The 72,089-nt window shown below is 39.1% G+C and overlaps 3 protein-coding genes, 2 long non-coding RNA genes, 1 other non-coding gene and 1 pseudogene across 7 annotated transcripts in view; 5 read left to right on the forward strand and 2 right to left on the reverse strand.

Moving 5' to 3' along the window:
- Positions 1 to 831: 831 nt before the first annotated feature.
- On the forward strand, positions 832 to 6,625 carry LOC143590600 (DEAD-box ATP-dependent RNA helicase 3, chloroplastic-like; annotated as a pseudogene). Its single transcript, XR_013145498.1, has 11 exons — positions 832 to 914; positions 1,912 to 2,206; positions 2,416 to 2,531; positions 3,186 to 3,600; positions 3,710 to 3,808; positions 4,448 to 4,672; positions 4,747 to 5,124; positions 5,223 to 5,369; positions 5,457 to 5,552; positions 6,113 to 6,390; positions 6,466 to 6,625. The product of XR_013145498.1 is annotated as a DEAD-box ATP-dependent RNA helicase 3, chloroplastic-like (transcript).
- Positions 6,626 to 8,602: 1,977 nt separating this feature from the next.
- LOC143590597 (endoglucanase 25-like) lies at positions 8,603 to 16,704 on the reverse strand. The gene is made up of 7 exons (XM_077071031.1): positions 16,699 to 16,704; positions 11,207 to 11,508; positions 10,681 to 10,996; positions 10,156 to 10,617; positions 9,383 to 9,518; positions 9,146 to 9,318; positions 8,603 to 9,011 (listed from the first exon to the last, which is right to left on the reverse strand). The coding sequence occupies exons 1-7, from the start codon at positions 16,702 to 16,704 to the stop codon at positions 8,610 to 8,612; spliced, it is 1,797 nt and encodes a 598-aa protein (XP_076927146.1). The 3' UTR covers positions 8,603 to 8,609.
- Positions 16,705 to 25,083: 8,379 nt separating this feature from the next.
- LOC143590601 (small nucleolar RNA R71) lies at positions 25,084 to 25,190 on the reverse strand. Its single transcript, XR_013145499.1, has one exon. It is a non-coding gene; the product is annotated as a small nucleolar RNA R71 (small nucleolar RNA).
- A 709-nt stretch (positions 25,191 to 25,899) lies between these two features.
- LOC143590598 (uncharacterized) lies at positions 25,900 to 26,535 on the forward strand. The gene has a single exon (XM_077071032.1). It carries the CDS (start codon positions 25,900 to 25,902, stop codon positions 26,533 to 26,535), a length of 636 nt encoding a protein of 211 aa, XP_076927147.1.
- Positions 26,536 to 26,673: 138 nt separating this feature from the next.
- Positions 26,674 to 28,133, forward strand: LOC143590599 (uncharacterized). The gene is made up of 2 exons (XM_077071033.1): positions 26,674 to 27,524; positions 27,887 to 28,133. Exons 1-2 carry the CDS (start codon positions 26,674 to 26,676, stop codon positions 28,131 to 28,133), a joined length of 1,098 nt encoding a protein of 365 aa, XP_076927148.1.
- A 19,736-nt stretch (positions 28,134 to 47,869) lies between these two features.
- Positions 47,870 to 48,245, forward strand: LOC143590596 (uncharacterized). The gene is made up of 2 exons (XR_013145497.1): positions 47,870 to 48,017; positions 48,092 to 48,245. It is a non-coding gene; the product is annotated as an uncharacterized LOC143590596 (long non-coding RNA).
- A 577-nt stretch (positions 48,246 to 48,822) lies between these two features.
- Positions 48,823 to 72,089, forward strand: part of LOC143590595 (uncharacterized) — a 31,053-nt gene continuing 7,786 nt past the window's right edge. The window contains exon 1 of the long non-coding RNA XR_013145496.1: positions 48,823 to 49,300. This is a non-coding gene — a long non-coding RNA (uncharacterized LOC143590595). The remainder of the gene's footprint in view (positions 49,301 to 72,089) is intronic.

Consider the following 72,089-nt stretch of genomic DNA (forward strand, 5'->3'; position numbering starts at 1 on the left):
TGGGGTTCTTCTCGTAACCATTCTTCGGCGTGAGAATCAGTATCTTAATTTATGAGTGTTAATAGGAGTGAAAAGAATGCCTTTTACCGTTAGGTTTTGCCTCCTATTTATAGCGATAGGGTAGAGAAGATTTGGCCAATTGTCATTGTCTTCGAAACCTTCTATTCGTTGTGTTTTGGCATATTGCAGGTGCCTGATTGGTTGAGACAGATGGGTGGGTGGAATGTTAGTCTCCCGTCATTAAGGTGTTGGTTTCTCCTGATAGGCTCGTCGTGCATGCATGTCCTTTGTGTACTATATATACCCTTATAGGCTTCTAGAATTCATGGTTGGCTATGTCTTTCCTCATTCGCTTCTATTCTTCTGTGGGTGGCTATGTTACTTGTTGTGGTCTTTCCGCGGATGCGATTTTTCCCTTCATGTGAAGGACCTTACCTCTGCAATTCGGATTTCGGATAGTTCGGGTCGAATTATTCGTTTTATTATGTGTTATACTGTATTCGATACTATTCCTTGTGTTTTGGCACATTGCAGGTGCCTGATTGGTTGAGACAGCTGGGTGGGTGGAATGTTTGTCTCCCGACATTAAGGTGTTGGCTTCTCCTGAAGGCTCTTCGTGCACGCTTGTCCTTTGTGTACTATATATATCCCCTTATAGGGTTCTAGAATTCGTGGTTGGCTATGTCTTTCCTCATTCGCTTCTATCCTTCTGTGGGTGGCTTTGTTGCTTGTTTTGGTCTTTCCGCAGATGTGGATTTTTCCCTTCTTGTGAAGGACCTTACCTCTACAATTTGGATTTCGGATAGTTCGGGTCAAATTGTTTGTTTTATTATGTGTGATACTGTATCTGATAACCGACCAGGAACACAATTAAGTTCATCAGGGTTGGGTTGTTCGACTATTGGGTTTGTCAGGTAAGCTAGTTCCGGGGTTGGACACATGTTAATTTTAAAAATATTTATTTACATTCAACACTTTTGGTCGGGAAGATTTAAACCATGTCATACTGTTTGAAAAGTTAATTTAATTCAACACAAGAATACAAACCTCATACTATTAGGAGAGTTAATGGTATTCATGAGTTCTTTATAGCAAGTTAAAAGTTGAGTTGGCATAGTTTAGGTTAACTGAGTTAATGGAGTTTCTGGTTATTCGGGGGTTTTGATATTTAAAGGTTAAATTGATACCCAGCCCTAATAACAATCGGTTTTGGTTTTCAACTATCCAGGTAACAAATTTATTTGGATCAAGTTAATTGAGTACATGTAAAATCAAAAGAGGTTAGAAAATGAAAAAAAGAAAACTGAATTGTGTCTGTAACCCAAAAAACCTAATACAAATTCAGAATTCAGTTTTCAATTTGGTTATAACCGAAACCGAATTTAGAATTCGATTTTTGGTTCAACTTGTGTATATGTTATTTTAGGATGCGTTTATTGGGTTAAACCGAACCAATTAATTTATATGTTAACCATTTAACCCAATCTTTTTCAAAGCCAATGTCTAAACCATATACACTTAAAAATAACCCTAGACCAAAGTTCTAACATCCAAATAACTCATCGTCAATACCAAAGACAAAACCCTAGCGTCACGACCAAAGTTCCGCATCGTGGATCACCATCTCTTAATCGCTCGTTGCTGGTGTATCTTTATCCTTAAACTATTTTATGCCAAAACCAGTTCGATTTGATTTTCGTTTAGGGATAAAAAGGAAAAAACAGAAAACCGAACAAAGTCATTAACCGAGCCGATAGGAAACAGAAGAAAAGAAAAGAAAAGAAAAGAGAAGAAAGAGTATTTTGTATATATAGAAGGCAGAGGTGTATAGACATAGTTAACCCTCTCAACTGACTAGTCACTACCCTTATCCTTGTACCTTCCCAAATTCCACCACGATGTCATCTTCAGTCATCGGCGTGTCCTCTGTTTACCTCCAAACCCACCACCCTCTTATCCTTCCCATTCCGACTTCACACTCCGCCACAATATCTCCGCGTCGGCGGTTTCTGCCAGGAATTCAGTTATTAGAGAAGAGGCATTTGGGGATCTTGCTTTCTTTCATAATAATAATAATGATGAGTTGGAATTTGAAGGCTCCATTGATAATGATAATGATAATGATAATGATGAGCTTGCTGTTAGTAAACTGGGTTTGGTGGAAACTCTTGACTAAAGAGGGATTACTAACCTTTTCCCAATTCAAGTAATTTTTATTATAAAATATGTTTTCTGTTTATAATTCAAGTAATGTTGTTCTAAGGGTTTAACCTTATCCATTCTAATTTCTCACACTTTTTGTTCAAAAGGTTTAACCTTTATCCATTTCAAGCAACTCCATTTTTTTTTTGTTACTAGGGTTTAACTTTATCCATTTCAAGTATACTCTTTATTTGTTTCTTACTGTCAATGTAGAGAGCTGTATTGCTTCCTGCACTTGAAGGCCGAGATATTATCGGGCGTGCAAAAACGGCCTTTTCAATTCCTATTATTAAACGAGTCACCGAAGAGGATGAAGAAAACCGAAACAGGTACCTTAGCAACAAAATCTTTACATCTTTCGTTTCATAAACTTTAGTAACTTACTTTGTAAACTATGGGTGTAAATCGTGTCTAGTTGTCAGGTTGAATTGTTGAAACCGAACATAACCTATATAATTATTCGTGTCATTTGTCAAACACATCCACCCTAACCTAGACACATTTAACTCATGTTCAATGAGTAAATATTACATGACTTGTTTAACCCGTTTACCTAAACAACTCAAATGGGTTGATGCATTGTAATCAACTTGTAAATGTGTTAAAAGGTTATAAAAGGGTTTATTGATTGTATTAATAGGTTAATCGGATTGGTTGGTTGACCTTTTAATGAAACGGGTCGACTTTTAACTAAACTTTGATGGGCCAACCTTTTAACTGAACGGGTTGACGGGCTGGTCTTTCAGTCGAATGGGCTGACTTGTTTACTTAAACATGTCATTCTGAACTCGACCCGTTTATTTAAACATGTAAAATATGACAATCCAAAATTTCATATAATACTTTATAAAGCTGATTATTTTGTTTAATGTTTTTTCGGATTTGATGTGAAAGTGTGTTGCTATTTATTGCAACGTGTCTTTTCAATACTATTTTTGATGCTCTAACCTTCTTAATAGTATATAATTCATGCTTATATAAAGGCTTGCGGGACGTCTTCCAAGAGTTTTAGTACTCGCACCGACCCGAGAACTCACAAAGCAAGTAGAAAACGAAATCAAAGAGTCCGCCCCGTATCTACGCACTGTTTGTGTGTACGGTGGCGTCTCTTACACTTTACAGAAAAACCAACTCACACGTGGCGTTGACTTAGTGGTTGGCACTCCGGGAAGACTCATTGACCTGGTCAACAGCAATGTTCTTAAACTAGGAGAGGTTCAGTTCTTGGTTCTTGATGAAGCCGATCAAATGCTTGCTGTTGGCTTTGAGGAAGATGTGGAAACGATCCTTGAAAAACTCCCACCACAAAGGCAAAGTATGCTTTTTTCAGCAACGATGCCTCGTTGGGTTCAAAAGCTTTCAAGGAAGTACTTGAAAACGCCCTTGACAATTGATTTGGTGAGTTTTGAAACTATTATAACATGTTTTTTTGCCTATGAAATCTGTCATTTGATCTTTTTTTATTTGTGTGATGTTTAATGTTTTTCTCCGTTTTTCGGTCTAAAAGGTTGGTGATCAAGATGAAAAGCTGGCTGAAGGTATCAAGCTTTATGCTATACCAACCACCTCAACTACAAAGCGGTCAATGCTTGGTGATCTTGTCATGGTATGAGACCCCCCCCCCCTTCTCCTTCACTTTTAACCGAGTATAAACGAGCTCGAGCCTTAAAATAAGCTTGCATAAATGACTAGCACGGGCTTCACTTATCGAGCCCGAGCTTTGAGCTGGCTCGCATGCCTAGTGAGCCTATTATTTATATAGTTTTTTTTACTATCTTAATATATCTTTATATAATAGTAATTATTATATACAAAATATTATGATACAAATAATTTAGTAATATCTATCATGTTATATATAAAACTATATGATTAAGAAATATATATGTATTATAAACAAACTAGGTAAATTAGTTGGTATATAATAAATGAGCCGAGCCTGAGTCGAGCTCAAGCTTCAGTAAACAGCTCTAAACGAGTCCAGCTTGGTCTCGGCTAGGTTCGTTTATACCCCTAATACAAACTAACGATTTAGAAAAGGTAAAATATTGGTTTAAATCATCAAACCGCCAAAAAGGAGGATTCGTCTAATCCATCTAACCCAGCCGGTGTGGTTTATTGTTTTCTGAAACTGTAGTTACTGGTTTGGCCCAGAATTGTCCAAACCGGCTGGGCCGGACTGTGAAAACCCCAAATTTTTGTTTGATGAAAAATATAATAGTTTTAATATTTTAAATGTTTTTAGGTATATGCAAAAGGTGGGAAGACAATTATTTTCACTCAAACAAAACGGGACTCAGACGAGGTTTCCATGTCATTGACTAGTAGTATAGCTTCAGAGGCGTTACATAGTGACATATCTCAACACCAAAGGGAAAGAACACTTAACGGATTTCGACAAGGAAAATTTACTGTGCTTGTTGCCACCGATGTCGCGTCTCGCGGACTTGATATTCCAAACGTTGACTTAGTACGCCCCCTTCTCAATAATCTTTTAGTACTGACCTCGTTACATATTGTTGATTTTCATTGACTGCTTCTCAGGTTATTCACTATGAACTACCGAACGATCCAGAGACTTTTGTGCATCGGTCTGGAAGAACTGGGCGTGCGGGGAAAGAAGGAAAGGCCATTTTGATGTACACAAATAGTCAAAGGCGAACGGTCAAAACGCTCAAGCAAGACGTGGGGTGCAAATTTGAGTTTATTAGCCCGCCAGGTGTCGAAGATGTATTGGATTCTTCAGCAGAGCAAGTGATTGCTACACTTTCGGGTGTTCATAACGAGTCCATTGACTTCTTCACACCAACCGCACAAAAATTATATGATCAGCAGGGTACACGTGCTCTTGCTGCTGCACTTGCACACATGAGCGGTTTTTCTCAACCTCCGTCATCCCGTTCTCTTATCACGCACGAGCAGGTATATTATAACAATCACTTGTTTCAGAAACGGGTCATTTTATGGGGTCAAAATTTGTCAGGCTGAGTTGATTGACATGAAACACTTTTGCATAATAGGGTTGGACTACGTTGCAAATGACACAGGATTGTGATTCATCAGTAAGAGGGTACATGTCGGCTAGAACAGTGACTGGATTCTTGTCCAGTGTTTATGCTACTGCTGCTGGTGTACTTGGAAAAATACATGTCATAGCAGACAAGAAGGTATACGCGTGACCTAATGGTTAATGCTTCACACTTTCACAAGACTTTGCTTTTAGTAATGTGTATATATATGTTGTGTATCATCAGGTTCAAGGTGCGGTTTTTGATCTTCCTGGAGACATTGCCAAAAATCTGTTATCCAAGGAGATACCACCCCGCACTACCGTTACAAAAATTAACAAGGTAAACTCTGTTCAGCTTTGGATAATGACTGCTTTGTTGGTTTCTGACATTATTGATTGATACTTGTTGGAGTTGCCTTAGCGGTGTTAGCGAGCCAATCCTGAGCTTGCATATGCAGCTCGGTCTCAAACTGGCTTTAAATAATCTCAAACTTCGTATCGAGCATGGAGCATTTAGCGACCCTATCTCGGGTAATTCATGCCCGGCTTGGCTTCGTTCACACTCCTAGGTGGAGACATAAAAAACGGACGTCTAGCAATTTTTGTATTGGCACAAGCGCTTTATTTTTTGTTAATATTTTTTATTTCCAACAAAATTTTATAGTATAAAAACGATGACAAAAAAGCTTGCTTGTTTTCAGTAAAAATCTGAATTTTGAATAAAATAATTTACCATGTTTTATTCTTTAAAAATACATATTCAGTGGAATTTGCCTGTGACAGATTTCCTGCTTAAGAAATTTTTATTATTACTTTTAGATGTTTGACCCGTTAGAATTATAACTGTTAATAAGCAAGCGGTGAAAAGCGTCAACTCTAATATGACTGTACTACTTGCAGTTGCCTGTTTTGGAAGATGATAGCCCAGCAAGTGACTTTTATGGTAGGTTTTCAAACAACGAGAGACGTACTTCACAAGGTGGAAGAAGGGAAGGGTGGGGTGGCAATGGTCGGTTCTCATCGGGTGATGAAGGGAATAATAGCTTCAGGCGAAGCGGTTGGACTGGCGGCCGAGGTGGCAGCAGTAGTTGGTCAGGTGGTGGCTCGAGAACGACGGGAAGTGATTGGTTGATTAGTGATAGAAGACGCGCTCCATCATCATCTGGAAACCGGGACAGGTATTATACATTTAGTAATAATAAATAAATATGTTATATGGTGAGTGGTAATTAATTAATTTGTAAATGTAACAGAAATTTTGTGGGTCCCTGTTTCCACTGTGGGCGGTCTGGGCACAGGGCATCTGAATGTCCCACAAAGCAAGACTATTAGTTGACCGGGCTGGTGAGGTTTGATCCATTAAGGAGCCGTTGGAAAGGAGGATGCAGTCGGGGCCTCAGGGTGTTGACCGGTCAGTGTGGTTTCAGTCTTGGTGAACGTCGTCGACAACAGATAACCAACTGTTTGCTTGCATGATGGAGCGGTCTGATCGGCTATCTTTTGTTGTCTGATTGTGTTATTGTATTGGATCCGCTAGTGCTGGTGTTGGTAAAGATAAATTTTGTAATCTATTTGTGAACTCGGGAATCGGACAAATGTTGATTGTAAAGTCAAATGCAAAGGCAGTTGATCTTGATTTAGAACAATCCCAACTATAACTAATGCATTCATCCTTACAATCTTAATGCTGTTCTGTCTGCCTGGTTTTAGTCAGTTCAGACCAAAAACTGGAACTTGAACTTGGTCAGAGCTCATTGAAAAATGGCTGTCAGGCAGGCTGCATGTTTGTTTCAACAGATAACGAGTTGTGACAAATCATACAAGAAAGAATGCACATCTTACACACAATGACATAAGTAAAGCATGTTAAAGATTTCACAACATCTACATCGACTATCCCGAATCAACTAGTATGATTCATTACCTCCAAAATAATAAACCTTCAACCTGTTATCAGTGTGTATTATTTGAGATCATTCATCTAAACAAGTAACACCACCCCTTTTACTAATCATAAGCAGCTTCTGGCTGTGTAACTGTGGGGAGCACGAGTAAGCTATGACTGAAGCTCCAATCGCAATGGGCACTCCTATGCAGCCCCGTAACCACTTCCCAATGCCTTCGTGCCACCTCTGCACAAGTTCATCAATCAACTATGCATCCTTTCGGTCTTTTTTCATATCCTTTCAGGGGCAATTGTGGTTCGGTTTTCACGATGGGTTTGTGCTTATATAAAATCAAGATAAAAAGAATAAACATAGATTGAAGGTTGTTTTGGGACCCCAATTGGATTGGTATTACGGGTGGATTGAAGGTGAAAGCCATGAGCAGGGGATACTATACTACGTCATTCAATCTCTTCTTCTTGGCTTTCAGTTTCGACAACTCTTCTTCTTCTTCTTCTTCTTCATTTAAAACTCATGTTCAAGGATCTAATAATCAGTCTAATGTCCCATTATCACCTGATTCAACCCAAACTAAATGATGGGCGCAAGAATCAAACACGTGTCATGAAAAACCAATATTCTCACTTGACATAATAATAATAATAATAATAATAATAATAATAATAATAATAATAATAATAAGGGTCCGTCTAGTTGGTGCTTTATTTCTAAAACACAACACACGTAAAAGTGCAAAACAAGTTGGGTGAATTGTTTTACAAGTTTCGGATGCTTTCTTGGTTAGGAACTTCATTCCCATGTCCTACAAATTATTAAGCTGACAAGTGAGGACCACAAGTTATGGTTTTTTTTTTCTTTATATGAGTAAATCTTAGATAGTATAGTAGTTAGGGAAAATATCTTAAAAGTGCTGGTTTGTAGGGTATGTATATGCCATGCTACATTTAATACTTTTAACTCTAGAATGATTTTGTGTAGTAAAATGCATTTCGTTCAGCCCTGTTCCGCCTAACCTTGATGTATGTAGTAGCTAAACGAGTTTCTTCTTCAGAACATATCGCATGGTGAATTTGATGTCGAAAATTTGAATTTCAGTTTTTTTTTTTAATTTGGTAACACAACTTAAATCTAGACTTACGTTTAAACTTTTATATTAGCATATACTCTCCACCTCTTAATTTGCATTATTTAAATTCCTTTTATTTTAATTATCAAATCCAGTCACAATAAACTATGTTTATGTTAATAACACAAATATCACCCCAGGAAAGATTTCATTTGAAAACCAACATTATATCAAACTCTACATACATTTAAATGTTTACATGCCAAAACAAACATACTAACTATACATGTATAATAATAACACATTCCATTTTCATAAGTAAATCACCAGGTACCCCCACATCCACATGCCAGCTTGCTTTCTCCTAGCAAAATCTTGGTCACTGTAAGTCAAAACAACACTCACTAGAGCCGAATCAGTGTTCTCAAGGCTTCCAAGGAGCCGGTGGTGGCGGCGGATTCGGATACATTGGTGGCACTGCTGAAAACATAGTTTTTTGATCTATCTTTGTTGTTCGGTCACCCGAAAGGGCCACTAGAGCTGCAACTAAACCAGCATTTCCAGCAAGAGTCGGTTCTGTGTAATTGTAGTTTGTACGCGCATCGTGGAAACCATCGTGCCTGTCGGGCCCAGCAACCATAGCACCGACTATAGTATTCGGGTTTGGGCTTTTAGCATCTCTCCACTTAAACCCGCCTGTGCAGCTGTACTTGATCCTGTTATTGGGGATAGATGCACCTCTGTGATGGACTTGCTTCGGATAATGGTTGCCAAAACCGACAACATAGCTCATCTTTTTCGGGTTATTTCCAAGGATATAGTCGATCTACCATACCAACAAAACATCGCGTTAGTACATAGTACTAAAAATGTACAAACGAATGTTTTTTATCAACCCGACCCAATCTAACCATGGTACTAAAAGTTACCCATTTTGCCATCGCTAGCTGTAACGTGTACCTGAGTCTTTGCAAACTTGCGTAGTTCGTTGCTTGAGTAGAAATTGGGCCCACAATACCATCCAGGCGTATCTGCAGCATCGAGGTAGTCACTGTAGAGGGTAGCTAAGAAAGCTGCATTTACAACATACTGAAGTGGCTGCGGTCTCCCATGATTTAACTGGATCAATCCACCTGCACCGAACGATAATCACCATCAGTATGATGTTTTGAAAAGTGAATTTAGTCACTGCATTACCTTTTGTTCTGTTGAAACTTGAAAAGTATGGCAAGTATGAGCACATGACAATGCTTGTCTGGTTATGATATGTTTGCAATGTTTCCTCATACGGATAACCCGGGCTCAGAAACAATCTCAACCGCGTTAGTAGGACCTAAAAACATAACAAAATAGATCATCAATAAGCAATGGATAATCAATAGAAGATTTAGTTCAAAGGTTTAAATTTTCTACAAGAAAGAGCCTGAGCTTTAATACCACAAGTCCACAACTATAACACCCCAACTAGGGGTGCGGATTTCTTACACGACAAAAACCTAATATGAATTCACGGGTTTGGGTATACTATAAATTAGGTCCACGTGTTACCCACAAACCGGTTAGCTAAACTAATTGTGTTCATGTCAACGGGTTCACATGTTGACTTGTCTAACACACTAAATTTTTATTTTTAGTTTTTATAACTGTGTTTTATTTCATAAATTATATTGGTTGGTATTTTATGCCAAAATCTAAAACTTAAAAAGAAAAATAGATATAAGATGTTATTACCAAAATGCAAATGTTTAAAAAAAATTGAATTTTTTGTTAAATGTAAATATAAAATGATAATATGCAAAAAAATAAAAAATAAAAAATTCGGTTTAAACAAGTTCATGTTTGTGCCATCGTCGGGTCCACATGTCCAACACGATTTTCAGGCCCATGCCGTGTTTGGGTTCGTGCCGAGTTTTGCACCCCTGACCTGCTATTAGACATAATCAGAATCAAATGAGTTTTAATCAACTTACTTGAGCTCCAGTAAGCTTATTATCCCAGCTAAGAACACCATAGTCGGGCCCACCCCAAAACGCGCCAGCATGCTTAGCAAGTTTCGGGTGGCTAGAAATGTATAGATACGATTGATTCCCGGTTGCATAATACATCCAAGTACCACCCCATACAAACTCATCCCAATACATACTCGAATTATAAAACGTTGCAGCATCGGCTCCACCACCACTATACATCCCGCGTTGATCTCTACCAAACTGCCACAGGGTTGCAGCACCTTTAACAAGCTTCTTTGAGTATGACTTATTGTCTTTGAAAACAATAGATGCAGAAGCTAAAGCGGCTGCCATCTCAGCAGCCAGGTCCGAGCAGCTAGAGCATTCGGTAACAGGCCGAGGGTAATCAATGTCTTCGGGTCTCATCCAACAACTATGATCATTGGGATCACTGGTTCCTCCTGATGTATCACCTTTCCCAACCTACAACATTATATTGTTTAGATTTGATTATCTGAACATTAAAGTCATTAAAAACATACTAACCTGAGAAATGATTTGGTTGATTGTATCAGCCGAAGAATTGAAGGTTTTGAGGAAATAATCGGTTCCCCATTTGATAATCTCTTTAACATGATCGAGCTCACCAGCAGCTTCATATTTTGCTTTGTATTCGATCACACTCCAACTTAGCATGGTCATGGCAAAGGCTTTCGGGAAATGGAACTTGATCGTGTCCCCAGCGTCATAATACCCGCCCACAAGATCTTTCAAGACCGCCCCAGACTTATCATCCTTGCCATCATTTAAGCATGAGTTACCCCTCCATGAAACATTGTTATGTTTTGGGAGTTTTCCTGATGCATGTATCAAACATAGATAATAAGTTAAAAAAAGATCATACAAGAAGAGTTTTATTTTCCTTGTTATCAGATTGAGAGTCATTCAATGCAAATTCATCGTGTGGTGAGTTATATCAATTCGTTCTTGAATTAGATCTTTTAGAGTCTTTAACATTTGATGAGTATTTGTTAATAGACCGAGGTACGGAAATTAAGAACAAAACTTACATTTTTGTGCATTGAAGAACATAAGAGCTTTCTGAAGGGCAATAGTGTAATTATCCGGAGGAGGGTGGTGTTTGTGATGCCTAGGAACAGTGTTGACAATCAATGCAACAAACCCAGCAATAAATCCTGCTGCTACTACAAATTCAACCGTCCAAACAAAGATCTTACGGCTGATAATAACACAGCCCAGATCAACATACTTGTTCTTTTTCTCTTCTTTGGGACCCAACAGCCAGCTCTGTTGGGTCTCATCTAAAGACCGCGACACCGCGGCCTTATCAAAGTCGTTCAAGTGCCTGCTCAGCTGAGGAGGGAGGACGCATACTCCCAGAGGAGGGAGGACGCATACTCCCAGAGGATGATTGACCGGATGGAAACACGGATCCGGGGTTTGATGGCAGTGTTAGTGGGGATGGTGGCAGTGTTGGTTTGGTTGGTATACCACCGTGTTTAGATCATGTTAGGGTGGTAGTAGTCAGGGTCCGCTTTTTGATACTCTGTGTTAGCAGTTAGTGACGATGCTAACATAGAGTGAATCTTGGGTAGTTATAGTACAGTCACTAGCCCATAGGGGGTCTTTTTTTTTTGGGGATACCATTGTAGATATTCTTGATGTATCATTCAAGCACTGACCCATAGCGGGTTATGTCGAAATGATGCCGATGTAGGACTGATGTATGAAAACTTAATCTATAGGCTGACGTTAATGTAATGTGTACTGATGATTATGTAAAATGTACTAATGTTTATTAAGGAATGGAATATGTGTTGTGTATCGAGATTGGAATTTGTATTAATTATATGTATTTTTCTTAATGTTGTGTAGAATGGCACCTAAACGGTCAGCTCAAATGTCAGAAGTGGATGTGAGTCGTCTGATTGCTCGACAGTTAGAGGCGGCGATACCGGATATAGTATCGCGCATCGCCGCCAGTATTAACAATACGACCAATCCAGACCCTGCGAGCAATCAAACGACCACCAATAATGCTGGGGAACAAAATGTTAATCCTCCACCGAATGCTAACCCGATTCCGAGTAATGACGCGCCGCCTAGGGTGGTCGTTACAGACAGTAATGGCCCTATACCCAATGTAGAAACGTACCGCACTGAACCGACTCCTGCAACAAGGGGATGTTCAATTAAAGATTTTATGTTGTGCAAACCCCTAGAATTTAGCGGGTCTGAGGGACCCAATGGGTTGGTTAAGTGGATTGAGAAAATAGAGTCGGTTGTGAACATCAGTAACTGCCCTGAGGAGTACATTGTTAAGTATGATACCTGCACGTTCACGGACCATGCCTTGACATGGTGGAACACAATAGTGCAAACTCGCGGTCAGGCAGCGACAAACCGCATGACTTGGGCAGAACTCAAAGCCCTTGTACTGGAACATTTCTGCCCGAAAAACGAACTGCAGAAGTTAGAAAACGAGTTGTGGAACTTGGAGATGCAGGGGGCAGACCAGTTGGGTTATACGAACCGATTTAATGAATTGTCGCGATTGGTGCCGTGGTTGGTCACCCCTGAGTCAAAGAGGGTGGAGCGTTATATATGGGGACTAACTCCAGTAGTAAGGAGTATAGTCAACGCTTGGGGACACCAGACGTTTGAGGGTGCGGTGACGCAAGCTGGTATTGTCACATAAGATTTCGTGAGGAGTGGGTCACTGAAGGTGGCAGGAGAGTCTGCCGGAGGAAAGCGAGGTACGTATGATAATAGGACCCCGGGGAAGCAGCAAGACAAACGTGCTAGGCCCGCTGCCCAGAACTACGCCATGACTAGTTCAGGCGGAAGGCAAGAACCGCAGAAGGGAACGTTTCCTAAGTGTGGGAAATGCGGTTAACACCATGGTGGCGTGTGCAAAGAGGTGGTGTGCCACCGGTGTGGCAGGGAGGGACACTACGCACCGAGATGTAGGGCAAACCTGAACAACCTGAACCGACAACCGCAACCTATCCGTGCGCAGCCATTTAGGACCCAACCAGCCCGACAACAAAACCCACAAGGAAACCAAATGATGACCACTAGCCGTGCTTGCTTTGAATGCGGCAGCACAGATCACTTCAAGAGATACTGTCCGAGACTGAACCAGGGAGGAATTGGGAGGCAAACCACGGGTCAGGCATCGTCGTCCAATCCGGCGAGAGGCCGAGCATTCGTGATGGGGGCGAACGAGGCACGCCAGGACCCCAGCGTAGTGACAGGTACATTCCTCGTCTCTGATCATTACGCTTCTGTATTATTTGATACAGGCGCTGATAGAAGTTTTGTTTCTGTTAAATTCCTATCGATAGCAAACCTTCCGATTAGTGAAACCATAGAACCTTACACCGTAAAAGTCGCTAACGGTAAAACCATGATAGTTAATCAGATAGTTCGGAATTGCCTTTTTTTTCTGAACGATCAATCCTTCCTGATTGACTTATTACCGGTAGAATTAGGTAGTTTTGACGTGATAGTGGGAATGGATTGGTTAGCACGTAACAAAGTGGAAATAAACTGTGAAAAGAAAATCGTCAAGATCCGGGTGTCGGATGACGAAGAGGTGTTAGTGCAAGGAGAGAAGTCAGGCACAATGATACCATTTATATCCCACCTTAAGGTGTTAAAATATATACGCCAGGGATGCGTGGCGTATCTAGCGAGCTTGACGGCCACAGATTCTGAGGAGAAGCGGTTGGAGGATATCCCGGTAGTACGCGAGTTTCCACAAGTTTTCTCAGAAGAACTTCCTGGATTACCGCCAACCCGACAGGTCGAATTCAGAATCGATTTATTACCTCAAGCTGGCCCTGTTGCTAAAGCGCCCTACCGACTTGCACCATCCGAGATGCAAGAATTATCCAATCAGTTGCAAGAATTGTTGGATAAAGGATTTATACGTCCTAGTTATTCCCCGTTGGGTGCACCTGTATTATTCTTGAAAAAGAAGGACAGGAGCCTTAGAATGTGCATTGATTACAGGGAGTTGAACAAGTTAACCATTAAAAATAGGTACCCTCTTCCTCGAATTGATGACCTGTTTGACCAGCTGCAAGGTGCGAGCTATTTCTCAAAAATCGATCTTAGATCGGGATACCATCAGGTTAGAATTCAGGAAGAGGATATCCCAAAAACCGCATTCCGGACTCGCTACGGCCATTACGAGTTCTTAGTTATGCCTTTTGGGCTAACAAATGCGCCGGCAGTGTTCATGGACCTCATGAATCGAGTCTGTAAACCCTATCTCGACAAATTCGTCATCGTGTTTATTGACGATATTCTGATTTACTCGAAAAGTAAAGAAGAGCACGAGCAACACTTAAGAATAATATTAGAGCTTCTGGATCAGGAGAAGTTGTATGCAAAATTCTCCAAGTGTAACTTCTGGTTACAGGAAGTGCAGTTCCTCGGTCACGTTGTAAACCATCAAGGAATACACGTTGATCCGAGTAAAATTGAAGCAATTAAGAATTGGCAAGCGCCTAAAACGCCAAAGGAAATCCGCCAATTCTTAGGCTTAGCCGGATATTATCGTCGATTTATAGAAAACTTTTCCAGCATAGCACAACCTTTAACTCTCCTGACTCAAAAGGATCGAAAGTATGAATGGGGAGAAGAGCAGGAAATGGCGTTTCAAACGTAAAAGCAAAAATTGTGCCAAGCGCCGATTTTAAGTCTCCCCGATGGAGACGATGGTTTTGTTGCATATTGTGACGCATCGCGTAGAGGGTTAGGATGCGTGTTGATGCAGAATAATAAGGTTATAGCCTATGCTTCCCGACAGTTAAAAGTACATGAGAAAAATTACACTACTCATGACTTAGAACTGGGAGCGGTTATCTTCGCACTTAAAATCTGGAGACATTATCTCTACGGTACGAAGTGCACCATCTTCACCGATCATAAAAGTTTGCAGCACATATTCGACCAGAAAGAACTGAATATGAGGCAACGAAGATGGGTCGAGTTGTTGAGCGATTATGACTGTGACATCCGTTATCACCCCGGCAAGGCTAACGTTGTAGCCGATGCCTTGAGTAGGAAAGATCGGGTTAAGCCATTGCGAGTGCGAGCGCTGGGGATGATAGTCCAGTCGAACCTTTCGGACCTGGTTCGAGTCGCTCAACGTGAGGCGTTGAAAGAGGAACAATTGGAAAAGGAGGGACTTTACGGCAATGAGAAGAATTTCGAACAGCGCGTGGACGAAATTCTCTATTTCAAAAGTCGGATTTGGATCCCGACCCTCCATGATCTTCGTGAATTAATCATGGACGAAGCACATAGATCAAAATATTCCATACATCCGGGATCAGATAAGATGTACAAGGATGTGAAGGAGTTCTACTGGGGGCCGGGTATGAAAAAGGATATCGCAACGTATGTCGGTAAATGTACGACTTGTGCGAGAGTTAAGGCAGAGCACCAGAAACCCTCGGGAATGTTACAACAACCGGAAATTCCCGAATGGAAGTGGGAGAAAATCACGATGGATTTTGTGACACATCTTCCTAAAACGTCCCGAGGACATGATGCAATTTGGGTAATCGTGGATTGATTAACCAAATCGGCACATTTTATCCCGATTAGAAATAATTATAACACAGAGAGACTTGCGCAGATTTATATAAATGAAATTGTGTCTCGTCATGGGATACCCATCTCAATCATCTCCGATCGGGATAGCCATTTCACCTCCAAGCTTTGGCAAGCTGTGCAAGAAGCGCTGGGAACGCGTATTGATCTAAGCACAGCTTACCACCCTCAGACCGATGGTCAGTCTGAGAGGACCATCCAAACCCTGGAGGATTTGCTTCGTGCATGCGTACTGGATTTTAAAGGAAATTGGGTCAACATCTCCCACTCGTTGAATTTTCCTATAATAACAGTTACCATAGCAGTATAAAGGCAGCGCCTTACGAAGCATTGTATGGTTGGAAGTGCCGATCACCACTCTGCTGGACTGAAGTGGGCAACACTCAGGTTATTAGATCAGACCTAGTCCAGGAAACGACCAGCAAAATCCTTGAAATTAGGAACAATCTGAAGGTCGCGCGGGATCGGCGGAAGAGTTATGCCGATACCCGTAGAAAACCACTGTCGTTTGAGAAAGATGATAAAGTATATTTGAAAGTATCACCTTGGAAGGGTGTAGTCAGATTTGGAAAGGCGGGGAAGTTAGCCCCGAGATATATTGGACCCTTCAATATTACTGCAAAAATCGGTCCCGTAGCGTACCGATTAGAGCTACCCGATGAACTGAGTGCAGTTCACAACGTGTTTCACGTATCGAACTTGAAAAGATGTCTGGCGGATGAGACATCGGTGTTACTTTTAGAGGGTGTCCAAATAAATGATAAACTCAATTTCGTAGAGGAACCCGTAGAAATAGTAGACGGAAAAATCAAGCAACTTAGACACAACAAGATTTCGTTGGTCAAAGTTAGATGGAATTCGCAACGAGGCCCAGAATATACTTGGCGGCGAAATGACGAATTCCGGAAGAAATACCCCCATCTATTTCCGCAAAAAGAAGTAGTTGTCGAGCAAAAATTTCGAGGACGAAATTTCTTTTACGGGGGGAGAATGTAACGATTCCGGCAAAATCAGGTATACCCTAACCGGTATATACTATTTATGTGTTATTTAATAATGAATATGTGAATTATGATGCGTTTATACAAGTATGTATGATTCATAGTACGAATTATACTCGATTATACACTTAATCGTATTGGAAATACGATTAACCGATTAACGGTTATTGAAGCCCGAACGATCGGGGATTGCATTATAGACGAAATATATAATATTTAGTGATGTTTACGAAGTATTAAAGCTTCGGGATAAGTGAATTAAAGCACAGAAAAGGATTTCGATTTAATGATACGTCGGTACGTTAAACGAAACCTTTAATACCAAACCAAGCAAGAGACGATCGATCAAGCCGAAAAAGATGCACAATTATTAATACTATGATGTTTTAAGTTAATAAATGTCATGGTTTAAGTTTTTAAATTGGTTTTATATAAATTTCATTTTTAAGCCGAAAAACGACCGTTTTAGCCTCGTTTTAATACCAAACGTTTAACCGAAAAACGAACTGAACCAGATTATTCAAAACATTATCCGGATTTCGAGAATCCAAATATGTGGTTGAAAATGGAGAGGTGGGTCCCACCCCACCCTCCTTGACTTCCGATCGGACTTAATGTCCACACCCCCTTTATTATTTTCTTTTTTCACAAACACAATCCAACAAACCTTCAACTCTCTCAAGTCCAAGAACTAAAAACCGACAATTCTAGCAAGAATAACGAGGTAATGATCGAGATATTCACGTGTTTATGTTCGTTTCTTGAGTTTTCTTGCAAGGAAATGAGGTTTCCAAGTGAAAAAGGGTGAAAACCCGAAATGGAACCGATTCTTGCATGATCAAGTGATGTATACGGGTTATACAAGGGATCTTGGTCCAAGAAAGGAGTTAAACGAACCAAAAACGAATTTTTACGGTTAAATCGTTGTTTTTATATCATAACCGAAACCATGAAAGAAATGGCTTGATTGTGGGTGTAACTTGCTTGGTGTGGTGTTATTGTGCTTGTAGGTGTTGTATCTAGTTGCTAGCAAGGGCTAGAAAGCGAGATTCTTGCGGTTTGAAGCTAGAAACTCAAGGTAGTTCGGTTTTGTGTGATGTTTGTATTTTTGGACAGACTGCGATACATTTAGAGTTAGGTCATGAAATTTTACAGAGGTATTAGATATATGAAAATATGAGTTCTGTGAATTTTTGGTAATTTTTGGATAAAGGATGAATATTTGGTGAATTTAATGCTCGGTTTTGGCCAAAAATGGTGAAAAATGGTTAAATATCATGAAAAATTCTGGAAAATTTCAGATAAGCTTTTTATAACATGTATAAGCCACACAAAAAAATTGAGGTCAGTTGGAGAAGTCTAAGTAGGCTTTTCGGTTAAACGAGTTCTAGGGTTTTCTAGCTCGGTTTTAGTGAAAATGGCATTTAAAAAGGGATTGTGGTTCTGGAAAAATTACAGGGGACTATGGAGATGGCAGGGGTCATCCAGGAAAAATTTGGGATTTTCTAAGATCATTTGGTATTTACGACATATTTAGTGTTTAAATGGTGTTTAAAAATTGATAAATAAATTTTAATTATAAAATTAATTATGGAAATATTTTTATAAAATTCCCCACTGTCAAAAAGTGATTTGTGCAAAATTTTAAGATCCGAGACTAAACGGATAATTATTTGTGCTAAAACAAACTTTTAAAGCTTAAAACGCGTAAACCGGTAAAGTTCGCATAAGCGAGCTGACTGGTGTATAAAAACCCTAAAAATGAACTATTTTCATATAATTGAGTTAAACAAGTAAAAATGAATCATCCGAAAGTAATTTGGATGATTTGAGTAATTTTTAACAGTTTCCGGTACGCTAAAAACGGAAACGGGTCCCGCGGCCAATCGGGGCGTCTAAACCGAGCCCTAATTTCACAACTTTAGTTAAATAATCAATTAACAACTATTTTCGGGTCGTGTGTGACCAAACTCATTTTTGAAACATAAAAATGGATAACCTTGCTAGGCACGCAAAACGGGAAAAACGACTAATAGTAAATCTGACTAGTGAACTCTAAACGATATCACAATCTGAGTCCGGTGAAGTGTTACTGGGTTAACATTGCCCCCAGAACGGGTACAGTACTGGGTTAACTGTGTCCCCAGATGTACCGGTTAACACGGTTAAAGATTATGTTAATAGTGATTGTATAGTAACGAACTAGGGATCGTATTACAGATTTGGACTAGTAGCTGGAGTATTGTATTACTAATTTGCCTACGATAAGGTGAGTTTCACGAGCCCCTTTTTCTGAATTGTTTTTAAATATTTTCCCGGGGCGGAAAGCATGTTATTATTTAAATGTTTAATTACATACTGAACGCATGCAATTGCGTGTATTTATAAATATTTGATTGTACGGGAATCGTATGGAATGGGTACATTACTGGGTTAACTGTGTCCCCAGATGTCTTTGGAAGTGTTACTGGGTTAAATGTGTCCCCAGATGTCTTTGGAAGTGTTACTGGGTTAACTGTGTCTCCAGAGGTCTTTGGTAGTGATTCTGGGTTAACGTTGCCCCCAGAATGAGTACAGTACTGGGTTAACTGTGTCCCCAGATAAGATTATAATATGATATGGATTTATCATGGTTTATTCAAATTGTGAAACTCACAAACTATTCGTAGTTGACCCGTTTTCTTTACATGCTTTCTAGGTACTCCCAAGCTGGAATAAGTGCTACATGCTTGATGATGTGTGCTTTTGTGGAAGCTTAGTGATCATGTTGTATTAATATGTTAATGTATTATTGGTAAAACTTACGTGCTGTCGCCTAGATGATAACTAAACATGGAACAATGTAATATGATGTGAATTAATGTAGTGGTGTTCTCTTTATAAGCAATGCTGTTGATATCAGACGTGTCTATTGCATCCCGTTTACGTTTCCGCTGCGGTTACGGGGTGTTACATGTAACACAAAGTGTACACCTTTTAGTATCAAATTATCCTCTTATTTTGGTAAAACTCCATGAAAATTCGTTGTATTCGGTACTTATTTGACAAATTTATGAATTTGCATGTCCGGGCGCCCGCCCGACGAAGAAACGATGAAAAGATGGCGTTTTTCGGACAAAAATTAAGAACCTGCCAAAAGTGCATGACCATGCTAAGAAAGTGCATGACCATGCTGAGCCGGTGCATGACCATGCTAAGGAAGTGTATGACCATGCTGACCAAACTGCACCATCATGCGCTTTTAGTGCACCACCATGCACCTTTATTGGAATACGTGCACATCTGATATCGTGCGAAAGTGCATGACCATGCTATGAAAGTGCATGACCATGCACCTTTATTGGAACCCGAGCACATCTGATACCGTGCCAAAGTGCATGACCATGCACCTTTATTGGAACCCGTGTACATCTACTATCGTGCCAAAAGTGAAACTGCACCATCATGCACTTTTTGTGCACCACCGTGCACTTCCGAGGGCACGAGCCCGTGCACTATCCGATGCCGAGAACAAGACACATTAACTTTGAAAGTGCACTAGCTGGTGCCGGAAATGCACGACCATGCATTGTTTGTGCTTGACCATGCACCTTTATGGAACCTGCAACTCTGAGCATCCGAAAGTGAAAGTTTGACTTACCCAAAATAGTGCACGACCATGCACTTTTTGTGCATGACCGTGCACTTTGTCCAGAAGCTTATAAACACTTATTTTCACTTCATTTTGATGGGTGGAGTCTTGGGGATTCTGTGACATTCGTCAATTTCAGGTTAACTTCGTTAACTCAACTCCGTCAATTCAAACTTTAGATCACTGAACCTATAACGCACACCTCATCACATTTAAACTAGGGTTTAAATGACGCTTGACACTTACTACATGTGTAGTCTTTCGGGAATTTGCACCGAAACGCAAACGAGTTGACGCAAACAATTGGTGAATAAACGAAAAACGTCAAAACAATAATTATGTGATAATTATGTGTTAGACTTATGTGTTATGTGATAACATTGTATAAACGTTAACTCAATGTGCTAGAACTAGTTATTTAAGCTAGAAAAGTAACATTTGGAAGTTGAGGGACTAAAGTGTAACATGTTATTATAAATAATAACATAAACCTAAAACCCTAACACCTTTCTCTCCTCCCACACCGATCGGCCCTCCCTCTCACCCCCCTTGGCAGCCGTCGGCCATCACACACACACATACAAGCAATTTTTCAAGCTTTTGATTGAAGATTAAGGTGCTAGGAAGGTATAAACGACTATCCCTTGCATCCTTTATACTTAATTTCGATTTTTAATGGATTAATTAAAAACCCTAGGGCCGATTTTTGTATATAAGTTGTGTTCATATGTCTTGTATGATTGGATGATGTATTGATGATGATTTGATAACTAGAATGGATATTATTACATGTTAATTGTTGTGTCTTTGATTTTGAGATCAAATAAAACCCTAACCATGTATGTATGGTGTAATTGATATGCATGGATGGTGGTTATGGTGTCTAGAGTGTTATATGAACGGATTATGGTCCGTAGATAGTTAATATGTTGAGTTTTGTTACAAACAGTTTCTGGACAGATTGTGTTGTTGATGTTCAATTGTTGAGTTTTTGATACTACAGTAAACTAGGTTGTGTCTTTGATTTTGAGATTATTGATACTACAGTAAACTAGGTTGAGTCTAGTTTCTAAAAAATATAAATTTGCAATTTTTAGACGTGTAAAAGTTAACCTTTATGATTTTACAAAAACGTTGTGCAAAGCTGAGTTGTTAGACCTGCTGTTTGGTTGTTTTGTAAATGTTATATCTCATGAACTACAAGACAAATTGGGTTGGTTCCACTTCTGGAAGTTGACTTGTTGAGTTAGGAACCTAACCCAAGTGGTCTTGCATTTTTTGGAATTTTCATTTAACGGGAATTTCAAATAAAATTCTGTTGCGCATGAATTTAACTGTTATGAGCTTGCTGCAATGTTTTGATCATTATGAGAAATCTATGTGGAATAAAAATAAAATAAAACATGTTCTGGAAACCTAACACATATATGCTTTTGTGATGATTTTTGGTAAATTAATTGAGATGCTATGATCGGTGTAATAGTACAATCTTTCAAGTAGAATTTCTGTCTCGGTGAAACTAGCTGCTGAATTTTGTGAAAATGCATGAAACATGATACTTGCTATATAATTGTTATGTTTTGACCAAATTGCCCCTGTGGGGAATACTTGCTAAATAGTTGTCGTGTTTTGACCAAATTGCCCTTGGGGGAATTATTGCTAGTTATGTACATTATTAATACATGACACGTAAATAATTGTTCACACATGTATTGTATCACGAATGTACTTGTTAAAGTCACACACGATTCACAAACGAAACACGAAACACATTGTGTGCATAGGTATTATGTGCCGAGTCTAGAGACTCGATAATAGTTCCGACACTTAGAAAAATCTATTTGTTGTTTTAAAACGCTAGAGAGAGTTTTTCTGTGACGCGCATCCTTTGGTGATTTATTTTGGGAATTCTTCGCAAACAGTGAGTTTCACTTACCCCTTTAAACTGTTTTCAAACGCTTTTCACTTGGGGGAGATAACATACTCCGAAAACGCATTTAAGATTTTGTTAATATAAATTATATATCACTTGTAAAGACTAAGTGGCAAACGCAATAACTAAAGTCCTTCATTCACATCGAACCGTTTAGTATTGGATAATAGCGAGTCATTGTTGAGTAGTACTACTGGGTTTGACAAACCCCACCCAACGCTAAACTCGACTGGAGGTCGAGTGGGTGTAATCTTGGCTAAACACATACCATGGTCGGGATAGACCTGGTGGCAAGGCAAATGATAAACAGTCAGCTTCGGTGTCGAACACTTCATAATACTTGTTTTATAGGCTAGCTACCTATAGATATATAATTGACATTACACTATCTGGTAACGCAAAACGCTGAACGCAAAACGCTGAACGCAAAACTCTAAACGCAAAACGCTGAACGCAAACGCTAAACGCTTTATTTTATATAAACTTGTGAACTCACCAACCTCGTGTTGACACTTTTAGTATGTTATTCTCAGGTAGCCGAGGCGGGCGTGCGGTATAGGATCATGCATTGTTTGAAACGCTTTTGTTTATGCAACCTGATTTTTAAACTGTTATTATGGGGTTTTGAGTTGTCCTGCGTGACGCAACTTTTATCTTTTGGTTTTTACGCTTCCGAACTTATTTTCATTTAAACGTTTTTATGGTTTGATTATAACTAATGATTCCGATCCTGTTAGTTCACACCCTCTGACGGTAAAACTTCGTTAGTGGATTTGAGGGTGTGACAGATTCTCTCTCAACCAAGTGCAGCAATTTTAGGGGATTCTTGGAGGCTTCCACCAACACAAGATTCATCATTCCATCCTTCAATCCTTGCTTGATCTTAGTTTTCATTCCTTTGTTCTTGAACTACGTGGAATTGGCTCCTTTTATATTTTATAGAAACATCCAAACGATTTACAATGAAGTGGCAGGTAAGCGAACAACATGTTTTGTAAGCTTATTTCTAGTTTGATTGTAGTTGTATTAAGCCTTATGGGCTAATTACTTTTGCTATCTAGACAATGTTGAAGCTCTTGCTAATGTGATATATTATCTATGCATGATTTTGGTAAAGTGATGTTCTTTTAAGAATATGGTTGAGTTTATAAGTTGATATTGATGGTGTTCATGCTTGTTATAGTTACTTAACCTTGTTAGTTTTGCAAATGTTTAGGCATTCATGTTGGAAAACTATGTTCTAGATGTTTGTTTGTAAACTTTTAATGCTCATGAAATCTTTGTTTACATTACTAAGTTAGGAATGACTAGTAAAAATTAACTTGGTTATATAATTATTGATGAGTATGAAACCCTACACTTAATATTGGAAAATTGATGAGTGTTGTTATGATTCTTGACTTGGTGATGACTTGCTAGTTAAAGTTTCATAAGTTTATATTAATTTCATGAATTTGGCTTCTTTAGTGTAATCTTAGGTGTTAAGAATGTTTTTCATACTAGCTTTCCTTTGATTATGAGACTTTGATGTTTTGACAAACAAGTTAATCTATATTTATCTCTTGATTGAAAACCCATAATGATGATTATTTGTTAGTATTATGTTGCTTTATTGAAATCTAGTATTTATGTTTAGATTCATGATGTTATTCCATATCATTGTTATTTTGTCATGTTTGTAGAGTGGACTCTTGTCTAGGTAGTTTGTTGGATTGATTGTTTTTTCTTGTATTTTTACTTGCTTTGTTTTCATTGTATGCTAGTTTAATTAGTTAAACATCTAAATCAAGATTTATTTGTTCGGTTGGTCTTTTACAAAGATTTAGTACTAGAAAGTTGTCGTGTCCATGGATTGATACTCGGTTCTTACCAACACTTTATTATAAACGATAGGTACACTTGCCTTTCGTGTGTGGTTCAGTTGTAGGTGAAAACCTATTTTAAAACCCGATTTGTGTGGAACTTTTACTTAAATTTTTATATATATTCACACACGTCAAGTTTTTGGCGCCGTTTCTGGGGACACGGTGATTTTTAAAGAACGATCTGAGTCTTTGATTAGCTTTGTTTATATTTTTTATCTAGGTTATTTTATTTTATTTTATTTTTATTCATCTTATATTTATTTTAGTGTAGTTTCTAGTTAGTTTCCGTGTCTTTGTTCGTTTTCCATTCCGCGTTCTTCCGGGTGATGAATGTCCACCACGCTCGATCCTGAGCTTGTTTCACCTCTTTCAGAGCCCAAGCGACATCTTCGAGAAGGTTTGAGGAGGAGAGTACGCGAGGTCGCCGAGGTCATTGAAAACGAGGAAGTGGAGGATACCGACACCCCCGAGGTAGAAGAAGAAGAGATGGCGGACCCGAACGATCAAGGTCACATGGAAGACTTTGCCACACCATCGCTTGAAGGTTATGGCAGCAGTGTCACACAACCCGAGATTGCAGTGAGTTTCGAGATCAAGTCGAGCATCATTCATATGGTTGAAAATTCTGTTTCTTTTCATGGTCTCCAGAACGAGGACCCTCATGCTCACGTTTCACATTTCCTTCAATTATCTGTGACATTCAAAATCAATAATTGTTCTGATGATGCCGTGAGACTTAGACTTTTTCCATTCTCACTTCGCGGGTATGCTCTAGAGTGGTTATAGGCACTCCCTTCCGGTTCTATCACCACTTGGAATCAATTAGTTGAGCAGTTTCTTTTTCAATATTTCCCACCCGATAAAACTGTTAAATTCTGAGCAAACATCACTGGTTTTTGTGTCGATGATGATGAGTCACTTCATGCCGCATGGGAGATGTTTAAGGGCTTATTGAGAAGATGCCCTCATCACGGTTTGAGTCGTGGGCTTCAATGTCGTACATTCTTTGACGCTTTATCCGGGGCACAAAAGCAGGCCGTCGATCTGGTTGCGGGAGGAGATTTCGGTAGGTGTACCCCAAATGAGGCGCTTGATATCTTGGAGAAAGCCGCTAAGAAGAGTTTCGCGTATAATCCGCCTCGTTGTATTCCTTCCTCTAAGGGTGTTCATCACGTTGATTCAAACACCCTTGTCTCCGCCCAGTTAGAAGCTCTTGCTAAAAGATTTGCACAAATGCAATCCAATCTTGTCAAATCTAGTTCTCGTTTTGGTATGTGTGACGGAAAACACCAGACAAGTCAATGCCAGCAGGCCATGGTGGTGGAGGATGTTGACTTTGTGGGCCGCCAAAACAATGCCTACGGCAACACCTACAACCCGGGATGGGGAAACCACCCCAATTTCAGCTGGAAAGATGGTGGTAGCAATCAAAATCAAATGTCACTGGGTTTTGACAGAAAGCCAAATTATCAAAGCCAAACCCAAAATCAATCTTACCAGCAAAAGCCTTAATTTTAGGGTTACAGCAGTGGTAATCAGTCAGGTGGGGGGACTAGCGTTGAAAGCCTTTTGTCCCAACTTTTGGCTAAGACCGAGACCTCAAACAAATTGGCTGAGCAAAGGAACCTGAAAATTGATGAGACGCTCCAGAGGAACGATCTTGAGTTGAGGAATCAGAAAGCATCCATGCAAACCATCGAAAATCAAGTTGGACAGATTGCTCAACTCCTCTCTGAGAGACAGCAGGGTAGCCTTCCTAGTAATACCGAAAGGAATCCAAATGCTGAAGCTAAGGCTATTACCCTGAGGAGTGGTAGGACTACCATTCCTGTTGACGCATCGGTTTCCACACCAAAACCGATTGCTTATGAGATCGAGACTGAGACTCCTGGTGAGGTGCACTCGAGGCTAGATCCAACAAGTACCGCACAACCCAGTGAGCCAGTCAGGACTTATGTTCCTCCCATTCCATACCCAGGCCGTTTGAAGAAGCAAAAGATGGAAGAGCAGTATGGGAAATTCTTAGAGCTTTTTAAGCAGTTACACATTAATCTTCCTTTCCTTGATGCCTTGAAAGAAATGCCGAAGTATGCTAAGTTCTTGAAAGTGGTCCTCTCGAATAAGAAGAAGTTGGAGAAGCTTTCTTGTGTTACTTTGAATGGGGAGTGTTCCGCGGTCCTTCATAATAAACTGCCCAAAAAAATGACCGATCCGGGCAGTTTCACCATTCCTTGTTTGATCGGTAGTTTGTCGGTTAGTAATGCTTTAGCCGACCTAGGTACTAGTATAAACTTGATGCCCTATTCCGTTTTTCCAAACTAGACCTGGGTGAGCCTAAGCCTACTCGCATGAGCATCCAGCTTGCTGACCATTCTGTGAAATACCCTCGCGGTATAGTTGAGAATATGCTTGTGAAAATCAAAAAATTTCGTGTTTCCTGTCGATTTTGTGATCTTAGACATGGATGAGGATAAAAATGTACCACTTATCCTAGGTCGTCCTTTCCTAGCTACTGCTAGAGCTCTCATTGATGTCTGCACCGGCAGACTTACTCTTAGAGTTGGAGACGAGGAGGTGACCTTTGATATTGGGAAATCCATGCGACACCCACAGGATCATGATGGCATACTTTACATTGATACCATTGATTCTTGTGTGTGTGAACATCTTCAGGACATGTGTGAGGAGATTTCTCTTGATACTCAGTTGATTAGTGGAGTTGGTTCTGACCTTGTCATTGAGCCTCTACTTAAGGAGTTGGTTTATGGTGTAGACCACGAGCCTCCTGAGTGTTTGGAGAAAATTGAGGATGTTGATCGCGTTGCTGAGCCTAAGACAAAACCTTCTGTTGAGGACCCACCATCCATTGATCTTAAGGAACTTCCGTCCCATTTGGAGTATGCCTTTTTGGAGGATGGGTCCCGCTTGCCTGTTATCATTTCTTCGAGTCTGTCGAGTGAGGAGAAGGTTAAATTGCTTACGGTTCTCAAAAGGCACAAGCATGCGATTGCTTGGAAGATCATGGATATAAAATGGATTAATCCATCCTTTTGTACCCATAAGATCTTGATGGAGGAGGAGTACAAACCTGTGGTGCAGCATCAAAGGCGTCTCAACCCTAATATGCAAGACGTTGTGAAGAAAGAGGTCATCAAGCTACTCGATGCTGGATTGATTTATCCGATCTCTGATTCCCCATGGGTGAGCCCTGTGCAGGTTGTCCCAAAAAAGGGTGGTATGACGGTTGTGATGAATGAGAAAAACGAGTTAATTCCTACTCGTACCATCACGGGATGGAGAGTTTGCATTGAGTATCGCAAAATCAATGGCGCCACGAGAAAGGATCATTTTCCCTCCCTTTTGTTGATCAGATGTTAGAACGACTATCGGGAAAAATGTTCTATTGTTTTCTAGACGGCTTCTCGGGATATTTTCAGATTCCCATCTCTCCTGAGGATCAGGAGAAGACGACATTCACATGCCCCTATGGCACATTCGCCTACCGGCAGATGACCTTTGGATTGTGTAATGCCCCAGCCACGTTTCAGAGATGTATGGTGGCGATATTTCATGATATGATCGAGGACTCCATGGAGGTTTTCATGGATGACTTTTCTGTTTTTGGGAGTTCTTTTGATCATTGTTTAAGCAAATTGGAGAAAATGTTGGCCAGGTGTGAAGAGGCCAACCTTGCTCTTAATTGGGAGAAATGCCACTTCATGGTGAAGGAGGGCATTGTGTTAGGGCATAAGATTTCACAGGCGGGGCTTGAGGTTGATCGAGCCAAAATTGATACCATTTCTAAACTTCCTCCACCGAATTCGGTGAAGTCTATTAGGAGTTTTCTTGGTCACACGGGTTTTTATCGGCGATTCACGATTCATAAAGGACTTTTCCCAAATCGCCCGCCCGATGACTAAGCTCCTCGAGAAGGATGCCCCGTTCATTTTCTCCTCCGAGTGCCTTCGTGCATTTGAGTTGTTGAAAGAGAAATTGGTGAACGCTCCTATCATGGTAGCCCCCGACTGGACTCTTCCTTTTGAGTTGATGTGTGATGCTAGTGATTTTGCAGTTGGGGCGGTTTTAGGTCAAAGACGGGATAAACATTTTCACCCGATTTACTATGCGAGCAGGATTCTGAATGACGCGCAAGAGCATTACACGAATACCGAGAAAGAGCTCCTTGCGGTCGTCTTTGCATTTGATAAATTTCGGTCATATCTTGTCCTTTCTAAGACCATCGTGTTCACGGATCATGCAGCACTTCGTTTTCTTTACAGTAAACAAGATGCGAAGCCGAGACTCATTCGTTGAATTTTATTGCTGCAGGAGTTTGACATTGAGATTCGTGACAAAAAGGGCGCTAAGAATGTCGCGGGCGATCATCTCTCTCGTCTTGAGTGCTCACCTTCATCGGAACAAGTGGGCATCCACATAAATCACAATTTCCCCCATGAGTTTCTCATGCATGTCGAGACGATAGATGAAGATTACCCTTGGTTCGCGGACATCGCGAATTTTCTCGCGAGTGGGATCGTTTTAAAGGGCCTTACTCACCAGCAAAAGAAGAAATTCTTTTATGATGTTAAGCATTATTTTTGGGAGGATCCCTATTTGTTTCATGTCGAAGCCGATCAGCTCGTTCGTAGGTGCATGTATGGTGATGAAGCATGTAAAATCCTGAGTCAATGCCACGAGGGCCCGACCGGAGGACACCATGGAGCCACATCCACCGCGAAGAAGGTCTTTGACGCCAGTTTCTTTTGGCCAACCATCTTCCGTGATGCTCATGACATAGTGCAGTCTTGTGATGCTTGCCAAAGGGCAAGCAACATCTCATCACGAGACGAGATGCCTCAGCGACCGATTCAGGTTTGCGAGGTTTTTGATGTGTGGGGCATCGATTTCATGGTACCTTTCCCGACTTCTTTCAGCCACCGTTACATCCTAGTAGCCGTTGACTATGTTTCAAAGTGGGTCGAGGCGCAAGCCTTGCCCACTAATGACGCTAGGTCGGTGGTGAAATTCTAGAAGAAGTTGTTTTCTCGCTTTGGTGCCCCCAAAGCATTGATCAGTGACTGTGGGACTCATTTCTGTAATGCCCAGTTGGAAAAGGCATTGTCCCGATATGGTGTTCATCATCGGTTCTCTACACCATATCACCCGCAGACGAGCGGGCAGGTCGAGGTCACCAATCGGGGTATCAAAAGAATCCTTGAAAAGGCGGTTAGTCAAAACAGTAAGGATTGGTCCGAGAAGCTGGATGAGGCATTATGGGCTTTCCGTACCGCTTACAAAACACCGATTGGTACGACACCGTTTAAATTGGTGTACGGGAAAGCGTGTTATCTCCCTGTTGAGCTCGAGCGTATAGCCTATTGGGCTTTGAAAAGTGTTAATCTTGATCTTGCATGTGCGGGCAAAAACAGGTTTGGTCAGATTCATGAGCTTGAAGAATTGAAAGGCCAAGCTTATGAAAACTCGAAAATTTACAAGGAGAGGACCAAAAGGCTTCATGATGGCCGCTTTAAGGACCACAAACAATTCCAAGTGGGCGATCGTTTTTTGCTTTACAATTCTCGCCTTCGTTTATTCCCCGGGAAGTTGAAATCCCGATGGTCCGGCCCCTTTAGTGTGAGGCAAGTATTCGACTACGGTACCGTTGAGATCGGCCATGAGGATGGACGCATCTTCAAGGTGAATGGTCATCGTTTGAAACACTATTTGGGTGAGCCGGTCGAGGTTGCACTGGAGGTTCTCTCCCTCCACCCCATGAAATAAGTGTGGGGAGTGTGAGTCTAGCTATCGACTCCTTCAAAATTTAGCATGTTTAGGAATTTCGTAGTTTTTTTATGTGTTTTGTGTTTCTTTGTGTTTATGTTTATTTATGTAGTACTTTGTTGGTATGTAGACTTTATCTTATGGATTGTATTGTGGATTTGGTTCTTTTGTTATGTTATGGATTTAAAATTGTTGTGTTTACCGAGCATGTCATGGGCATATTTTGGTTTGTTTTTTTTTTTTGCTTTGGTTGCTTTACCAGGTTGGGTGTTGGATGCTCACGGTCGCATGGTCGGGTATTTGGATTGTCACATTGCCGAGTCTTGGGAGTCACCTTCTGGCAGCTTTCTGGATTTCAGGGGAGTTTTTCTGTTCTCTCTTTTGCACTTTACTTTTATATTTTTTTTGTACATCGAGGGCGTTGTACAATTCAAGTGTGGGGAGGGAATTTGAACTTTTTTTGGCTTAAATTAAGATTTTTTGAAAAACTCCTAAATAAATTTTTGTAACAAATAATAACCATTAAGCAATTTTTAATTCAAACTTTAATTGCATTGTCCTGAAGCACAAATCTTTAAGACATTCAAGCCGAAAATCTTTAAAAAGACATACCTTTAAACATGACAAACAAAAAGATTCACATTCTTACTTTGCGAAAATTACCCATTCCGCCCGTTTCCGTGAGTTAGCCTCGTCAGTTGTTTTTGCTCATGTTTTTGCGGTCAATTGAGTGAGCCGGGTGACTATTGCAAAGTAGAACTTGTTTTTGGCATGCATTTTAAACCATATACACATACATAGTTTAAACCATTTAAGGAATTTAGGATAAACCCATGTCTAGCCATTTTTTTACTTATATTTCCCTTACACAGATTATTCTCCTAGTAGCCCATGTTTAGCCTTTTCCCGTGTTTTTCTTTTTCGCCCTATTTTTTATCGCCCACTTAGCCATAAAGCCTTTTATTTTTCACCCATTTTTTGTTAGAAATCCGGTTCGGCTAAGTTATTTTGTTTTTTCATTTCATTTTAATGTATTTTATCACTTGGGAATATTAGAAGCACAATGCTATATCCCAAAGTGTTTTATTAGTTTGTATTTATTTGTATAGTTTTTATCAAAAAAAAAAGAAAAAAAAGAAAAAGAGAAAAAAAAATAAAAAGAAAAGAAAAAAAAAGTGTTGCAAGAAAAGAATAAGAAATTTAGTTCATCCTATATTGATGAAGTTTGATTCAAAGAGCATTTTTTGGTTTTTTAGCTCTCGGTTCGTTTAGACCACTTGGTTTAGTTAGTTTTTATTTTTAGCTAGCTTAGTTCCGGATTTTCTAGCCTTTTTAGCCACTTTTCCAAAAAATTCCTCACCCTAACCCTAAGCCAAATTACAACCCTCAAGTACTTGTTTTTTATGCTATGTATGTGTCGGTTAGATTTGAGCCTTAAACAAGCCTATGCTTTGTTTGGTCATCGTCTTGGCATCGAGTGTTCTCAACATACAATATTACATGTATAATCACTAAATATAGCCGAGTGTATGAGTGAACATTGTGAGGTTTGCAAGGTGGGAATATGAACAACAAATGTAATGTTCTTTAGACTATGTCTTCATTTTTAATAGGCTTGTTTGGAAACATCAATAGTGCTTGCTTGTAAATATTTTAAAAACTTTGAATGATTATTGCTTGCGGGTTATTCTTGTTTTTGTGGAGTTTGTTTCATTTGCTTGAGGACAAGCAACGTTCAAGTGTGGGGATGTTTGATGTAACACAAAGTGTACACCTTTTAGTATCAATTTATCCTCTTATTTTGGTAAAACTCCATGAAAATTCGTTGTATTCGGTACTTATTTGACAAATTTATGAATTTGCAGGTCCGGGCGCCCGCCCGACGAAGAAACGATGAAAAGATGGCGTTTTTCGGACAAAAATTAAGAACCTGCCAAAAGTGCATGACCATGCTGAGCCGGTGCATGACCATGCTAAGGAAGTGTATGACCATGCTGACCAAACTGCACCATCTGATACCGTGCCAAAGTGCATGACCATGCTATGAAAGTGCATGACCATGCACCTTTATTGGAACCCGTGCACATCTACTATCGTGCCAAAAGTGAAACTGCACCATCATGCACTTTTAGTGCACCACCGTGCACTTCCGAGGGCACGAGCCCGTGCACTATCCGATGCCGAGAACAAGACACATTAACTTTGAAAGTGCACTAGCTAGTGCCGGAAATGCACGACCATGCATTTTTTGTGCATGACCATGCACCTTTATGGAACCTGCAACTCTGAGCATCTGAAAGTGAAAGTTTGACTTACACAAAATAGTGCACGACCATGCACTTTTTGTGCATGACCGTGCACTATGTCCAGAAGCTTATAAATACTTATTTTCACTTCATTTTGGTAGGTGGAGTCTTGGGGATTCTCTCTCAACCAAGTGCAGCAATTTTAGGGGATTCTTGGAGGCTTACACCAACACAAGATTCATCATTCCATCTTCAATTCTTGCTTGATCTTAGTTTGCATTCCATTGTTCTTGAACATGCTTTGTAAGCTTATTTTTAGTTTGATTGTAGTTGTATTAAGCCTTATGGGCTAATTACTTTTGCTATCTAGACAATGTTGAAGTTCTTGCTAATGTGATATGTTATCTATACATGATTTTAGTAAAGTGGTGTTCTTTCAAGAATATGGTTGAGTTTATAAGTTGATATTGATGGTGTTCATGCTTGTTATAGTTACTTAACCTTGTTAGTTTTGCAAATGTTTAGGCATTCATGTTGGAAAACTATGTTCTAGATGTTTGTTTGTAAACTTTGAATGTTCATGAAATCTTTGTTTACATTACTAAGTTAGGAATGACTAGTAAAAATTAACTTGGTTATATAATTATTGATGAGTATGAAACCCTACACTTAATATTGGAAAATTGATGAGTGTTTTTATGATTTTTGATTTGGTGATGACTTGCTAGTTAAAGTTTCATAAGTTAATATTAATTTCATGAATTTGGCTTCTTTAGTGTAATCTTACGTGGTTAGAAAGTTGTTCATACTAGCTTTCCTTTGATTATGAGACTTTGTTGTTTTGACAAACAAGTTAGTCTATATTTATCTCTTGATTGAAAACCCATCATGATGATTATTTGTTAGTATTAGGTTACTTTATTGAAATCTAGTATTTATGGTTAGATTCATGATGTTATTCCGTATCGTTGTTATTTTGTCATGTTAGTAGAGTGGATTCTTGTCTAGGTAGTTTTTTGGATTGATTGTTTTTTCTTGTATTTTTACTTGCTTTGTTTTCATTGTATACTAATTTAATTAGTTAAATATCTAAATCAAGATTTATTTGTTTGGTTGGTCTTTTACAAAGATTTAGTACTAGAAAGTTGTCGTGTCCATGGATTGATACTCGGTTCTTACCAACACTTTATTATAAATGATAGGTATACTTGCCTTTTGTGTGTGGTTTAGTTGTAGGTGAAAACCTATTTTAAAACCCGATTTGTGTGGAACTTTTACTTAAAATTTTTATATATATATTCACGCACGTCACTAGACCAAAGTTTGTCCTTTTTAAAGCAATTAGCCTATGAAAATTAAATTTTGATTTGGGAATTGTTGTTTGTTACATGTAGGGATCTGTCTTACAATAAGAGTCTGGTAGGAATGCATGATCTCTTACTCCAGAAATTGGGAAGTTAAGGAAGTTATCACATCTGTAAGACCATTTATATTGTCGTGTTACGGTTTACAATTTTACTTTCAAAAGTAAGCTTATTGGATAACATATACAAACTTGTTTTGAAATGCTTCCCAGACACCTGATTGGTTGCAGTTTCATTAGCCCACTTCCACACACACTAGGATCTCTATCCCAGCTGAGTTCCTTGTAAGGATTTTGATTATAATATACATTTGTCCTATCATATTACATGGATGGTCTTGCAGGTTGGTCCAAGTTATGATTTTCGTCCCAAAGGTTTAAAAATCACCTAGTTTGAGTTCATCCATGTTCCAAAAAGTTAGCAGGGGTTAGCTTTCATTTCAAACCCATCTAAATTTACTCTTTTACCCTTGTTAACGTTTTGAGTACAATGGTAAGTTTGCATGGGTTTAAGAGAAAAAATAACTCATGTTAACTTTGTGGACCATGGGTGAAAGAGAACTAGGTGGCTAGGAATCTGCTTTTTTTTAAACCTTAGGGATGAAATCTATAATTTATGCCAAACCACATGGAACTATAATTTACTTTTCTTAGTTTCTATTTCGGTCGTTTTCCAGGTCTTTGAATGCTAACGAATTCAGTGGACCTATTCCACCATCGATTGGGAATCTGTCTAAACTTTTTGTGTTGGATTTAGTTGTTAGTGGGCCCATACCAGTTTCTGATGGAGTCAACCCATGCCTTGATTTGCTGTTTAATACAAGACAATTGTACGCGCAAATATCCTCCTCGTATTTAAATGTCTATAGCAGTAAAAGAATAATAATATGTTTTTTTTTGCAGTCACTTTGGAAATAACAGACTCTCGGGCAAAATATCATCTCAGCTCTTCAACTCGAATATGACACTTATACATGTGTATGCTTTTACAAACCTAAGTTTATAGCTAGTTTCACATGTGAAATGTTATAGTGTGACACGTTATTTGACCTGACATACGTTAATTGAGCAGGTTATTTAACAGGCACCATTCCGTTAACACTAGGACTGGTTCAAAAGCTCGAGGTGTTGTGAGTAATTTTACATATTGCATACTCAAAAAGAAACTTTTGTAGGTGTAAGGTGTGCCCATTTGGACCTGTTTACATGGTATTGTTAAACCTTAAACAAGTGAATCAAGAACACCAAACACAATCTTGCATAAAACGTTTATGTCTCTTTTTATTAATAATAAACAAGAACGTAATTACACACTACAAGCTAAAAATAAAAATTTTGATGGGTTTATATAACATCCATAGTTCCAATCCTACTCAAACTAGGAATCATAATCAAACTAGACTTCAACTTTTTTTAATAATAAATAAAAATAAAACCTTGGCATCAAGTTGTTTAACTTGGTCCACGAACTATAGATCTCCACCAAACCGCCCCTGAGATCTTCTGTACTACACTTACACTTTTCGCATTAGTCATTCGGGTCCTTCAAGTTGGTATTGCACCAAGTTTTACAAACTCGAGGTGTAGTGAGTAATTTTACCTATTGCATACTCAAAAGAAACTTTTGTAGGTGTGACCATTTCGACCTGTTTACTTGTTAATTGTTATGTCTCACTTTAGCTAAATAGAAAATGGGTTAAATTGGTAGTCATAAACTCCGCCCAATGTTAATGCATAAAACTGGCTAGATCATGTTATTAATAAACTTAGATTATCTATGAAATAATATAAATTTTGTAATCATATTTGACTGCAATAATTATTTAATATATCTCAAAGTTATGGGATGTAAGTGTAATGTTGAACCCAGTCTGACTTTACCTATTTTGAGTCACAAAATTTGGTGTTTGGCATGTCACCCAATCCACCCATGCCACCTCTAACAGTTTATAACTTTGCTAAGTATATATTAGATGTCTAGCAATAAGGATTAGTTATGTCTAGCATTGAGGGTTCTCCTCCATTGTAATGATACAATTCAGTTAAATTGTATTCAAATACTGTTACAAAGCTAAACTTTATGTGTATAAAAAGGCGATTAGATAGAACTTATTAAGAGTCAAACATCAAAAGTCTTACATTCCTCACACAGTTGTAAGTTTTGTTATCCCAAAATATGCATTTTTACTTTGAAGAATTTTGTTAACTTATTTTGTTTAGGTATCTATCGAACAACAAGTTGGAAGGCCCGTTGCCCGATCTATCTAGCATAACAATCTTAAACTATTTGTAAGTGACTAATGCTGCGCGCATGTATGTATTTATCTTACTTCCATTAGTAAACTTGTAATTATGGCAAACATGTCATTTTGATTCAAAACTTCATTACATGGATATGAGCAATAATTCTTTTGAACCATCAGAGATTCCTCCATGGTTATGATGTGTGTTTAAATGATGTTTCTTTCTACGAAACTCCCAACTAAGCTTTAAATTTATAAAACGGATTTTCTTAATAAAACTACACACAACTGGCAAGTGTACCGATCGTAAGTACTATAGAACTAAGGAAGTCCGAGTATCGAACACGAGGACACGTGAAAACGTCTATTATTACTAACCCTAGAAAAGACTTTCCTAAGAATAATATTTTTAAATTGATTTTTAATTATTAAACTACTTAACCTAACTTACTTTAACTAAATTAAAATACTTAACTTAATAATCCTTAACGAAACTTTACGATGAGACTAACAACGGAGAAAACGTCTACCTAGGTAAGAATTCTATTGAAGGTCTAATAAGTTAATGGAATGAATAATCTCATGACACCGGTATCTAAGGATGACACAACTTAGGTTCCCTCAAGAAAGCTAGATCACCTCTCGGTCTCACTAACAAATCCTAACTTACACTTAATTGATTTTAAGAACAAACCGGGAAACGAATTGCTAAAGTGTTCTAATGTCGACTCACCTCTCGGTCTCACCGACACACGACCCTAATGGAAACGAATAATATGAAACCAAGGATAGAGGAACAGTATGGTTTAACTTAAACTAGATCAACTAATCGCTCACAAACCCAAACCCGACAAGAATCGAACCCGCTCTCGCGTGATCCTAATCCTACTAAGAAAAAGCTATGAGACGACCTTACTTCCTATCACCTACCGATCTCTAAGAAGGTGCCTACCCGCTGAATCTAATCAATTAACACACCCACTTAAACCCTACGGTTGTACTTCCCGCAAACAATTTCTAAACACAAAGTAAAGAGTCAAACAAGCAACAATTAATCAAAACTAATTCAATCAATCAAAGCAAGGGGTTTATGAGTATAATTAAGAAAACCACAACCACTAAACACAACCTAATTCAATATTAAAACAAACCTTCATTAACAAATCAAATCATGATGATCAAACAATCCATATTACTTACTAAAACCTAACAATACTCACCAAACCTAGGTAGAACTAATGAGTTTAGCCTAACATGATTTTTGGACAGCAGGCATACATTAGTTTAAACACCATATTAATCATCATAAACATCATATTAATCATTCAACAATCTATCAAGATCAATAACAACTCAATCTTCAATTCAATCGCAAAACAAATCAAGTTTAAAGATCAAATTATCAAGTTATGTATCTTGAACAAGAACATAAAATTTATGGATGTTTACTTAAGATTTGGGTTGAAATAAACGATGAGGATTGATGCTAGCTGCTGTCCCGATTCACCCTTGATGTTAATCTTCTTCTCCTAGCCGCCAATAAGCCTCCACAACATTTTTTTCTTTCTTCCTTGCTGCTGCCACAATTCCGATCGACATATATGGCTGGTTCTAGGGTTTTCTCTTTTTTTAAATAATCTTATCTATACTTTATATAATGCACCATTCATGTGCAAATTAAGACACCATTTTTAAGTAATTTACAACGTAAACTAAGGACAAAAATGTCATTGCTACATTAAATCTCACGTGAATTTAAAATTTGTTCAAATAATTACACTTTTCATACCTCAAAGTTACAACATTGATCCTTAATCTTTTACTTATATATTATTTTATTTTCACATTTAACCCAACTACCCCCAAGATATGTAAACGGTCATAACCTTTTCATACGTTAATATTTTTTAAAACAAAAATCATCAAAAAAAGAGCATTTAATTATCTTTAATTTGAGTATGATATTGCTATTGTTTTCGAAGTAAAAAAAAATAACAATTTATGCAAAAGTGTTTGCGGTTTGGTTTTGATGGCTTTAAATTAAACCATGAGCCAACTTTACACGTTTTTTTTATCAACAAAAACCGAAACTGAACTGTTTAAAATTAAAACCCAACTAAGCTAAACCATTACCAACTATTAGGTTCCGATATAGTTTGTACTTCCATAAAAATATTGACTTTAAAAGTTAAAATAAGAATTGTTAATCTGCATATACATTCACTTCAAACTAAGCACCAACTAATACATTGTTATGAGAATCATACTATGAACAAAGATAACTTTGGTCATACAAATAATAAACCTTATTAGAATAAATAGAAGACGAAATCATAACAAGAACAAAGACTATAAAAAAACATACTGGAAATTGGTCTAAATTAAAGTTGTAATAAACGAGTTTACTTGTATCAAATAAAACATTGTTTAACTATATTTTAACTATGTCTAATATATATTATAAAACATATTTAATACCAAATAAGTAAATAATTAATATTTAAATAAGTACGGGAGCTCCGGTTACCGGGAACGAAACTGGTGAACGGTCTCACAATTTCAAATGAAATAATGAACACCCATAAATTTGTTACATGATTATCAAAGTATGTGTTTCCTGCCAGTGGCGAAGCTTGAACTAAGATACCGGGGGGCGGACTCAAAATGTATTAAAAAAGTTTCACAAATGAGAAGGGGGGGGCTTAAATTTTTGGTCGAAAACTGCTAAATTTACACTACTGCGCGAAAACACATAGGGCCCGCGGGCCATAAGTAAGCTTCCTCAGTGTTCGCCGCTGCATTACGCGGAAACTCTTCTAGTATAATATCATGTAAGGCTTTGATCTTGTGGACTTGGGTTGGGCCTTGAGTGTTAGTCTTCAAAATTGATCATAAAGGCCCCCAATGTCTTCAAAAACCAGAATCTTTTCTCTTGTAAAACTCATAACCTACACCAAGTATTAAGCTTTTTAAGATCATTTTAAAACGAGTTAAAATCATGAATTATTATATAATTAAGCACTTAGAACGTGATAAAAAGGTACGGGAAGTAAGTGTGTTTTACAACACATCAAACATCCCCACACTTAAGACGTTTTCGTCCCTGAAAAATAAATCTACACTTGATCATAACCAAGTGAAAAAAACAAACTCCCAGATTATTTATCATTATTAAAGCAAAAGAAACAGCTCGACATATTGATCGCGATTGCCGGTATTGTTGTCTACTTAAACCCAGCCACCAACCTATCAAGCCCCCAATTGCATTAAGCGTTTTAAGACCAAAAATCAAGGCTACACCTACCCCATCTCAGACAAAGAGAGCTAGAAGAACTAGAGTTGAAGAAAACTGGTTCGACAAATCACCATAAGCCAAGGACTCGTTGATGGTACTAATTAGATGCACTCGGTGAAATTTGGATGGATGAATGGTCAGGTGGAGGTCGTACGAGCTATTCCTAAGTATTATTGGACTTCGTCCTATAAATTCCTAATTTGATATTTATTGACTAAGAAACTTCGAGCCCCAATAGTGTATCCTCAGAGTCACTATCCTCTTGGTAACACGTAAACTCTAAGTCCCGTCTAGTATGTGCATCTTTGGCCCCTTTTACTAACTTTGAGAATGCTTCTTTGGCATTTTACAATACATAACTTTCTCACAATCATTTGCTTTTTTTTATATCATCCTAAAGTATATAACTATTTCTAAGCTCGTAAAAAGATGGACATGTGGTGATATGCTGTTTTGAGTGCATTTAATTCTTACCATCTCAAAGTTTTCAGATTATGGTAATCCTCACTAAGCATCGAAATTCGGTTTCATCATTTTTCATATTATTATATATATATAATCTGCTAAAGGGGTCTATCAAAGCTAGTTGGGCCTACGGCCTACCGACACATCCCAAATCAGATATGCAAACCATCTATTTTTTATATTATATTATATATTTCAAAAGTTCCGAGAATTCGTTAACACAACGGTAATAATATCATTTCCTGCTTAACGTATAACAAAAACAATTTTCAAGGGATATTTTTCTTTAAAACTTTTTTTTTCACATTCAGTCGCCCCAGCCACTTTCAGTTCTCGGGTGTGGCTATCCCGTACATCTACAGGTAGAAAACTGGATCAAACATATACAAGTATATGTCTCTCGAACTTGAGTAACCGACATAATTTTCAACGAAAGAACAAAACAAAATTTTTTATTTTTTATTTTTATTTGTTTCTACAACTAAGTAAAATAAATTCTCATCCCCACACTTAGAATGAAATCGTCCTCGATGAGAACAAGGAAAAGAAATAAAATAAAATAAAAATAAAAACTTAAAGTAATCAAAAGTAAAACAGAGAACGGGTTACTCCCCCTGGTTTATATGCAAAATCTGCACCAGCTGTGAATCAATCGAGCGACCGTATAGCATTTCATTCGCGGCCGCAACCTCAAGAGAACCAGTTTCAAAACGCCATCAGAGCTACCATGCGCAAAATAATACCTGCAATAACTCAAAATCGCTCGTATGTAGCGGCGTACAAAACAGAAAGCAAAAAAATCAGAAATAAACCTATTTTTGTGTTTTTGTATTTTGTTTTTGATTTATTTTTAATGTTTAATTTTTTATAAACTAACAAAAATAAAAATAAATAAAACAGATAATAAAGGAAATCATAATACACACTCTACAACTCTAATTGTCTCCCGAGTGATGCATCCAAACATCTACGCCTCGGTGAATGAGTCAGGGTAGAACACTTCAACTGTCTAATCAGCTACTGGCTCGCCTATGTAATGCTTCAACCTGTGACTGTTCACCTTAAACTTCCCGCTCTGATCTTGTATCTCAATAGTGCCATACAGGAATACCTCAGTGACCGTGAACGGTCCCGACCATCGGGATTTCAACTTTCCCAGGAATAATCTCAATTGGGAGTTACACCATAAGACCTTATCCCCACACTTGAACTGCTTATTGCCCTTCAGCTTTCTATCATTCAGTTCTTTCGTCCGCTCCTTATACTTAAACGACTAAGCATATGCGTGATCCTGGAGCTCCTATAACTCATACAACTGATGGAAACGAGTGCCCTCTGCGGCGGATAAATTAAGATTAACCCTCTTAAGGACCCATGAAGCACGGTGCTCCAACTCAACATGAAGATGACAGGCCTTCCCATAAATCATCCGAATCATCCGAAATGGTGTGGAACCAGTCGGAATCTTGTAGGTTGTACGGAAGGCCCACAAAGCGTCATCTAATTTGTCGGACCAATCCCGACGATTTGAACCAACCGTTTTCTCAATAATATGTTTGATTTCTTGATTACTCACTTCAACCTGCCCATTAGTCTGTGGGTGGTAGGCGGTCGCAAGCCGATGGGTGATCCCATAGCGTTGCAACGCCTTATCCATCTGCGAATTGCAGAAGTGAGTACCTCGATCACTGATCAAGGCTTTCGGAACACCAAAATGAGCAAAGAAACTCTTAAGAAAATGGATTACCACTCGGGCATCATTCGTGGGTAAAGCCTTGGCTTCAACCCACTTTGAAACGTAATCGACAACCACGAGTATGTACTTGTTCCCACGCGAAGATGGAAATGGTCCCTTGAAATCAATGCCCCACACATCGAAAATCTCACAAACTTGAATAGCATTTTGGGGAATTTCGTTTCGCGATGAAATGTTGCCGACACGCTGGCAAAGATCACAACTCCTAACAAACGCATGCGCGTCCTTAAAGATAGAAGGCCACTAAAAACCAGAATCAAAGACTTTCTTCGTCGTCGAACTCACACCAAGGTGACCTCCTGTCGGTCCCATATGACAATAGATTAGAATCTGCCGTCCCTCCTTGACATCAACACACCTCCTAATCAGCTGATCATCACCGATGCGGAAAATATACGGGTCGTCCCATAGGTAAAACTTAATGTCAGCAAAGAATTTCTTCTTTTTCTGGTAAGGCATCTTCGGGAGGTACCGTCAGCGAGATAGTTCGCGAAGTCAGCGAACCATGGAAAACCCTCCTCCTGTGCCATAACAAACACGAGACTCTCTATCGGAAAATGATCGTCGATCCTGACCCCCGAATCTCCTAACTCAGCTCCCTCTAGACGCGAAAGATGATCGGCCGCCACATTCTTGGACCACTTTTTATCACGGATCTCAATATCAAACTCTTGAGCAACAGGATCCATCATATAAGACGAGGCTCAGCATCCTGCTTGCTGAAGAGATATTGAATGGCAGCATGATTCGTGTAAACAATCGTCTTGGACAGAACTAGATAGGACCTAAATTTGTCGAATGCAAACACCACAGCTAAAATCTCTTTCTCGGTGGTGGTATAGCTCTCATGTGCGACATTTAAGGTCCGGCTAGCGTAGTAGAACGGATGGAAGTTTTTATCCTTCCGCTACCCAAGAACCACTCCGGCTGCGAAGTCACTCGCGTCACACATCAACTCGAATGGTGACGACCAGTCGGGAGCAACCATGATCGGGGCGTTAACGATTTTGTCTTTTAAAAGATCAAACGCCTCGATGCACTGCTCAGAAAAAATGAACGGAGCATCCTTCTCCAGAAGTTTGGTCATGGGTCTCGCAATTTTAGAAAAATCTTTGATGAACCGGCGGTAGAACCCGACATGACCTAGAAAACTATGAATGGATCTCACAGAAGTGGGTGGGGGAAGATTAGAAATGGTCTCTTCGCTCGGTCAACCTCTATCCGCGCACTCGAAGTCCGATGGCCCAGAACAATTTCCTCGAACCATGAAATGACACTTTTCCCAGTTAAGGACTAGGTTAGTGTCGACACAGGAACTCCAAAATACAGAAAAATCCTCCATGAACACATCCATGGAGTCCTCGATCATATCATGGATAATGGCCACCATACACCTCTGGAATGTGGCTGGAGTATTACACAATCCGAACGGCATACATTTATAGGCAGACGTTCTGTAAGGGCAAGTAAAAGTGGGTTTTTCCTGGTCATCGGGAGCTATCGGAACCTGGAAGTACCCGGAGAAACTATCTAAGAAGCAGTAGTACTTCTGACCTGCTAAACACTCTAACATCTGATCAATGAAGGGTAAAGGAAAGTGGTCTTTCCTGGTGGCATCATTCAGTCTACGATAGTCGATGCAGACTCTCCATCCAGTCATAGTCCTAGTGGGAATGAGCTCGTTCCTCTCATTGGTGACGACAATCATGCCACCCTTTTTAGGAACCACTTGAACTGGACTTACCCAAGCACTATCAGAAATGGGGAAAATGATCCCCGCATCAAGGAGATTAATGATCTCCTTCTTCACAACCTCTTGCATTTTCGGATTAAGCCGCCTTTGCGGCTAAACGACAGTTTTGAAATTATCCTCCCTGGGGATATTATGAGTGCAAAACAAGGGTTGATACCCTTTATGTCGATAATCTTCCATGAAATCGCCTCTTTGTGCTCTCGTAGCACCCTCAACAACTTCTCCTTCTTGACCTCCGTCATAGCAGATGCAATGATAACCGACAGTTTCCTCTCTACATCTAAAAACGCATACTCAAGATGGGCAGGCAAATCCTTAAGCTCTAACGAAGAATGTGGACTCTCTATAGAAGGTCGGTCCATAGGATAGTCTCGTACGATCTCAGCAGACACGCCAGATTCAGGGCTCGGTAAATCGGTGTCGTCATCCAAGAACTGATCGGTCATGGAAACCATTTCAATCTCCGGAATCTCCCTATCGGGAATCTGGGTGTCGAAGGCAGATCCTCCACAGATCTCACTGAAAAACTCCCCAACATGCTCCATGATGGTATCAATGAAGTATAAGGAGTCATCGGTAGACTTGGGGTGTTTCAGTGACTGTCGAACGTCAAAGGTGACGTTCTCATCCCTAACTCTTAAAATCAACTTACCCTCGCAGACGTCGATCAACGCCTGTGCAGTGGAAAGGAATGGGCGGCCCAAGATAAGTGGGACACTATCATCATCGTTCATGTCCAAGATGACAAAGTCCACCGGGAAGATGAACTTGTCGACACGAACAAGCATGTTTTCGACCACCCCTCGGGGGTATTTCACAGAACGATCAGCAAGCTAGATACTCATTCGGGTAGGACGTGGTTTGCCTAGACCAGGCTTGCGATACACGGAATACGGCATGAGATTAATACTGGCACCAAGATCTGCCAGTGCATAAACTACCGTATCATCACTCAAGATGTAGGGATGGAACATCTTCTCAGGTAACTTTCTCTGCAAGACTGCATAGCAACTAGCACTCAAAGGGATGGAAGAGACTTCAACTAACTTCTCTTTATTAGAAAGAATATCCTTAAGGAACTTTTCATATTTGGACATTTGCGTGAGTGCCTTAAGGAATTGAATGTTAAGATGAAACTGCTTCAAAAGATCAAGAAATTTGGAGTTCTGCTCCTCGTCTTTATCCCTATGGTGTATCCCGGGATATGGAAGTCGAGGTTTGTAGACTCTCACTGGTGTGCTTGGTAACTGTTGGTTCTCGGCCTGTGCTGTACTTCCTGGGCTAAGCCTCTGATGCACCTTGGCCGGTGGAGACTCCAACTAAATATCCTCGTCCACCTGCTCCTCTACATCTACCGCAGGCTTTTCAACGACTCCTCTCATCACCTCCTGACTCACGGGCTCACTACGTGCCCCTGCACCGCTCCTTGTCGTCACAGCCTTTGCGAACGCTTTCGGATTTTGTTTGGTATTACTTGGAAGTGTTCCTAGAGACCTCTCGTTCTCGCAATATCTCCCATATGACGCTCGAGGTTCTGAATGGATGCCCCCCGATTCCTCATGAATGACTCGTGCTCCCGAAATTTCTCTTGGGTCTCCTTGTGACGGGAATCCTCTCGAGTCATAAGCTGTGACAGCATCTGTGTCTGCTGTGCCATCACCTTCTCTAACGTGGGCTTCTTCTCCCCACTACTTGCTACCTCACCGGAATCCTGGAATAGACTCTGATGCTGCTGGTAGCCGGACTGATTTCCGTTCCTCCAGTTAGAATTTTGATTGCCTCTCCACCCCGAATTATAAGAAATTAAAGAGTTCTGATTTCGGTTCGGATTACTAACAAAGTCATATGCCTACTCCTGGAAACCTACGGGGCACTGAACGGTATCATGCCCCCCTCTACAGATCTCGCACAACTTACTCTTAACCTTCAAGTCCTTCACGATCTTTGCCAACACCTCAACCTGTGCCGCAAGTGTGGTGCTCATGTCGACCGAATGTATACCGCGTGATAAGGAGTCGACGGTCTTGGTGCTCTTAGCGGGTGGTCGCTGGTATCCACTCATGGATAACCCATTAAACAAAGCAATGCACTCATCCGTATCCTTCGTTGTCAATAAGTTACCTCCCGCAGCCGTGTCGAGCATACTCTGAATCTCGTATGTCACTCCGTTATAAAACTTTTCAACAACTGCCCAGTCTTGCAGGCCATGGTTCGGACATAAAGTGAGTAAATTTTTGAATCTCTCCCACACCTCGTAAAAGCTCTCAGTGTCCTCCATTTGGAAAGAATGAATCTGGTTACGCAAATGAGCGGCCTTAGCTGGAGGATCGTATTTCTCAAGAAACTGGGTCTGCATGGTGGCCCAAGTAGCAATGGATCCCTGTGGGAGGGACTCAAGCCACAGACTCGCATGATCAATGAGTGAGAACGGAAAAACGTGGAGTTTGATGGCGTCTTCGGATACGTACAAGTGGTGAGAATGCGGGCAAGATGAAAAGTGTCGCAAATACGTGCAATGCAAGTGAGTTGAGAATGCGGGTTTTCATGGGGCAACTCGTGAAATTGCGCAGAATGGGAGATGGTGTTCAGAATGTTAGATGGAATCTGCCAATTCGTTAGAACTGCGATGGCTGGTGGAGCAATGCTGGATCTCGCGCCCGCATTGACCGGACGGGCCCGGTCTGCAACTGTCCTCCTCGGTGGTGGAAGTGCGTTGCCCATAATCCTATCCCAAATGACGGATTCAGAAAAAGTAGAAGTGGATGTATTACCGACGGACGTAGAAGAACTGGAAGACGGTCTAGCACGACGCCTCTCAAGCAACTCCCTCTCTGCTTTGGAAAATCCCTCTGATTCTGGCGGTCCTAGAGATTGAGTACGTCGCATACAACTGTTAAGATAAACAAAAGAAACTAAAATTAGCTAAACTATTTAAACAAAGAAAAAGAAAAACAAAACAAGCAGCAAACAAGGTAAGTCCTAACTTGAGTCGTTCTCAATACGCTTCTAATCGTGTCCCCGGCAACGGCGCCAAAATCTTGATGTGTGTTTAAATGATTTTTCTTTCTACGGAACTCACCACTAAGCATTAAATTTATAAAACGGATTTTCTTGATAAAACTACACACAACCGGCAAGTGTACCGATCGTAAGTACTATAGAACTAAGGAAGTCCGAGTATCAAACATGAGGACACGTGAAAACATCTATGATCACTAACCCTAGAAAAGTCCTTCCTAAGAATAATATTTTTAAATTGATTTTTTAATTATTAAAGTACTTAAACTAAAATACTTAACTTAACAAGCCTTAACGAAACTTTACGAATGAGACTAACAATGAAGAAAACATCTACCTAGGTAAGAATCCTATTGAAGGTCTAATAAGTTAATGGAATAACTAATCTCATGACACCGGTATCTAAGGATGACATAACTAAGGTTCGCTCAAGAAAGCTAGATCACCTCTCGGTCTCACTAACAAACCCTAACTTACACTTAATTGATTTTAAGAACGAACCTGGAAACGAATTGCTAAAGTGTTCTTATGTCGACTCACCTCTCGGTCTCACCGACACACAAACCTAATGGAAACGAATACTACGCAACCAAGGATAGAGGAACAATATGGTTTAACTTAAACTAGATCAACTAATCGCTCACAAACCCAAACCCGACAAGAACCGAACCCGCTCTCGCGTGATCCTAATCCTAACAAGTAAAAGCTATGAGACGACCTTACTTCCTATCACCTCTCGGTCTCTAAGAAGGTGCCTACCCGCTGAATCTAATCAATTAACACACCCACTTAAACCCTACGGTTGTACTTCCCGCAAACAATCTCTAAACACAAAGTAAGAGTCAAACAAGCAACAATCAATCAAAACTAATTCAATCAATCAAAGCAGTGGGTTTATGAGTATAATTAAGAAAACCACAACCACTAAACACAACCTAATTCAATATTAAACCAAACTTTCATTAACAAATCAAATCATGATGATCAAACAATCCATATTACTTACGAAAACCTAACAATATTCATCAAACCTAGGTAGAACTAATGAGTTTAGCCTAACATGAATTTTGGACAACAGGTATACATTAGTTTAAACACCATATTAATCATCATAAACATCATATTAATCATTCAACAATCTATCAAGATCAATAACAGCTCAATCTTCAAATCAATTGCAAAACAAATCAAGTTTAAAGATCAAATTAACAAGTTATGTATCTTGAACAAGAACATAAAGTTTTTGGATGTTTACTTAAGATTAGGGCTGAAATAAACGATGAAATATGATGCTAGACACTGTCCCGATTCACCCTTGATGTTAATCTTCTTCTCCTAGCCGCCAATAAGCCTCCACAACGATTTTTTCATTCTTCCTTGATGCTGCCACAATTCCGATCAGCCTATATGGCTGGTTCTAGGGTTTTTTTCTTTTTTTTTAATAATCTTATATAATATCATGTAAGGCTTTGATCTTGTGGGCTTGGGTCGGGACTTGAGTTTTAGTTTTCAAAATTGATCATAAAGGCCCCCAATGTCTTCAAAAACCCGAGTCTTTTCTCTTGTAAAACCCATAACCTACACCATGTATTAAGCTTTGTAAGATCATGTTAAAACGAGTTAAAATCATCAATTATTATATATAATTAAGCACTTAGAACGTGATAAAAAGGTACGGAAAGTAAGTGTATTTAACAACACATCACAGTCTTTTACAACTTTGTACGTTTCTCTCCCTTTGGATTCATGTTACATGTTCTTTCATTTTACATTAACAGTATTACTTCAAGATAATTAAATTTGCAATATCAGGATGATGCATGGTACCGGGCTTAAAGGACAAGTGCTTGTTGACTTGTTTCACATTCCACAGATAGAGACTGTGTGAGGACATTAAATTTGCAATTTGATTGTCCTTTTTCCTGTTTAAGTTCTAAACAACTTTCAGTTTTTTACAGGGTACTAAGAAACAACCAGTTTAATGGTACCTTCGATTTTGGAGATTCTTATAGCGAAGGTCTTAGGCTTATCGATATGAGTAATAACTTAATTTTAGCCTTTGTGCAAAGAAGACGCTCTGCTGATCTCATGTATGTTATGCAAGACTGTGATTTCCTTGACTTTTATCAATAAACTGAGTTTGAAATATGAATCAAAAATCTTTTTTTTACAATGTAATCTAAGGATGAAACCATGGAGTAATAACCATGTTTCAGTATTATCCCAATCTTGTGAATTATTTTTCTAACATAAACTACTCAAATTTCAATATTATCCCAATCTTGTGATTTTTTTTATATTGTTAATATTTTTTTCAAATTAAGTGACCTAAATGGAAGATATATGAATCTTGGTTACTATTTAGTGCTTCTTTTAATTAAGATGAACTAATGGAAACTGTTATGAAACTAGGTTCTAATTTACTGAATTCTTTTGACAATTACTTACATTTACCAACTTGAAAACAAAGATGATCGCTAAGGTTACATATAACTTCAATCTAGGTTACTTTTTTTCACAGCTATAAATTTTTTTCTTGATGGGAACAATACTGAAAGTTGGGTATTATGTTATGATTTCATCCCTTTTAATATTTCACCTAGTACTAAAACTTGGTTACTATCAGGTGAAATGTCCCTTAAAATAGTATACGAGGTTTTATGCATTTTGATTCCTTTTCCACACTCATTAATAATCTAGTTTGTAAACAACTAGAAGAAACAGAAACATATTGTCATCAACCTGAAGATTCCAACTCATCATCATATTTAACACCTCCAACAACTGTATTCCTGCTACCACCTGAAGTTTGGGTCAAATTTCAAGTCCGAATTGTAAATGCGCATATCCGTATACCGGCACCTTAACATTCAAGGCTCCTTCCTTCTCTGATCTTGGAAACTTAACTATCTATACATCCATTCAAAGTACCATGATGGGTTCTTTTGAATCTAACCGGCTCCCTGTTGACTCGGTTTCACTGAGTCACCCCAACATGATTTCGAACTACTTCGTGGTGAACCTAGAGATTTTCCCATCTTCTGATCAACGATTCAATAGGTCAGGGATTTCTATGATAGGATTTGCGTTTAGTAGCCAAACATATAGACCTCCATCTAGTTTTGGACCATACTCTTTTCTTGGCAACATGTATCTTTTCTTTTCAGGTAAAGCATCATAATTTTCTAATGCTAAGGGTGTAAACGAGTCGTGCTCGACAATTTTTAATTTACAAGAGCTCAAGCTCGGCGTGTGAGTAATTTTTCAAGCTTGAGCTTGGCTCTTTTATTGATTATCAATTACATTCTTAATTATTTTATATATACTTTTTACTTATAACATAATATATGTTTAATATATTTCATAAGAATTTGATAAATAATAGGATCATTTAGGCTCCAAAATAACTCGAGCTCAATAAGTGAACCTCGGTCTTGGGTTCAGTCTTGGCTTGTTTGTTATTTATTTATTAATTAGTTTGTAAACATCTATAATCAGATATGTATTTTTTTAAAAAATTTTGTGCATAACGTTGTGATTTATTAAGAACTCCTTATCGTCTATTTCCATTAAGCCAATATAAATACTAATTACGATCAGATATAAAAGGTAACAATATATCCTAAAACTATGGAATGATATTATACAATAAATACAAAATAATATACAAAACACTATGCTCGCTAATAGCCTCCCGCAGTCGAAGCAGTAGCCGGCCGAATGAAAAGATTGGATTTAAAGTGTTGGAAGAGCTGTTTCGGTAGACCCTTGATAAAGATGTCAGCATATTGATAATCTGCATGGACATGTAGAACTCAAATGGAGCCAAGTTGTACTTTTTCATGAACAAAATGTATATCAATTTCAACGTGTTTAGTACGTTGGTGCTGAACTGGGTTACGCGATAAGTACATGGCCAAAATATTGTCACAATAAATAATTGATGCTTGTCGGATAGGTATGTATAACTCAAGCAGTAAATTACGGAGCCATGTTAGCTACAGTGTTTGCAACCCCTCGATACTCGGCTTCAGCACTTGACCTCAAAATTATGGGATGTCGTTTGAAGGACCATGAGACCAAGTTATCACCAATATAAATGCAGTACCCAGAGGTGGATCTTCGAGAGTCAGGGCAACCTCCCTAATCGACGTCCAAATATGCAGTGAGTTTAACCGATTTGGGGGTGTAAGATGTAACCCATGGTCCATAGTACCCTTGAGATATCTCAGTATACGTTTCGTGAAGTTAAAGTGTGGTACCCGTGGTGCATGCATGAACAAGCATACTTGTTGGACTGCATAGGATATGTCGGGCAGGGTGAAAGTCAAGTATTGAAGTGCCTCGGCTAGGCTACGGTAAAGAGATCCATCAGGTAGTAATTCACCCGAATTAGCACGAAGTTTAGAATCCGTATTAGTGGTCGTATAACACGGTTTGCAGTTTTGCTTGTCTGCGCGAGTTAGAATTTCAGAGGCATATGAATGTTGACTGATAAACATTCCATTATGATGTTGTTTAACCTCAATTCCCAAAAAGTGTTGAAGTTTCCCAAATTCGGTCATGCTAAACTCACTAGATAGAGACTTTATTAAGTGTTGCAGAAGCTTGGAATCAGAGGCGGTCAAGATAATATCTTCAACGTATAATAACAAATACACCAATGTGGTCTGTGTTTATAAACGAAAAAGGAGTTGTCCGAGGTAGTGCATTTAAAACCGCATTTTCAAATGTACGTGGCGAACCGATGATACCAAGTGTGTGGTGCATGTTTCAAACCATATTGTGACTTGATAAGATTGCATACATGTGGGGTTTTTATTATCCACGAACCCCGGTGGTTGAAACATATAAATAGTCTCATTAAGATGACCATGAAGGAACGCGTTCTTAACATCAAGTTGATGTATAGGCCATGATCTTGACAGAGCAAGACTAAGAACAATACGTATAGTGCATGGTTTAACGATGGGGCCGAACGTGTCGTCACAGTCGATACCTACCTGTTGTGATTTTCCGTTGACAGCCAACCGAGCTTTGTATCGTTCAAGTGTCTCGTTAGCATGGTATTTGTGGCGAAAAAGCCACATGCACCTGATAATGTGGGCATCAAGCGGCCGAGGCACGAGATCCCAAGTATTACTTTCCTTCAAAGCCCTGTATTCAATTTTCATGGCATCATACTAGTGCGGATCAGTTTGGCTTAAATATGGGATTTTGGATTGGGTGACACCGTGGTAACATTGAGGTTAAGTGGTATTTTTGATTTAGTTATTCTCGTGCGGGATCATGTAGTCATAGGGTGGGATGATTGTGGTGTTGCAATAGTGGATTGTCGCTGGTGTAAGGGTTGAGTGGGGGTTGATGGCATTTGAGTTGTGGTAGAGGTGGAAGGTTCTGGTGGTTGTGGAGCGTAGGTGGCTGGTGTGGTAGATGCTTGTGTAAAGGTTGTAGGCGGTCTTCTTGAGTATGTGAACAGAATTGGGGCTTGAGTATTGGAATGGTGGAATGTGAATGGATCGTAATTGTTGAAGTGGTAGATGGGTTAGTGTGAGCTGAAGTGGGATCGGATGAAAAGGGAGGACTGTGTGTTGAAGGAGTTGGGGCGTTGGGTATGGGTTGTTGAAATATAATAGGAGATGGGTCGGGTTCTAGGAAGGAGTAGGAGGTAGGTTTCGAGGTGAAAGAGGTAGAAAAAGGGAACGATTGCTCGTCAAACATTACGTGACGTAAGAGAATAACCTTGCCAGTTGAAAATTTAAGGCATCGGTATCCACGATGATCGGTTGGGTAGCCAAGAAATACACATAAAGATGACCGCGGGGCGAGTTTGATAGGTCTAGTAGCTGTTAGGTTTGGATAGCAACTGCATCCAAAAACCCGGAGGTGATCGTATGCCGGGTGTTTTAGATAAAGGGAAGCCGTAGGACAGTTAAAATGTAGGAGTTTAGATAGAAGAATGTAACATCCTAAATTTATAAATAAATAAAAGAAAGTTTATGATTCGAATCGTGTGTTAATATTTAATTAATATTAAATATAGAGAGAAGTATGGATTTGGATAATTAAAATGGATTAAGATGGTGGGATGGTCCTTAGGTCCATCGGTTTTAAGGAGTATAAATACTCCCTTAAACCACCTTAAAACCTTAAATTCTCATTCCATCTTTCCATATTCTCTACATACTCAAAAACACACACACTTAAACACACCTTACGGCCGCAAGCTTAAGGAATAAATCCAAGACTCGAATCAAGCTACAAATTGATAGATCTTGGATAATTAAGGAAGATACAACATAACCAAGTAAATCCATAGCTTTAAAACACGTAAAGGTACGTTCTTGATCTTTAAAGTTTATGTTTTCATGAACGTTTAACCGCGAAACTTAAACCTAGAGTGGATTGGGTATAAACGAGTATTAATGTAGCAAACTTGATGTTAAAATGAACTTAACGAGCATGCGGTTACTCGTTAAAGAAAAACCCTAGATCTAGTTTTGAACGTTTTAAGCCAAAAAATCCAAACTTTACGATTCCCCGGGTCAAGTCTTATCTGAAAATGGCCGTGGGAACATTTACGGATTGGATAATGTCATATTGAAGGTCTACATGTTGAAACGAAAATGGTCAGTGGGTTTAAGATCAAACCCTTAGCTGCTGCTACAAGTTCGCCTGCTGATTAGGTTCACCACTTCAAGTTCGCCTGCTGATTAAGTTCGCTTGCTATAAGTTCGCCTGCTGTTAAGTTTGCCTCATATAAATTCGCCTGATAATAAGTTCGCTTATATCTAAGTTCGTTTATATATAAGTTCTCTTATATCTAAGTCCGCTTATATCTAAGTTCGCTTATATTGAGACCCGGATACATGGCGACCCGTATATGTATACAGGTATACGTGTATATGCTTGATTGTATGCATTGTAAAGACCTAAGAAGATAAAATACTAGAACGTTAAAATAAATGAAAACCCTAAATATACTAAGTAAAAGTAATCTAGTACTAGGCCATTAGATTAGATCAGATGAGTATTGATACGTGTAACTTATATACAGTTAGCCGAGCTCAATTAAAGAAGGGATTAACAATTAACGGAGAAAAGAAACAGAGTTCAGGTGAGTTTATAGCCCCATTTCCTTGTTATGTTTTCGGGGTTGTGTGCATACTCAATGTGAATGTTAATACAGTTACCTTAAATGGTAAGTGTATGTCTTATTGATGAATGTGATACATTTATGTTATATGATGAATAAATACTTAACAATATATGAACGACCTTCGGGTATTGCACGTATTGTTAAGGGAAGTATATGTAGTAAGTATGGAATGAGTATATGAGATAAAGCATGCATGGATAATGATATGTATGTATATATATGTATGAATGTAAAATAATTTATGGTTGTATGGTAACGAAGAGGGAACCGGGCCCTATGTAACATCCTACTTTCGGTTATTATAATAAAAATAAATTTCGTTATTTCATAGTGGGTCGTTATCGGTTTATATAAATAGAATACGAGTTGGGCTAGTGTTGGGTAAATGAATATGGGTTATGGACTTGGGTTAGGAAAGAAAGAAGGAAAGACCATGGGCTTAAGCCCATGATCCATAAATATATAAACCCTTAATATCCATTTAATCCTCATTCACACATATTCCATAAACCACCCAAAACACACACTTAAGATTTCTCTCTATTTCTTCCTTATCTCAAGCCGAAATCAAAACGGAAACTGAGCACCGACTCGAGGTAACGATAGTTTAATATTGTATGAGCTTAACCGGTTAGATATAGTTGCGAAACGACGAGCCGACACCGTTAAGCCGTTTAAATCACGAGATCCGGGTGGAATTGGGTATAAACCGAACCTATGATGAGCTTAGGGATCACCCTAGCTCAGATCTGGATCGAACGGGGCGAAAAACGGTGAAAAACGAGTTAAAACTCGTTTTCCGGTGAGTTCGCGTTTTTCCGACGGCTTTCCGGCAATGACGGCGCCGGAAAAGTAATACGAGGTTAAGGGTATGTCAGGGAATGTTCTGACATTCCCTGACCTAACCCTAGTTCGCTAACGGGAATTTTGCGAATTAAAGGTGATTCGTTAAGTAGATTCGCTGAGGAAAGATAACGAACTAGCCTTAGTTCGTGTCCTGATACGTTAAGGAAAAGATAACGAATTAACCCCCCCCCCCCCATTTCGTTATAGCCATTCGTTATAGGAGATAACGAATTAGAAAGTCCAATTCGTTACTTGAACTGATTCGCTATGTGGACTGGTTCGTACAAGGACGGATTCGTCAGAGGTCCAGTTCGTTAGAGGGTTCAGTTCGTTACAAATGACCAGTTCGCTAAGATAAGTCAATTCGTTAAAGACTGAATAACGAACTAGAAAGTTTAATAAAATGCCAGAACAGTCCCTGGACTTAGAAAAAGAATGAATTAATTACAATTCATCCCTTGAACTTTTGAGTTAGCAAATTAATTAATGATTCGAAATTGTAATGGAAAATGTGTTACAACAGTTAATGGAAAATAAATTTCGTTATTTCATAGTGGGTCGTTATCGGTTTAGATAAATAGAATACAAGTTGGGCTAGTGTTGGGTAAATGAATATGGGTTATGGACTTGGGTTAGGAAAGAAAGAAGGAAAGACCATGGGCTTAAGCCCATGATCCATAAATATATAAACCCTTAATATCCATTTAATCCTTATTCACACATATTCCATACACCACCCAAAACACACACTTAAGATTTCTATCTAGTTCTTCCTTATCTCAAGCCGAAATCAAGAAGGAAACTGAGCACTGACTCGAGGTAACGATAGTTTAATATTGTATGAGCTTAACCCGTTAGATATAGTTGCGAAACGACGAGCCGACACCGTTAAACCGTTTAAATCACGAGATCCGGGTGGAATCGGGTATAAAACGAGCCTATGATGAGCTTAGGGATCACCCTAGCTCAGATCTGGATCGAACGGGGCGAAAAACGGTGAAAAACGAGTTAAAACTCGTTTTCCGGTGAGTTCGCGTTTTTCCGGCGGCTTTCCGGCAATGACGGCGCCGGAAAGGCGGCGCCAGAAAAGTAATACGAGGTTAAGGGTATGTCAGGGAATGTTCTGACATTCCCTGACCTAACCCTAGTTCGCTAACGGGAATTTAGCGAATTAAGGGTGATTCGTTAAGTAGATTCGCTAAGGAAAGATAACGAACTAGCCTTAGTTCGTGTCCTGATTCGTTAAGGAAAAGATAACGAATTAACCCCCCCCATTTCGTTATAGCCATTCAATAAAGGAGATAACGAATTAGAAGGTCCAATTCGTTACTTGAACTGATTCGCTATGTGGACTGGTTCGTACAAGGACGGATTCGTCAGAGGTCCAGTTCGTTAGAGGGTTCAGTTCGTTACAAATGACCAGTTCGCTAAGATAAGTCAATTCGTTAAAGACTGAATAACGAACTAGAAAGTTTAATAAAATGACAGAACAGTCCCTGGAATTAGAAAAAGAATGAATTAATTACAATTCATTCCTTGAACTTTTGAGTTAGCAAATTAATTAATGATTCGAAATTGTAATGGAAAATGTGTTACGACAGTTAATGGAAAATGTGTTACGACAGTTAATAAATTAATTACAATTCAGCTTGACCCCAGCCAGGGGCTCTGCCCCTTGGACCCTGCTAGGGGCTGCCGCCCCTAGACCCCGCTGCCAGGGGCGCTGCCCCCGGACCCCCGTTCGTCGAGGGTTATAATTAGACTAGAAACGCGAGATAAGTAGTGATAGTTAATTGATGTATATAATTATTATACAGTTAGCCGTGCCCAACTGAATAAAGGAATAACAATTAACGGTGAACGTAACCGACTTCAGGTGAGTTTCTAGCCCCATTTATGTGTTATGTTTTCGGGGCTGTGTGCATACTCAATATGTTTGTTAATATGCTTATCCTAAGAGATAAGCGTATGCCTTATGTGAATAATGTGAAATGTCTTAATGATTGCTTGATGGTACGTGAACGATCTTCGGATATTGCACGTACTATCAGGTTGTAACGCTATGAATAAGGTAAGTATGATATGTATGCTTATGTGTATGAACGTGATAAAGTTAATAAAAGAATGAAAGGATGGTTGTATGGTTGTATGGTTGTATGGTTACGAAAAGGGTACCGAGCCCTAATAATACTCGAGGTATGATGTATGGTTGTTTGGTAACGAAGAGGGAATCGAACCCTACTAATATTCAAGAACTAGGGAACCGAACCCTACTAATATTCGAGGAAAGAGGGTACCGAGCCCTAATAATACTCGAGGAAGGAGGGTACCGAGCCCTAATAATACTCGAGGAAAGAGGGTACCGAGCCCTAATAATACTCGAGGAAGGAGGGTACCGAGCCCTAATAATACTCGAGGAAGGAGGGTACCGAGCTCTAATAATACTCGAGGAATGTAGGGCGTAATGCTCTTTATAACGTAAGATATGAAAGCAAGTTAGTACAAAAGAAAGTATGAAAGTATGAATGAAAGAATATAAGTTTGTGTGTATTGTATAATGTATGATTAACTAGAACTCACTCAGCGTAGCTGACTTTTAGTATGCACGCAGGTGAGTAGGATGAGGCAGCTCGCTTGAGGGGACACGTGGCGTTGAATAAGAGACTGGCATCGGAAGGCTCAGGGAGTGTTATGTTTTAATTACTTAGTTTTCAAAAGACAAGTTGGTTGTTTAAGACAAGTCTTGAATTGTTATGAAATGTTTTATTAAAGTTTTTATATTCCGCGAATGTTTTTAATTAACTCTGATATTAGAACTGCGTTTATGAGTAAATCCAACACGAAAGTAGGGCTACCGGTAACGGGGCCTTACACCCTAATAATACTCGAGGCAAGAGGGAATCGGACCCTAATAATATTCGACGCAAGAGGGAACCGAACCCTAATAATATTCGAGGCAAGAGGGAACCGGGCCCTAATAATACTCGAGGCAGAGGGAACCAAACCCTAATAATATTCGAGGTAAGAGGGAACCGGGCCCTAATAATACTCGAGGAAAGTAGGGCGTAATGCTCTTTATAATGTAGGTTATGAAGATAAGCAAGTGTATGATAAAAGTATGATAGTATGTATGAAAGTATGTAATATGAATGTGTTGTACGTTGTATGATTAAGTAGAACTCACTTAGCGTAGCTGACTTTTAGTATACACGCAGGTGAGTAGGATGAGGCAGCTAGCTTGAGCGGGGGCACATGGCAAATGAATAAGAGGCTGGCATCTGGAGACTCATGACGTTTTATAATTTATGTTTGATTTTGAAAGACAAGGTGTTAATTTAAGACAAGTTATGAATTGAAATATAATGTTTTATGAAAGTTTTAATATTTAGCGAATGTTTTAATTAACTCTTATAATTGGAACTGTGTTTATGAGTAAATCCAACGTCCAAATGTGAGGCACCGGTAACGGGGCCTTACAAGTTGGTGTCAGAGCAAAGTTCGAGAGATTCAAGCATCCTACATGCTTAGACTCGAACAGAGAATGTGATTTAAGTAAGAAATGAAAGAATATGCCAGTTCAAGAATGTCATATGTCACTCAAGCAAGCTCAGTAAAGGTAAAGTGTATGGTTGAATAATGAATGTCAATGATAGCTTAATTGTTAAAGAAAGGATATGTGAATATTAGGGATTGGATTAATTGATTGCTTGATTTGATTGACTATTTGAAAGTAGAACCAGCACAAATAGACTCATAAAGGGAAGTGTATAGGACATGGAAAGTAACGTGATCAACTAATCATAGCTGTCCACTGTTATTACCTGTTAGCCTTACTATCCTTGTTCTAAATAGTTCCTTGAGTGTTGACGTTTGTGTTTTCCCTTTTAGAATATGATGGCTTGGGCAAGAGAGATTGTTGGCACTAAAGGTCGTATTGGACGTCGAGGCAGGCCACGTACTGACCGTCCACCTTCGGTAGAGATAACTTCTAACACAGAAAATGAAGGAAGCTCAGCTAGACGAAACCCAAGCAACAACGAAGGGCTTCAGCTGGATCCCGCAATTCAAGCGGCTATTGTTCAAGCTGTAGCCACTACTGTGAAGAACTTGATTCCTGAAGGGTCTGGTAGAAGCCGTGAAAGAACTGCTGATGGAGCGGGTGGAAATGGTAAGAAGGATTATGAAAGAGAGGGGGAGGCCTCGAGTGTGGTTAAGTCTGTGAAAGTCAATGATATGAGAAGGGGCCGAGGCGGGTGCAATTACAAGTCATTTAAGGGTTGTGACCCGCCGAAGATGACTGGTTTGTGAGACGCAATCGCTACTCTTCAATGGATAACCACCATGGATAAGGTTATCCGCATTAGCAAGTGCCGTCCCGACCAAGCTATCGGTTATGCCACACAATCTTTTGGTGATGAGGCAATGTACTGGTGGGAATCGATCGAACAGAGGAAGAGTCAGGAAGAGATTAAGGCAATGAATTGGGAGGATTTGAAAGAGCTGGTGATGAAGAGGTTCTGTATTGACGCTGAAGTTGAGAGGGCAGAGATGAAATTCCTGAACTTGAAAGTAGTAAAGATGACACATCATGAGTATACCACAGAATTCAACTGAATGTCGAGATTGGTGCCCGATATGGTTAACACTGAGGATAAAAGAATCAAGTGCTATGTGAGAGGATTGGCACAGTATGTTCGCATACTATTCAGGGCGAATAAACCTGGTACTTTTGACTATGTTGTCCAACTTGTAGAGATGGTTTATGAGGACCTGGCTGTGGATGATGTTGTGGTGGGAGAAGAGAAGAAAGATAAGAAGTGGTTTGCTCCTGTTAAACGACCCGGTACTCAGTTGTGGAACTCCAAGGACAAGAAACAGAAGGTGTGGGAGAAAAGGTCATGTAAGATTTGTGGTAAGATGCACGGTGGCGAGTGTAGGTGGGGTATTGGTTCCGATATGTGTCATAAGTGCGGGAATATGCACACTGGGGAGTGTAGAGTTGGATCAAATGTTTGCTATAAGTGTGGTAAGATAGGCCATTATGCTCATGAATGTAGCGCAAAGTCCGCATGTTATAAGTGCGGTAAGACGGGCCACTTTGCTAGGGAATGCACTGAGGTTGAAGCTGGTGGAAGTGGGAAGAAGGATACTGAACCATCAGGGCCAAAAACTATGGCTTATATGTTGACTCAGGAACAAGCCAAATGATGTGTTGTAAAACACACTTACTTTCCTTATCGTTTTATCATGTTTTAAGTACTTTATTAGTTTAATTATTAAGAGTTATGGCTTGTTTTTGCTTGATTTTACAAAGATTGATGATTAATTGTAGGTTATGAGTTCTAAGGAAAAAAAGTGTCAATTTTGGAGAATCTAGGGGCCTTTTTGATCAACTTTGAAGACTACAACTCAAGTCCCGACCCAAGCCCACAAGATCCAAGCCTTTTATGCTTAATATAAGAAGATAATTAAAAAAAAGAACACTAACCAGCCATCAATCTTGAAATTAGCACCCAACAAGGAAAAAATAACCCTAAAAGCCCCCATTCAAGAGGAAAAATTCGTTTTTTTGCAATTCTTGAGCCAAGGGAAGAAGAAGGAGGCTAAGGACGGTTGTGGACAGCAGCTAGGGACCATATACACTCATAATCTCAGCCATAATATTGAGTAATACATCCATAACTTTGTGTTTTTGTTCAAGAACCCTAACTAGTTGATTTGATCTTTTATGTTGGATTGTTTTGCAAGTAACTTGAAGATTTACTTGTGTTTGATTGAGATTGATTCTTGAATGAGTTTACTTATGTTTATGTTGAGTTTTATGATGTTTAAATCAATTATTTGCTGCTGTCCAAAATTAATCTTAGGCTAAACTAGTTAGTTCTACCAAGGTTAGATGATTATTGTTAGGTTTTAGTAAGTAGATTGGATTGTTGATGATCATGACTTGAATTGTTAATGTAAAGTTTGGTTTAACATTGAATTAGGTTGTGTTTAGTGGCTGTGTTTTGATTAATAATACTCAATTACCTATTGCTTTGATTGATTGAATCGGTTTTAGTTGATTTTAGCTTATTTAAACTCTTTACTTTGTGTTTAGAGATTGTTTGCGAGGTGTACAACCGTAGGGTTAAGTTGGGTATATTAATTAGCTAAAAGCAGCAGGTAGGCACCTTCTTAGAGACCGAGAGGTGATCTAGCTTTCTTGAGTAAACCTTAGTTGTGTCATCCTTAGAAACCGGTGTTGTGAGATTCTACAATCCATTAGCTTATTATACCTTCAATAGGATTCTTGCCTAGGTAGACGTTTTTCCCATTGATAAATCTTACTTTCAAAGTTTCATCTAGTTTTCTTAATTTAAGTCTTTTAAGTTAATTTAAGTTAGATTAAGTAGTTAATAATTAAAAAACATTTAAAATATATTATCCTTAGGTGAGTCTTGGTTAGGGTTAAGTATTAAGTACGTTTTCACGTGTCCTTGTGTTCGATACTCGGACTTCATTAGTGCTATACTATTAGTGATCGGTACACTTGCCGGTTTTGTGTGGTTTGTTTAGGAGTCTTGTTTAATAAATTTAAATCTTAGTTGTGAGAGCATCATTATACACACATCAAGTTTTTGGCGTCGTTTCCGGGGACACGGATTGAGGTGTATTGAGAACGACTCGAGTTAGGACCTACCTTGTTAGATTAGTTATTTTAATTAATTTAGTTTATTTCAGTTTGGTGGTTTAAGTTTAATTTTATTTTTTTTATTATTATTGTTATTCTTAACTATTTTATCTATTTTTATCTGGTGCCCGTGGTTCGTTTCTTTTGAGTGTTCTTTACAGAAAAAATGTTTAGATTACAAGTTGGAGAACCATGATGCAAAGTTTGTGGCGGAAATCACTGGGTGCATGATGCTTATGAGAGGAGAAATATAGAAGTCGAGGCACGGAAAGCTCCATGGGAATCACTTCTTGTAAAGCCTCCTCCATACAAATTTGCATATGATCAAATGGGGAACTTCTTAGGGTATAAAGATTTGTCTGGGAATATATTAGAGCCCACCCCAGAATTGGAGGCAATAATGGATGATGTATTGTTTGCCGTTAGAAAGGATTTGGAATATATTCCACTTTTGAATCCACCTTTGTTTGAAACCCTGAGTGAGATTGAAGATACTGGGAACAGAGAGTAGAGGAGTATATGCCCTCTTGGGAGGAAGAATTTAAGTATGAGTTTGGTGAAGAGTTGATGGATTTTACCATGACAGATGAAGGAGAGTTTGACCTACTTGGTGATTTAAAGTTGCTTGAGGATCTATTGTATAACGAGCCAAGTGCGGGGATCAAGAATGAGCCTTGTGAGGAGAGCCATGAGGTGGGTGGTGAATCAGTCTTTCCACCATTGCACTTTGAATGTGAAAAACCAAACATGAACCGTACTCAATCTCTATTCGGGATGTGTTGAGGTTTAAAAAGTTGTCTAAAAGAGTAAGGAGGATATCTAGGCTCAGAGATCATGGTGTGCTGAAGAGTTCGTCACTCCTGTTTCACTTTAGGGGATCATTTTTTGGGGAGTCTAAGAGTTGGTGGGCCGAGTTTAATTCATATGGTCGTGCCCATGAGAGTTGTGCAATTGGTTTCTTCCCGGCCAATTGTAAGAGAAGTGTATTGAGGAGCATCGATGGGAAGAGGATAAAGGAGAAGCCTCCTGATTGAGGTTTCGGGAGCGAGTCCGGCTGAAGACTATTCAATAACCTTAGCGCTTCCCGGGAGGCAACCCGGTAATATCTTTCCTTATTATTTTATCTTCATTTTTATTTTTATTTCCGAGTTTTGCCGGGTTGTTTCTTCTCTTACTTGCAGGTTATTCCTTGGTTGGTTGATGACGTTTGATGAGCTAGAGATTTAAACAAATGTGGGGATGCAATTTTCTTATGGATTGCCGATTTCGTTCGTTAGTGATAGCTTGATATAGAGAATTGGAGTTTTAAGCTTGCGTTCGAATAGGATGGCGAGGAACATGATTCACCGCACACTTGCATGATCACATATACCAGGGGAGTCTGTTCCACTTTATTTTTCTTTATGTTTAGTTTTGTCTTTTCCTTGTCTCACATTGACGAAAATGTGAAATTTAAGTGTGGGGATGGAAAATTGATGTTTTTAAGAAAAATAAAAATAAATAAAAAAATTGAAAAAATAAATTGATTGAAAACTTAAAAGAAAAATGTCCCAAAAATTTAATGAATACTTTTGCAAATAATGGAAGATGATAGTAAAATCGGAAATTGGTTTTTCAAACTACTAATAATATAAGATAAATAAAAGAAAACACACTTAACTTGGGATGTGTCGGTAGGCTCAGCCTTGAAAATGAAACGGCAAATTTGATAAAATGGTTAAAACGGAAATCTTTTAGGGGTAAAGCGTTTTGTCCGTGGAAGATAAGTAATGAAAGGTCGGGCCATACTCAAGCCTCAAATTTTGGTATGAAAATGTGGAAATATCATGAGTTTTAAAAATTTGAATACGTTATCATATGATGCTTGGGTAGGTTTAACGTTAGAGTATGCCGTGTAGCCTGTGATATAAATTTTAAACTGCTAGTTTAGTGTTTTACACCTCACTGGCGTATGGTTTTATAACCTCAATTCTTGTATTGATGGGATGCTTTGGGTCCGGAGACCAAGGGTCTGTATGCAGTCTATTCATCTGGGTATTTACAATTCTTAGGTGGGATTGTGAATATTTAAGATAAAGCTAAAAAAGAGCAAACCCGTAATTTTCTGCCACATAAGTCATTAAACCATGATCACTAAGTACAAAAGTACAAATACACTACAGACTTGATCATCCACGCTGTTATCCATGTGGGGTCCCCTTGGTCGGGTCTCATTACCATTAAGAAACGGACCACAAGGGACACGCTACATGTAAGCCCTACAAATGAAATTTTGCATACTCACCTATGGTGATGGTTTCGGTGTATTGCTTGATAACGGGGGTATGTCATGTTGTGGGGAACACTAGCTATTAAATAATTCAACCTTAATCGTATCTAATGGCTGCTTGGTAGACTTTGATGCTTAAGCTTAGGTGGATAAACAATAACCTTGATCGTCTTAACTATTCATGAAAAAAAATAGAGCAACAAAAGTTTTACTTCTGCTAGTTTTGAGGTTTAAGTCAATTTGGGGTGGTCTGGTCTGGTAAAAGCTGAAAATAAGCGGGTCTTAATTGTGTAAACCACTGAGTAATATTATTGTCGGATCTTGTTTGTCCCGGTAAAGATTAAGGCATGGGTTTAAGTGGATAAAAATATCGGTGATCGTGGTTTTTGCGTTCTTCTAAGCTTTAAAAAATTAACCTATATGTTTTTAAGACTGTATTTTCCGATTCTGATCCAACTGCATTAGACTTTTTCAGGGAAGAATAAGACTTAAGTGTGGGGATGTTTGATGTGTTGTAAAATACACTTACTTTCCTTATCGTTTTATCATGTTTTAAGTACTTTATTAGTTTAATTATTAAGAGTTATGGCTTGTTTTTGCTTGATTTTACAAAGATTGATGATTAATTGAAGGTTATGAGTTTTAAGGAAGAAAAGTGTCTAGTTTGGAGACTCTAAGGGCCTTTTTTATCAACTTTGAAGACTACAACTCAAGGCCCGACCCAAGCCCACAAGATCCAAGCCTTTTATGCTTAATATATGAAGATAATTAAAAAAAAGAACCATAACCAGCCATCAATCCCGAAATCAGCACCCAACTAGGAAAACAATAACCCTAAAAGCCCCCATATACGAGGAAAAATTCGTTTTTTGCAATTCTTGAGCCAAGGGAAGAAGGAGGAGGCTAAGGATGGTTGTGGACAGCAGCTAGGGACCATATACACTCATAATCTCAGCCATAATATTGAGTAATACATCCATAAACTTTGTGTTTTTGTTCAAGAACCCTAACTAGTTGATTTGATCTTTTATGTTGGATTGTTTTGCAAGTAACTTGAAGGTTTACTTGTGTTTGATTGAGATTGATTCTTGAATGAGTTTACTTATGTTTATGTTGATTTTTATGATGTTTAAATCAATAATTTGCTGCTATCCAAAATTAATGTTAGGCTTAACTTGTTAGTTCTACCTAGGTTAGATGATTATTGTTAAGTTTTAGTAAGTAGATTGGATTGTTGATAATCATGACATGAATTGTTAATGTAAAGTTTGGTTTAACATTGAATTAGGTTGTGTTTAGTGGCTGTGTTTTGATTAATAATACTCAATTACCTCTTACTTTGATTGATTGAATTGGTTTTAGCTTGTTTAAACTCTTTACTTTGTGTTTAGAGATTGTTTGCGGGGTGTACAACCGTAGGGTTAAGTTGGGTATATTCATTAGTTAAAATCAGCGGGTAGGCACCTTCTTAGAGACCGAGAGGTGATAGGAAGAAGGGTCGTCTCATAGCTTTTACTTGTTAGGATTAGGATCGCGCGAGAGCGGGTTCGGTTCTTGTCGGGTTTGGGTTTGTGTGCGATTTGTTGACCTAGTTTAAGTTAAACTGAATTGATCCTCTATCCTTGGTTGCGTAGTATTCGTGTCCATTAGGGTAGTGTGTCGGTGAGACCGAGAGGAGAGTCGGCATTAGAGCACTTTAACAATTTATCACCCGGTTAGTTCTTAAAATCAACTAAGTGTAGGTTAGGGTTTGTTAGTGAGACCGAGAGGTGATATAACTTTCTTGAGTGAACCTTAGTTGTGTCATCCTTAGGAACTGGTGTCGTGAGATTCTACAATCCATTAGCTTATTATACCTTCAATAGGATTCTTGCCTAGGTAGACGTTTTTCCCAATGATAAATCTTACTTTCAAAGTTTCGTCTAGTTTTCTTAATTTAAGTCTTTTAAGTTAATTTAAGTTCGGTTAAGTAGTTAATAATTAAAAAACATTTAAAATATATTATCCTTAGGTGAGTCTTGGTTAGGGTTAAGTATTAAATACGTTTTCACGTGTCCTTGTGTTCGATACTCGGACTTCATTAGTGCTATACTATTAGTGATCGGTACACTTGCCGGTTTTGTGTTGTTTCTTTAGGAGTCTTATTTAATAAATTTAAAGCTTAGTTGTGAGAGCATCATTATACACACATCACCAAACAGATCCCAGATGTTGTCACAGGTACGTTTCTAGTAATTCCGCTTCAGTATTATTTGATTCAGGTGCGAACAAAAGTTTCGTAGCCACGCCATTTAGTAAATTAGCTAAAATGAATTGTTGACGAGTGTCTGAGACTTTTATAGTAGAAACAGCTAGTGACACTTCGGTTAAAATATTGAAAATGGTTAAGGACTGTAAGATAGAGTTAGAGGGACATGAGTTCCCTGGTTGTCTGAGTATGAAGCTCAGATTGTGTGTAAGAGTAGGATAATAAGGTTAAAGTCCTTGGATGGTAGTGTGGTGATGGTTTATGGTGATAAGGAAAGTTCTGGGCTTAATGTCATTTCGATGATAAAATTCGAGGGTTTGTTAAGGCGAGGGTGCGGTGCCTACCTGGCGTATGTTGTCAACGCTATGGCCGAGACGAAAGAAATGAAAGATGTTCCTATCGTGTGCGACTACCCAGAAGTATTCCCTAAGGATCTTCCGGGGTTGCCACCGGAGCGAGAGATAGATTTTCAGATAGATTTAATACCAGGAGCCCAGCCCGTCGCGACAGCGCCTTACCGTCTAGTACCGTCCGAGATGAAAGAATTGATGTCCCAGCTACAAGAACTCCTAGACAAAGGTTTTATAAGGCCGAGTGTCTCTCCGTGGAGCGCACCGGTGTTGTTTGTGAAGAAGAATGATGGAAGTATGAGAATGTGCATAGTCTATCGCGAGTTGAACAAGCTTACGATAAAGAATAGATATCCTTTTCCAAGGATCGATGATCTGTTTGACCAACTGCAAGGTTCAGGTTGGATCTCACGGATAGATCTCAGATCAGGCTATCATCAGCTTAAAGTGAAAGAGGCAAACATCCCTAAGACAGCGTTTCGGACGCGGTATGGACACTACGAGTTCCTCGTAATGTCATTCGGTCTAACGAATGCTCCTGCAGCATTTATGGACATGATGAATAGGGTGTGTCAGCCGATGTTGGATAAGTCGGTAATTGTCTTCATTGATGATATATTGATTTATTCAAAGAACGAGTCTGATCATGCTGAGCATTTGAGAGAGGTATTGGAGACTCTGAAGAAAGAGAAATTGTATGCTAAGTTTTCTAAGTGCGCGTTCTGGTTAAGAGAAGTGCAGTTTCTAGGTCCCGTGATTATTCTTGAAGGTATTACCGTGGACCCCGCTAAGATTGAGGCGATAAAAAATTGGAAGACTCCACAGAATCCAACTGACATACGAAGCTTCTTAGGGTTAGTTGGCTACTATAGGAGATTCATCGAAGGTTTCTCCAAGATAGCCGCACCGTTGACTGGTATGACCCGAAAGTCGGTAGTATTCAGTTGGTGAAAGTTCCAAGAAGAAGCTTTTGAGGAATTAAAGAAGAGACTCACGCAAGCTCCAATCCTTGCTTTACCCGATGGTGAAGAGGATTTAGTTGTTTGTACCGATGCCTCGCATCGTGGGTTAGGTTGCGTGTTGATGCAACGAGGGAAGGTAATAGCTTACGTGTCTAGACAGTTGAAAGTCCATGAGAGTACTTATCCGACACATGATTTAGAGCTAGCAGCAGTGGTGCATGCTCTTAAGATATTGAGGCATTATCTGTATGGTACTAAGTGTACCATTTACATAGATTTTAAGAGTTTAAAGTACTTCTTCGAGCAGAAAGAATTGAACATGAGACAGAGAAGATGGTTGGAGTTGATTAAAGATTATGACTACGACATTAAATACTACCCTGGTAAAGCTAATATGGTCGCCGACGTGCTAAGTCGTAAGAACGAGGAGGTCATTGCAACAGTGACGTCATACCAGTTAATTATGAACTCAAGCCTATTTGAAGAAATAATCAAAGTGCAGACAAAAGTGCTAGTAAATGAAGGATTGATAAAGAAAGAAAGGATTTTCGGTCAGCAAGATGAGTTGATAGAAAACACGCATGGTGTGAAGACTAGGTTTGACCGTATGTGGATCACATGTCATGGAGATCTTAGAGGTCGAATCTTAGATGAAGCTCATAAGTCAAGATACTCAATTCATCAAGGAACTACAAATATGTACCAAGATTTGAAAGGAGACTACTGGTGGCCAGGAATGAAAAATGATGTAGTGGATTATGTTAGTAAGTGCTTAACTTTTTTACAAGTCAAAGACGAACATCAGAAGCCTTATGGGAAAATGCAACCGCTTGAGATACCTGAATGGAAATGGGAACACATCACCATGGATTTCATAACTAAGCTACCTCGTACAGCTAAGCATCATGATACCATTTGGGTGATTGTGGACCGTTTGACCAAGAGTACTCACTTTCTGCCTATACGAGAGGCTATCTCGTCCGAAACGTTTGCAAGCTTGTTCATAAAAGAGGTTGTGACTAAGAATGGAGTACCAATATCGATCGTGTCTGATAGAGATACACGGTTTACTTTGAGGTTTTGGAAAAATTTCCATGAAGCTATGGGGACGATATTGAACATCGGTACGGCGTATCATCCTCAAACGGATGGGCAGTCTGAAAGGACGATCCAAACCCTTGAGGATATGCTACGTGCTTGTGTTTTAGATTTTGGTGGAAGTTGGGATGATCATCTTCATCTGGAAGAGTTCTCCTATAACAACAGTTACCATTTGAGTATTGGTATGCCACCGTTTGAAATGTTGTATGGTAGATGATGTAGAACCCCGGTATGTTGTGGAGAGATTGGTCAGAAAAAGATGGGAAGTTTAGAAGTTGTGCAAGAAACTTCTTTAAAGTTCGATCAGATCAAGGCAAGAATGAAAGCTGCTCAAGACAGACAAAAGTCGTATGCTGATAAGCGGCGGCGACCTATTGAGTTCAATGTTGGTGAAAGTGTGATGCTCAAGGGCTCGCCTTGGAAAGGAATCATTCGTTTCAGGAAGAGGGGAAAGTTGAGTCCGAGGTACGTTGGGCCGTTTAAGATTATTGATCGTGTGGGTGAAGTGGCTAACAAGCTGGATCTACCCGAAGAGTTAGAAGGAATTCATCCAACCTTCCATGTTTCTCATCTGAGAAAGTGTCTAGCTGATGACACGTCTCACGTGCCATTGATGGATATTAAGGTTGATGAACAGCTGAACTACATTGAACAACCGATAGAGATTGTCGATCACAAGGAGAAGCAACTTCGTCAAAAGGTTATACCTTTATTAAAAGTGATATGGAAACATCACAAAGGATCAGATGCTACTTGGGAAACTGAGGATGAGATGCGCAAGTTTTACCCTAATCTGTTTAAGTAATAGTTAGGTTTCGGGGACGAAACCTCTTTAAGGAGGGAAGACTTGTAACATCCTAAATTTATAAATAAATAAAAGAAAGTTTATGATTCGAATCGTGTGTTAATATTTAACTAATATTAAATATAGAAAGAAGTATGGATTTGGATAATCAAAATGGATTAAGATGGTGGGACGGGCCTTAGGTCCATGGGCTTTAAGGAGTATAAATACTCCCTTAAACCACCCTAAAAACCTAAATCCTCATTACGTCTTTCCGTATTCTCTACGCACTAAAAAACACACACACTTAAACACACCTTACGACCGCAAGCTTAAGGAAGAAATCCAAGACTCGAATCAAGCTATAAATTGATAGATGTTGGATATTTAAGTAAGATACAAGATAACGAAGTTAAACCATAGCTTTAAAACACGTAAAGGTACGTTCTTGATCTTTAAAGTTTATGAATTCATGAACGTTTAGTCGCGAAACTTAAACCTTGAGTGGATTGGGTATAAACGAGTATTAAAGTAGCAAACTTGATGTTAAAATGAACTTAACGAACCTGCGGTTATGAACGACTCATTAAAGAAGAACCCTAGATCTAGTTTTGAACGTTTTAAGCCTAAAAATCCAAACTTTACGATTCCCCGGGTCAAGTCTTATCTGAAAATGGCTGTGGGAACATGTACGGATTGGATATTGTCATATTGAAGGTCTACATGTTGAAACGATAATGGTCAGTGGGTTTAAGATCAAACCCGTAGCTGCTGTTACAAGTTCGCCTGCTGATTAAGTTCGCCACTTCAAGTTTGCCTGCTGATTAAGTTCGCTTGCTATAAGTTCGCCTGCTGTTCAATTCGCCTCATATAAATTCGCCTGATAAGTTCGCTTATATCTAAGTTTGCTTATATCTAAGTTTGCTTATATCTAAGTTCGCTTATATATAAGTTCGCTTATATCTAAGTCCATATATATCTAAGTTCGCTTATATTGAGACCCGGATACATGGTGACCCGTATATGTATACGAGTATACGTGTATAGACTTGATGGTATGCATCGTAAAGACCTAAGAAGATAAAATACTAGAACGTTAAAATAAATGAAAACCCTAAATATGCTAAGTAAAAGTAATCTAGTACTAGGCCATTAGATTAGATCAGATAAGTATTGATGCGTGTAACATATATACAGTTAGCCGAGCTCAATTAAATAAGGGATTAACAATTAACGGAGAAAGAAACAGAGTTCAGGTGAGTTTCTAACACCGTTTCCTTGATATGTTTTCGGGGTTGTGTGCATACTCAATGTGAATGTTAATACACTTACCTTAACTGGTATGTGTATGTCTTAATGATGAATGTGATATATTTATGTTATATGATGAATATATACTTAACAATATGTGAATGACCTTCGGGTATTGAACGTATTGTTAATGGAAGTAAATTTATTAAGTATGGAATGAGTATATGAGATAAAGTATGCATGGATAATGATATGTATGTATATATATGTATGAATGTAAAATGATGTATGGTTGTATGGTAACGAAGAGGGAACCGGGCCCTAATAATACTCGAGGCAAGAGGGAACCGAACCCTAATATTATTCGAGGCAAGAGGGAACAGGGCCCTAATAATACTTGAGGCAAGAGGGAACCGAACCCTAATAATATTCGAGGTAAGAGGGAACCGGGCCCTAATAATACTCGAGGAAAGTAGGGCGTAATGCTCTTTATAACGTAGGTTATGAAGGTAAGAAAGTGTATGATAAAAGTATGATAGTATGTATGAAAGTATGTAATATGAATGTGTTGTACGTTGTATGATTAACTAGAACTTACTCAGCGTAGCTGACTTGTAGTATGCACGCAGGTGAGTAGGATGAGGCAGCTAGCTTGAGCGGGGGAACATGGCAAACGAATAAAAGGCTGGCATCTGGAGACTCATGACGTTTTATAATTTATGTTTGATTTTGAAAGACACAGTGTTAATTTAAGAAAAGTTATGAATTGAAATATAATGTTTTATGAAAGTTTTAATATTCCGCGAATGTTTTAATTAACTCTGATAATTGGAACTGTGTTTATGAGTAAATCTAACGTCCAAATGTGAGGCACCGGTAATGGGGCCTTACAAAGAATATTATGTAGATAGACCGAAGTTTGTAAGGCTTCCACCCAAAAATGAGGTGGTAATGAGGCGTGGGTGGGAAGAGATAGCATGATCTAGTTCAGGCGACGGATCACGCATTCCGCCTTCCCGTTTTGCCGGGAAGTGTGTCGGCACGAAAAGCGGAATTGTAAGCCATGTTGAGAAGCAAAGTCTCTAAACTGAGTGTTATCAAATTCACCACCCTTGTCACATTGGAATGTTTTTATTCTTTGATTAAATTGGGTTTGTATAAAAGCATGAAATTTTGTGAATTTTTCATACGTTTTGGATTTATATTTTAGGGGAAATACACACGTGAATTGCGTGTAATCATCAACAATAACAAGATAATATTTACAACCATTTTTTGTTAGGATTGGAGATGTCCACAAGCCACAATGTACAATATCAAAAGGTAATAATGTAACCGAATTTGACACATCAAAAGGCAAGCGTTTATGTTTAGCAATTTGTCATGAATTACAAACAAATGACTTATTCAACTTATTGCAAGAAATAAAATGTTTTGAAGATAGAAAATCTAGCACATGTAAACCAGGATGTCCTAGACGGTTGTGCCAAAACGTGGATGCTGACGAAGCTAAGAGAGCGGAAGCAACAGTAGAGGTTGGTGTGGTTAACGGGTAGAGATGATTTGAGCTATTGTGAGGACTCAAAATCTTCCTAGTCTTGTAATCCTTCACAGAAAAGCCAAAAGGATTAAAATCGACATTTACCCAATTATCTATAGTACATTTGCGTACAGAAATAAGGTTTTTGATAATTCCTGGGGTATAAAGTATATCGTTCAGTTGGAGAGGTTTAGAGGTGGAGGGAAGGGTGGTATGACCCGATCCAACAACTGATAAACGATGACCACTTCCAACTAAAACAGATTGGATAGAACTTGTAATTGGGTTAGAAATCATACATGGGTCCGAAGTGAGATGGTCCGAGGCTCCGGTATCCATGAGCCATGGGGCATTACCCGGGTCCATTGTCATGGCTTGGAAGGTATCTCCAAGCTCGATAGGCTCAAGTGGATTAAATTCCGTGAAGTGGGCTTGTCCCGCGGTTCAGTGGGCTAATTAGGCTTGGATCCCGAGTTCCATGGAGTGCCCAACCGTTGTAAGTAGGGTAGGGACAAGGTGGTACGGTCCAGTAGGGGATAGTCCAGAATTGTGGCATCGGTGGATATGGGTTGGAGGCCCATTGGTTATTATTTGATCCACAATTATTATTTGGTCCACGGTTATGGTTACTGCCGGAGCTGCTGTTATTCTGGCGTTGGCCAGGCCCACTGGTACGGTTTGAACGAGGCCCAAATGATGGAGAGTTGGACTGTGAATGTTGCTGCCAATAATGTTGTTGCGGATGCTGCTGCCCACGGTGAGAGTTGGGACGC

This window comes from Bidens hawaiensis, unplaced genomic scaffold (genome assembly GCF_021521415.1).
Source record: "Bidens hawaiensis isolate Kalapana, Puna unplaced genomic scaffold, B.hawaiensis_p1.1 tig00038681_1, whole genome shotgun sequence".
NCBI lineage: Eukaryota > Viridiplantae > Streptophyta > Magnoliopsida > Asterales > Asteraceae > Bidens > Bidens hawaiensis.

Coding starts and splice junctions, on each gene's coding strand:
- LOC143590597 (XM_077071031.1), bottom strand. Junction 9,319..9,382: donor AAGTTTCAACAGAACAAAAG/GTAATGCAGTGA, acceptor CGTTCGGTGCAG/GTGGATTGATCCAGTTAAAT. Junction 9,012..9,145: donor GCAAGTTTGCAAAGACTCAG/GTACACGTTACA, acceptor TTGGTATGGTAG/ATCGACTATATCCTTGGAAA.
- LOC143590598 (XM_077071032.1), top strand. CDS start 25,900: ATGCAAACCATCGAAAATCAAGTTGGACAGATTGCTCAACTCCTCTCT.
- LOC143590599 (XM_077071033.1), top strand. CDS start 26,674: ATGGATGAGGATAAAAATGTACCACTTATCCTAGGTCGTCCTTTCCTA. Junction 27,525..27,886: donor GGATGGAGAGTTTGCATTGA/GTATCGCAAAAT, acceptor AATGTTGGCCAG/GTGTGAAGAGGCCAACCTTG.